Source organism: Aythya marila, assembly GCF_965140915.1.
Source record: "Aythya marila genome assembly, chromosome: 2".
NCBI classification, from domain to species: domain Eukaryota; kingdom Metazoa; phylum Chordata; class Aves; order Anseriformes; family Anatidae; genus Aythya; species Aythya marila.
This window is the reverse complement of record NC_139043.1, coordinates 88,670,035-88,742,123: the sequence shown is the minus strand read 5'-3', so window position 1 is coordinate 88,742,123 and position 72,089 is coordinate 88,670,035. Positions and strand designations below refer to the sequence as shown.

Genomic DNA, 72,089 nt, shown 5'->3' with positions numbered 1-72,089 from the left:
ATTAGATTTTGTTATTTAGTATGAAAAATGGTCAGTGGCCAGAGTGTCATCTGTAGGGAATGTCTCTTCTTTTATATGTTTATAATTGTTGGAGACTTTGTAAAACTACTAACAATATAGGACTCTTTGAAGCAAAGCCACTACTAAATATAGAGTTATTGGAAGTAGTTGCTAATGAACAGAATGTTATCCATATTTTAAACTTAAATACAGGAGAAAATAACTGGATGAACAAGAGGAAGCAGAATGCTACGTTCTTAGGATTTCTACATCTACTGAAATTGTTAAACTCTGAAACCTGTCTTTTCAAGGTCCTTAATAGTAATCCATTATCTTTCACTCCCCAATGGTACCACAAAGGTGTCAGTTTGATTTATATTGCAAATAACAATGTGATTACATTGGTTTAACATGACAACTGGGACTCATTTGAACTTTTAAAAATTTCTAATCCTTAAAATAAATTATGAACTGAAAAAAAAAAATATATAAAAGAAGTCACTAGTTAGAAATAATAGAATTCTCCATACATTTTGGAGTACTACAATGTTGTGGGGCTTTTTTTAGGGGGGAGAGGGGTTGTTTTGTATAATACCCTTAGCAAGAAATGATATACGATTTACTTAAAACATCTTTTCTTTCTGTTCCTTAGGTTTGCTGAAGTACTAAATACCATTGTAGATTACAAGTCATCTACAGATTTTAGAGATTTTAGTTAAACTTCTAAGAAATAAAACTAAATCTTTGTTATTATTTTGATTGGAAAAAATCATAATTGGCCTTATAACTACTTTTTTTTTTAATCTTTTTTTTTTTTTCTTTTTTCTCTTACCTTAAAGCATTTTATTTATTTTTTTCTCCAGTCATTTTTCTCTCATATTTAACTGCTGAACTGTATTGATTCATTTCTTGCAAAACTGGAAGTTTTATTTCAGGCAGCTAAAAATTGTCTTTCCCTGTAATGTTCATATATTTAAGTATATAGACATTAAAACTATGGCGTGGTGTTGCTTCTGTGTAATGGTGATCCACCTGTAGAAGGCAAAACACATTTTGAAACTTTGAATTACATCTATTAATGCAAAGGTGTGGTCAGCCTTTTTTCTTTTCTTTTCTTTTCTTTTCTTTTCTTTTCTTTTCTTTTCTTTTCTTTTCTTTTCTTTTCTTTTCTTTTCTTTTCTTTTCTTTTCTTTTCTTTTCTTTTCTTTTCTTTTCTTTTCTTTTCTTTTCTTTTTTTCTCTTCTCTCTTCTCTTCTCTTCTCTTCTCTTCTCTTCTCTTCTCTTCTCTTCTCTTCTCTTCTCTTCTCTTCTCTTCTCTTCTCTTCTCTTCTCTTCTCTTCTCTTCTCTTCTCTTCTCTTCACTTCTCTTTTTTCTTTTTCTTCTTTCTTTTCATTTGTGGAAATTTTACTGTTATCTCAAACAGTTCCCCATGATGTTTTATCTCCATTGGTATTTCCTAGTGGTCAATTTTGCATATTTAGAGAGAAACATAGCAAGCAAGCAAAAAAAAAAAAAAAAAAAAAAAAAAAAACAAAAAAAAACAAAACAGTTTGTTATTTGTTTGCAAGGTTATTTGCAAGAATAACCTTGAATGGCTGAAGAGTATATTCAATACTTTTTGTTCAGAGTCATCACACTAGGACCTAGCATCTGCAGCAATTGAATATGCTTATCTTGAATCTTCCAGGCATTTATCCCTACTCAAGCAGGACCTCTTCAGGCAAAAGATACATTTCTTTGCCCAAGAAAGAAAGGTAAGGCTAATCTCTCTGTGCAGTTGTTAAAGAAAGGAACTGAGGGACAGCTTAGAGGAAGACAGGATAGGTTCCTGAATCAAATTACTTTCTGGAGTAGTATTCTCAGCAAGGACATTACTATATTTTCTTTGGAGTGGTGCCTGGATCCTCTCTGAGATTCAAAAGGCAGAGGCTGTTTACCTGTTATTCCCATGTTTTGGAATCTGCAGAAGTTCTTTGGAGTTTACTGATTGCTTGCAGTAGACTATTTGGGGATGATAATAGCGTATGTTTATACAGATTCTTCCACGTTTATTCTCTTGGCAAAGGAGCTGATTGCTGTATATCAGAATGGTGGCCAGTTGCACCTTGACATTTAGGCATTTTGGTTATTGTGTGATTGAAAATAGAACATGAAACTGGAAGTAGAAATGTAGAGAAGCTTTTAGATCTCCTTGAGCTGAAATTCTCCTTGAGCTGAAATTCTGATGCAGACATTATTAATATATCTTTTGCTTGCTAGTTATTGATGAAGCACCCTGTGCATGTGTTTCATAATAGAACATATATTTATGACTCTATTAGGAAATACATGTGGTTTGTACATTATAATAATGAGAAAAAACATAAAAGGCAATTTTATTCCATGGAGTTATAACTATACTGTGCACTAGTTTTGCTGTTGTTGTTTTTTAATAATTCTTAATGTTAGAATTCTTATTCTGCAGTGCACTGTAAAGTTCAGCAAATTTCAGAAAGATTAAAATTTTGAATCTATTGGATTTGTGAATAGTTATAAAATGTGTAATCATGTTTCAGCTAGTATTTTAAAGCTTCAATCTTTTGCATGATTATTCAGCTCAGTTTTAACATTTTGCTGAATTAGCATAGTCAGTAAGGAAATAACACTTGGTTCAATCAAAACCTATAGTCTTTCAGATTTCTAGATCTGCTTGAAGTAACTGTAATGTATGTGTGAAAAAAAGTGAAAATGAGTATCTTGATGAATGCCTTCTGCTTTGAAATGTGTTGGTTAGTGTTAGAATCACTGCAACATACTCAACTTACAGTCTGCTTGTTTTGTAGAAATATTTTCCATAGGGGAGACCATATTCTATGTACCCCCTGCTAATATTTTTACTTACATGCAACTGTTTCTGTTAGCAGTCCATATGCTTTGGTGATGGATAGGATGTGTATTCCCATTATTTTACGTTATTTGGAAAGGTCAGATACAAAAGGTTGTCTATGAGTGTTCACTTTTAATTGAGGAAATATGATCACAGAATCATGGTGATGTTTAAGTGCACTGTTAGTGTTTATACATTGCCTATTTTACAGTTTAAGGAGTATGGTCTATATGTTAACAGATGTTTCAAGTAACCTGAAGTAGAAGAAAGTATTATTAGATTTTATTGTTCCATAAGCAATGGACTTATCTCAAACCTTTCTTACACTTTATGTTATTTGAATTGAAAACGAAGAGTGTTACCCACATAATAATCTGTTAGGATTAAAAATCTTGAAAATTAGACAGAAGACTATAATAATCTCTTTTTCTTCAGAAAAATGTACAGATTTATAGACACCAGTGAATTATGTCTGAAGGTAAAAGAATGGTATACACAAACAAAGCCTTTCTCCCTACATAGGGAGAAACAACCTGTAAACTGTTCCAAATGAATTTCAGGTTGTATGGGTTTAACTGAACTGGAAGGTTACTTCCCAGTGTTGTTTTCTGGCTTTCTTCCTATAACCTTTCTTTCTTTTTGTGAAGATTAGAAATTGTGAAGAATGCTATAAAACTGAGAAAATAAATTTTGTTTATTCAATTGACAGAGTTTGAATAACTCCCTTTGTACTGATTTTTTTTTACGGTGGATAAAATAATCTTTTAAACTTGTCAGGTTTCAAAATGAACTGTTGGCATATTTATTGACTGAGTGCTTTCATTTTGTGATATAATTAACATCAGCTCATGATGTTTTGAGTAGTGTTTAGAATATGTGTCCATATGTATTATATATGTGTGTGTGCATATACAATATACTAGCAAGTGTTTGTTACTACTTTTGTTCAGGAAAATTCACTCAGCACAATTTAAAATTATCTTTAAAGCACATTATATCATTTCTTGAGATAGACATCTTCATTTTATCAAGACTTAACAGGAATTCATATTGCAATTCCTCTAATAATAGAACACTTTTTAGCACTGACAGTTAAATAATTTGATCATATGCAATATAAATATTTAGATATTCACAATTTCTGGTAACAGTGACCAGGAACACTCTGGATTTTACATAAATCTCCAAAATAATTTTATCATTTACACAATAGCTTGAGATAGAAGAGAAGAGGGACTGAACCTATGTTACCTATGTCAGAGGAAATTAGGAACCACTATATGTGTGGTGAGATGTGAACTTGTCCCTAGCCATAACAAGGAATTGTTTTTGGGACTGCTACCTTGTGTAGAAATGGTGTATGGTTTCAGTCTTTTCCTTTATCAGGAAAGAATCTGAGTTCCTACAGTTGCTATGGAGCAAATGGCTCTTCCCTCTGTGAAGTTACCAATGCTCAGCCTAGTAGAGGCAGCTTGTGTAATTTATTTAACAGAATTTTTAGTTAGGCTTTGAATAATGAAGACAGATTCTGTTAGAACTTCTTTAATTAACATGAAGGGTTTTTTTGTCTTTTTTTTTTTGTCTTTTTTTTTTTTTTTTACAGTGTATACACCAAACGCCTAAAACATAACATTCTCCAAGCAGCACATATATGAGAAAAATCTTTGTATTTCTTAGATCTTGCAATGTGTGGCAGAGCTGAGCCACTCTCAATCACTCTCCCACTTCCCCTACTCAAAGGGAAATGGGGAGAAAATAGAATGAAAAGCACACAAGAGTTGAGACAAGAATGGGGAGATTGCTCAACAATTACAAGCATGAGAAAAACAGACTCAGCATAGGAAGATTAATAAAATGTATTACTTATTACTAACAAGCTAGAGCAGTGAGAAACAAAGGAAACAAACTAAAACCACCTTCCCCCACCCACCTTCTTCCAAATCCTCCCCCCAAGTGGAAACTTGGGATCAGGGAATGAAGTGGGATCAGGGGAATGGAATGGGGGCTCTAGTCAGTCCATAGCACTTCACCTCTGCTGCTCCTTCAGTCACTTACTGCCACTTCTCCATCATGGAGTTGCTCCCACAGGATGCCATCCCTCCCAAACTGATCCTGTGGGGGCTTCCCACAGGCAGCAGCTCTTCAGGAACTTCTCCAAATCTGGGACCATACTATGGGTAACACTCAACAATTATTGTCATGGGAAAAACAGACTCAGAATAGGGGGATTAATCAAATTTATTATCTTTTCCCAACAAGCTACAGCAGTGAGGAAACAAACAAACAAACAAACAAAAAACACCTTCCCCCATTCACCTTCTTCCAACTCCTTCCCCCAAGCTGCGCAGGGGAATGGGAGCTGTGGTCAGTCCCTGACCCTTCACTTCATCTCTGCCGCTCCTTCACAGTCGCTCTCTTCCCCTGCTCCATGTGGTGCCCCTCCCACAGGATGCCGTCGTTCCCTTCCCAAGCTAAGCCTGCGGGGGCTGCCCACAGGCAACAGCTCTTCAGGAGCTGCTCGCACATGGCTCCATACCACAGGGTCCATGCGTCAGGAGCAAACTGCTCCAGCACGGGTCCCCCACGGCTGGGCGGCAGCTCCCCCCAGACCCCCTGCTCCTGCAGGGGCTCCTCTCCATGGGCTGCAGCTCTGGTCTAGGGCCTGCTCCTGCAGGGGCTCTCCATGGGCCGCAGCCTCCTCCAGGCCACATCCACCTGCTCCACCAGGGGCTCCTCCATCCACGGGGGAGCTGCAGCGTGGAGATCTGCTCCATGGGCTGCAGGGGGACAGCCTGCTCCACCAGGGTCCTCTCCACAGGCTGTAGGGGAACTGCTGCTCCAGAACCTGGAGCACCTCCTGCCCTCCTGCCTTCCTTCTGCCCTCCTTGGAGTCTTCAGGGATGTTTCTCACTCCTCACTGTCCCAGTTGTTTTTGGGCAGCAGTGTTTTGTTGTTGTTGTTTTCCCTTTCTTAAATCTGCTCTCACAGAGGTGCAAACAACCTCGCTTATTTGCGCTGCTCTGGCTAGCAGTGCTTCCCTCTGGATCCAGCTGAAACTGGCCCTTATCTAACATGGTGCAACTTCTGGATTCTTTTCACGAAGGCCATCCCTGCATCCCCCTGCTACCAAAACATTTCCATGTAAATCCAATACACAGTAATTCAAGAAAAGCTGCAATCATTTGAAATTTACATGATTTTTCTAATTCACACTCAATGAATGATCAAAATTGCTAAGTCCATATTTTGGGTGTAATTCAGCTTTAAGGACAACCTTTCCTGATTCCTCCTAGCACAAGAAATCACAATTCTCCATTCTGGATGTAAACAATGACCAAGTCAGAAGTGGAACATTTATTTGCTCATCCTTTCCATTCATGCATAGCAGTTGCAGATCAGTTTCAGTGTTCTTGGTCATCTATTTGTGTAACAGCATTTAGCCAGAACAACTGTTGTAAAGTAAGACCCTTCTCAGCCCCCCATAAAAGAGATGGACTTTTGGCTTTTAAGACATAATTTATTTCAGTTTTGTCTCAAAACATATGCCATAATTAGATAAGAAATACTACTGTACATTATTTTAAAGCATTGCAGCCAATGAGCTGTCTTAAAGGGAGGACAGGAAAAGTGCCTTGGTCATGCATCTGGGTTGGAGTAGAATTATGTGAAACCTGCTAAAGCAGAGACCAATTATTTCTGTAAAAGTTCTTCCATACCCACCAAGTCTATGAATTTGTTTAAGTCTCTGAATTTGGGACAGAGGTGAAAAAAGTAAAACAACTTAAAATACCTACATAGTTTTATACATATTGAAACAGCAAATGTTTCATTTAATCTTCATGTTACCTTATGGTGTACAGATCATTTATATGTTTTGCACAGGGAAAAGAAAAAAAAAAAAGAAAAACAAACAAACAAACAAACAAACAAAAACAGTTAAATAGCAGCCTCGCAGACTGAGGTAAATAGCAAAAATGTTTTTTGGTTTTGCAAAATTTCCATGAGTACAGCATGAGAAAATACAGATCTTGAGGTTTAAAATCAAATCACATAGAGCAGCTTATTATCTTATTTACAGATATTGCTTTCCTTTGAAGCTAATCATTTTAAGCGATTAATTATTCACATAATGAAATGCTTTGCTACCCTTGATTTCTTGACTTTTCCTTTTTAAAATGAACTTTGAAAGTTAATGTTTGAAATATTTTTAAATGGCATTTAATTTTCACATTGTACTGAATAATTTATTACTGTTAGGCCCCCCTTTAAACAATTTCAAAGCAGGAACAGTGAGGATTCTAAGTGGTTTTCTTTAAAGAGCTCAAGTGTCCATTATCTCTGTTCCAGGTTACCCTTGAAGTCTCATTTTTTAAGCTGAAAACAAGGTGGATGATAGTACTATACCATTTGTACTGAACAACATTTGAATTTAAAAATTGCTTTAGAAAAGACATTGTTTGCTGTTGTATACTGGCAACAACCTGCAGGCCAATACTGCAGGCAGTAATAATAATAATAAATAACAGCAAATAAATAAATAAAAAAATTATATGCTGAAGAAATGCTGTAACTACCTATTCTGTTTGACTTTGAGAAGATTTTGGATAGATTGTTTACATGAATAATTCTGTTCACTAAGTATGCCAGGTGAGCTGAAGTCAAGCAAGAAAGTCAAGAAAGTCAAGAAAGAGAGACTTTAAATGATATAAACATACCTGTTGTGTAAACTAACATCAAAAATTCTCTGAAGGCCTAGATTTCTCCTTACTTCCGCTTATTTCTGAATTCAATTTTGCACTGAAGATTTATGGCAAGCTTATTAGCTTTTTTTATTTTTTTTTTAATCACTTAGATATTCACATTAATTCTTTGTCCCCACACCTCTCTTTCCCTCTCTCTCTCTCTTTTTTTTTTTTTTTTTTTTTTTTTTTTTTTTTTTTTCTGTCTTAACATCAAGCCCCCAGGCCCCCTTATAATCTTGCTTTGGAGAGTAGAAGAGTGAGGATTTGCTCCCCGCTGGTCCCCCCTTCCCCACTTTTATTTTTTACTTTTTTCTTTTTTTCTTTTTTTTCTCTTTTTTTTTTTTTTTTTTCTGGAATGCAGGAAAAACAGTACCTTGCAGTCAGAGTCAGACTGACTCTTATTACATAGTTACTTGTAGAATCTTAAGAGCCCGCTGGGGACCTAAGAATGCTCAATGAAAGAAACACGTTGAGATGTGCTGTGGCAGCAAAAAGGAATAAAAGGTGCTTTGAATGACATAAAATTAAATTGATCTTCACAGTGACAAGTGACAGCAATAGATAAGGTCAATGAAAGTGTTACAATATTTAAAAGTGATGTACATAACCATAAGTAATTATGGAATTTAACATTGCATCTTTGACCCAAGATAGCTAATTATCCTCCCTCCCTATACAAAGAGACAAGTCTCAATGTGATTTGGTATAATGGAGAATCCAGCACATCCATGGTGAGAGTTGCTAATTTTTTCACCTTTCAACATATATACTTCTTAGTCCAGTGCAGTATTCAATACATTTCATTTTGCATCTTTGTGAAAAACATACTAAGAATGGTCATTAAAATGTACACTCATCACACAATCTTCAGAAACACCAGTAACATCAATAAAAAGAATTCCTCACATCAATGTCAACTTAACATGATCACAAATCTGAAAAAGGGGCAATTTACAGACACTCTACCCCTTGTCCCTTCACCACTTTACAACATAAATTCACCTCAATTAATACATGCTGGCAACATCCAGTTCATGTTTTGCCTATTACCTCTCTCAGTTACTGTCCTTATCTCAAATTCTTCAAGAGCCCCATGTTGGGTGCTAGAAAAGTCTACTGCGGTTTAAAACAAATGGACAGCTAAGCACCATCATGCCATTTTCTCATTCCCCCTCCTCAACAGAACAGGGGGAGAAAATATAATGAAAAATCTTGTGGGTTGAGATAAAGACAGGGAGATTGATCACAAATTATTGTCATGGCAAAATAGACTGAGCTTGGGAAAGATTAATTTAATTTATTAACAACTAATAATAAACTGGAAAAGTGAGAACTAAAAGCAAAATAAGAACAGATTCTTCCCACTCACCCTTTTCTACCTCCTTCTCCCAAGCAGTGCAATGAAATGGTGAACCATCTCTGTGGTCAGTCTATAGCACTTCATCATCTGACACTTCATCATATTCTTCCCCTGTTCCAGTGCATCCATAGGATGCAGTCCTTTCCAAACGGATTCTGCATGGGCTTCCCACAGACCACAGTTCTTCAGGAACTCTTCCAATATGGGTCCATAACATGGGGTCCATCCTTCAGAATGAACTGTTCCAGTATGGGTCCCCACAGGTGGCAGCTCCTGCCAGACCTTCTGCTCCTGTGTGCATTCCTTTCAACGGGCTGTAGTTCTCTACAGGAGCCTGCTGCTGCAGGGGATCTCCAAGGGCTACAGCCTCCTTCAGGCTAGATCCACCTGCTCCCACGTGGAGTCCTCCTCAGGCTGCAGTTTTGATAGCTTCTCCAACATGGTCTGCACCTCAGAGGAATCTCTGTTGCAGCATCCGAAGCACATCCTTCCGCTCCTTCTTTACTGAATTTGGTGTCTGTAGGGTTGTTTCTCAACATTTTCTCATTCCTCTTTCTCAGCTGCTGTTGCAGAACAGTTCTCACACCTCCCATCCTCCTCCCCCCTTCTTAAATACGCTCTCACAGAGGAGCAACCAGCATCACTCATTTGCTCAGCTTTGGCCAGTGGCAGGTCCCATAAAATAATCTCCTATCTGACATGGGGCAGCTTCTAGGCTTTTTTCACAGAGGTCACCCTTGTAGTCCTCCTGCTATGAAAACCTTGTCACATAAATCAAATACAGTATTCTACAAACATATTTCTTACAAGGTAATCAGTATACCAGGTTTCAGTTTATATCACAGAAAAACACAAGTAACACTCCTCAGGAACTGATATTTAACTCTTAATTTATTTATTTTTAATCTTTTGAACACTTGTCATTTTTCATTGACTACATTACAAGACACGAACCAAAGCATGGGAAGAAAACTTAAAACTGCGTAATTGCCTATCTAATGGGAGAAAGGATTGCAAGCAAGGAAATAAAATTCAGAAAGTGTGTACCATACAAAATGTGTGTGAAGAATATTTTATTAATTAACTTCATGCAAAGAATACATTTGAAAGATTAGAGACATTTTGAGACATTTTGTATTTTTGCTCTTCATCATTCTGTGTAAACATGTGTTTTACTGTAAGGAATGACATTTGCATTTTATGCATTTAAGGAGTCTACCATGCCTATAGTATGTTGAAATGTCATGTGTTATACAGTTTAAATATTGTGCAAGCTCCTTGAAAAACTAAGGGAATATACTAATGGATATTTTATATGTTGCATTATGATTCTCAAATCTTTATTTAACTGTAGACCATGGAAGTTTCATTTTATTGAAGTAATAGAGTATATGATGTCAGAAAAAACTGGAAAAAAAAATTATTACAAAAATTTTTCTTTTCTATAACATGTACAACTTTCTTCAGTCTTTCTTGTGGCTCTGTGAATTCTGTGACTTACCACAGAGGTTACCACAAGGCAAATGAACTAAAGCAAAGCTAATTTTTCATCTGACATAAAATGAACAGAACAGTTATTTTTCTAACATCAATATATATTCTACTGAAATACATATTGTCATTAAGAGTAATGTTCTAATCACATGGAAGTTAGTAGTTTTTGTTTTTCTGTTACATTGATGGAGCACATATTGTTTTGATTTTTAATAAGATTTTCTTTTTCATCTTTAAGATTAAAACTTAAGATTAAAAAAAAAAAAACTGAAAAAATCTTTTAAAAAATCTTTTTTTAAAAAAAAATAAGATTAAAATTTAAGATAAAAAAACCCTTTCATATTCTTTAATGTTTAAATCAAAAGCTTAATTGTAGACTTCAGAACTGCATACATAAATCTCAAAAATATAAATGAATATATATATGATGATTTTAGCAAATAGGATAACCTAAACATTATTTAACAGAACCACTGAATCATAGAATGGCTTGGGTTGGAAGGGACCTTAAAGATCATCTAGTTCCAACCCCCATGGCACAGGCTGGGATGACACCCACTAGATCAGATTGCCCAGGGCCTCGTCCAACAAGGTCCTGAACACTTCCAAAGATAAGAATCCACGACTTCTCTTGGCAACCTGTTCCAGGACCTCACCACTCTCTGAGTGACGCATTTCCTCCTAATATGTAATAAAAATCTTTTTTAGTTTAAAAAATAATAAAATAAAATAATAAAAATCTCTTTTAGTTTAAAATCATTCCCTCTTATCCTACAATTATCTGTCTGAGTAAAAAGTTGTTCCCTGTCTTTTTAAGTCCCCTTTAAATACTGAAAAACTGCAAAGCTGGATTCTTTTATTCTTCAGGCTGAACATCCCCAGGTCTCTCAGTCTTTCTTCATAGGAGAGGTGCTCCAGCCCTCTTATCTGCTTCGTAGCCTTCCTCTGGACCCATTCTAACAGTTACACATCCTTCTTGTGCTGGGAGCCCCAGACCTGGACACAGAACTCCAAGTGGCAGTTCATGAGGGCAAAGTAGAAGGGGACAACCACAACCTGCTGGCCACTCCTCTTTTGATGCAGCCCAGGATGCAGCCGGCCTTCTGGGCTGCAAGCATGCACTGCTGGTTCATGTCAAACTTTTCATTCACCAGAACTCCCAAGTCCTTCTCCACAGGGCTCCTCTCAATTAGTTCACCTCCCAGCCTGTACTCATGTTCGAGACTGTCCCAACCCAGGTGCAGCACCTTGCACTTAGAGTTGTTGAACCTTATTAGGTTCACATGGGCCCACTTATCAAACTCATCAAGGTCCTCTTTGGATAGCATCCCTTCTTATTTTTGTATCAAATGCATCACTCACCTTAGTGTCATCTGCAAACTTGCTGAGGGTGCACTCAATCCCACTGTCTATGTCAATGATAAAGATATTAAACAGTACTGGTTCCAAGACAGACCCCTGAGGGACACCGTTCATCACTGGCCTCCACCCAGACAGAACTTTTAACCCCCAGCTTTCTGGCTCAGGCCATTAAGCCAATTCCTTATCTATTGAATGGTCTACCCTTCAAATCCTGGAGATCAGGATATCATATGAGACTTTGTCAAAGGCCTTATGGGGAGATGTCATGGTCTTCCCATGCCACTGATGCAGTTGCTCCATCTTAGCAGGACACAAGCAGGACTGGTCAGGCACAATTTGCCCCTAGAGGAGCTGTGTTGGTTATCTTGGATCACCTCCTTGTCCTGTCTGTACCTTGACATTGATTCCAGGAATATTTGTTCCATGATCTTCCCAGGCACAGAGGTGAGGCTCACTGGTCAGTAGTTCTCTGGGTCTTTCTTTCTAATCTTTTTTAAAACGGGAGTGATGTTTCCCTTTTTCCAGTCACTGGGGACTTCACCTGACTGCCTGGACTTTTCAAATATGATAGAGAGTGGCTTGGCAACTAACTACATCAGCCAGTTATGATCACTATAATGTGCAAGATTGTTTGAGATTATGAAAGGGTTTGTCATGGGCATTTAGGCTACTTGTTAAATAATTATTGACACTTAGTTCTGTGTTGATACACACACAGGTATCACTTATGCTGTTTATGAAAATTGTTGTGTTGTTGTTTTTTGTTTGTTTGTGAGTTTGCTTTTTCTTTATTCAATTCTGTGGCCATACATCTGTATAATACTTTCTGACTAAGCAGTGTGACTATATAGTGAAAAATCAAAATGATCTTATTTATGGATTTACATTATTCTATTAGGCACAGAGGATTTACAAGTAAAAGAACCTAACAGAGGAATTTGACAGTTTTAGATTACAGAATTTGAAAAATATGATAAAAACCCTTTGCTTATTCAAAATTACACAGGTGTCAGGACTTCTTTTGACTTTTCAGAGAATGACAATACAGATGATGTGTTGCCTGGAGGAAGTGGTGATTCACTTGATCACAGGAATGATTAAGGTTGAGTATAATGTTTCCCAGATATGTTTTATAGACACAGTAAATTAAAAGTGAACTTCTGTTTTGCTGCATGATGAATAAATGAAAATAATTAGAATAAATCAATGTCAATGTACCTGTGTGAAGGAAGTTGTATACCTCTATGAAGTGATGCAATATAGGATCATTGTGCATTGTTCAAACAACGAAAAGATAAACAGGAAGCAGGTTGAATGACACATTCTTTAAAGAGTCGTGTTAAATCATGTAGTAGGACTATTCTTTAGCTATATCGAGAAACCCTAATGGATTGTATTTAGAGAGATAGAATAGGAAATGTAATTGAGAGTCAGGAAGAACTACTAACAGGAAGAGTGTACTTAATATTTAACCATTTACTTTTCTTTCAGCTTCTTCCCAAACCTCTAGCTTATTAATATGCTGACTCCTTCTCTTCTTATATTTTGTTTCTGCAGCACATCCTCTGATGTATCTCAGCTTTGTCCATCTCAAGGTTCACATAATCTTTTCTTCTTACTAATTTCTCTTCTCAGTCATCAAAGACAAATTTTTTCCAGGCAGTGGTTGAAATGGTCACTAAAGAGTACTTCTGCCACACAGGAAATATTGAAATTTTGATGTACTGTTTTGGCTTCTATCTGCTCAAAAGTGAAAATACAGAATCTCTTATTGTGAAGGGAAATTGTTCCAAAAATATGTTAGAATACATCAGATTACATTACCTCAAGTAGAATTACCATTGGACTTTAAGTTTGCCAGAGATGCTTTTGTTGACTGTTTAAGGCATTATTTCTTTGTTTCTTTTTCTATTCTCCTTTATAGTTACTGTTTTCTTTTTGGTCCAGCTAGATGGCTAGATTAATACTGAACATATGCCAGTTGTACATTTCTCCCTGATTTTCTAGTGGAAAATCCCCCTCCAGAAACCTCTGCAGAAATCCCCCTCCAGAAATCTATGTGAAATGATGGCTTTGGATAAAACCATTTTTCTCTGAGGGGAGCATTTCATGAATGCACTGTATGCAACAGTAAGCAGAAATTCCTGTGAGGCTTAAAAAAAGAAAATAGATTCTCAAGTCTAGTTATGGCCCTTTGGCTCCACTGAGGTTCTGTAAATGACTTTATTCAACCATAAATAACCAGAGGAACATTTTCCTGCTGGCACATCTGTGCCACTGATGAGCTGTTAGTCTTTCCCCTTAGGCTTATGTGCTAGTAGGAGGCAAGCTGAGAGTAATGCAGCTGACCTTCATCACTCCAGATGAGTCCTGTACGGGCATTGGCCTCGTTAAGGACCCACTGTCATTAGCATTAGAGTGGCCATGGACTGGATTGTTAGACAAGAGATATCTGCTCTTTAAAACCCATCATCATTTCACTGAGTGGAAAGTGTACTTTTTGATTGTAGCTTAATCATGAATCTATATATTCAAGAGTTTTTTGCCCAGTCTCTAAAGTGTAGTTTGTTTAATACTTGACTTGCTCAGGACACTCTCAATAAGGAAATATGGTGCTTCAGTGTTACGCCCTTAATACTTGAACATAACCAGTCACATTTGTTAGAAAAGACTGTTTCTTAATGGGGAGAATCAGTTATTTTAAAGAGGTTATCTTCAAATAAAAATGTCAGTCAGGTCTTTTGTTTCCTCATATCAGATGATTCTGTCAATCAAAGATTTTTAGGAGCTTTCTGTCCTTCCATCACTGTGATGCACAGCAGTGTATGCCGAACTATTGTGTTCAGCATTGTTACTGCTTATCCCCTCTCAAAGTAATGAAAAAGCCTTTTCTCGGACAAGTGAAATCATCTATCAGTATGATTAATTTTAAAGCTCTCTAAATAACAATACTAATTATTATTATTATTTACTTATTTTTAGCAAAAAAAACCTCTCAGTGGTGTTCTAGACTGACATAGTAGACTCTACCATTAGATTTACACAGTTGTAGTTGTTATTTTTTAAGCCTTCCTGAACTCTATCAGCTATATATTTTGCAATGCTATTACCATTGCTAAAAAGCAAACATTTTTGGAGTAAGCATTGGGTATATCCAAGTGGAAGCAGAAGACGGACACTTCACCTATCTCTCCTATGCCTAAGTGAGTATATATATAAATAAATAATATATATATATATATATTTAAAGCTGGAATACATACTATCATGTTGTTTACCAGTCACCTCTCTGTTGACTATTGGAAGAGTGTTACCTTCTAGATTGCCAAGATTTCTTCCACCTGAAATGATTTATTTATTTATTTATTTATAATCAAGGATGCATTTGTCAATCAGGTTAGGTTATAATATCTACTACCAACCCCGTGATAGTGTAAAAATTTGCTTTCTTTTTTTTCAGAGAGGGAAAAGAGTTCCAGGTTCAAAATATCATCTCTGAGAGTAAATGACCTCAGAACTCAAACTCTGCAACCATAGGATTCTTTACTTCTTTCTTGAAGGAAAAGGGCTAATCAGCCTCACAGAATTTTGTAAATGTGTTTATGTTTGAAGAAGAACAGAATATAGAAAATCAAGTCAAGAATGGCCCTGAGAAATTGTTAGGCACTGAGGCAAAGGAAAGGGTGTGAGAGAGAAAGAGAGAGACAGTGCAGTGTTCTTTCTGGATCTCAATCAGAAAGGTCCAACAGCAAATGATCTAATAGAATAGCTGTTTTAATAAGAAATAAGAATATAAATAGTGAGTAAATTCTATGTCCCATCAAGCGCTGGGAACCATGCTTTCATGTAATGTTGGACAGATCCCAAGTAGATTTTATCACCAGATCCTTTTCATGTATAAACATCTCCCTTTTTTTGGCCATTCAAGCAATTATAGTTTTCTCGCAAGAAAACAACTCTATTCATTATTTTCTGCTGTCAAACAGAAAGAATGTTCTCATGATAACTTCTTGCTGCACCTTTTGATAAAGGCAAGGCCATGCAGGTGTCGTAATCACTGATACCATGTGGAAGCTGCCTGCAGGATCATCTATTATAATAAGATAGCTGATTTAATTCTGTGACCAAAGAATTAATGCAGCACAACACAGGAATGAAGACCACACTCTGTGTGAAGCATAGTGCAAAACAGCACAGCTTTGAGACTACTCAGGTCAACTGTTACATGGATCACTAATTCATTGACATCCAAGGGTCTCTTGGTCAGGATCACTACAAATATACTTTGAAAAAAGCTTGTACAGTTGAGAGCAAACTGGAAGCACTAGAATAAAGTATGTAATTTAATCTAAACTGCTGCAGTTGCTGCTTCTAAAATACAAGTATTTATGTCAAAAGGCTACAGTATACAGGAAAATGGTATTTTGTAGATTACTGAATATTTTAGGTATGAAAAGAAAAGCAGTTTTGAATTCTTTATGGCCTAATAACTAAGAGGTTGTTAAACTAGGGTATGATTTTACTTCTTTTAAAGGCAATGACAAGACTCCCATTGATTTACATGTGAGATTACATTTTTGTAGAAAAGGTTGAATAGCACCTCCAGCAAACCATATTTCTTAAAATTTAATTTAATTTCTAAGCTTAAATTCTCCTAGTATTTCTCAATAAAATATGACTACAGATGGATTCTTTGCTAAAGCCTGTTCCATTATCAAATGTACAAATATCTCTCAGGAAGCAGGCAGACACTTAAATTTCACACTGCGGTTGTCATTTTAATATTTATTGTACATACAACAGCAAATTATATCACATTAGCTGGGAACAGCTTGTGTTCATAGTAGGTGACAAGGCTCAAGCTTTCATGACTGTAGCATATGCTGCACATTGGGGAACTTACCCAATGACCTTCCATTCCTTGGCATTCAGTGGTAATGTATAAATTGCATAGTGGGAGTAATATAACACACATTCAGATGACAGAAATTACTTAAAAGGAAAAAGGAATGTTGACAGAAGGTAACTGTGTTTGCCAACCCAGGCAGTATCATACATATCTTTTGAGTTATTCTAAATGAAGATTCTTTTGAACAATGCCAGTGGAAACAGACATAGGAGATTACATTTATTTTATTTTATTTTATTTGGAGTACTTAGAATGAGGGAGCATATTTTAATACGAATTGCATAATACTCTGAAACCTTCATTTCAGAGCCAAACCCCTTAAAAGAAACCCCTATAATTTATTAGATCCCTGAGTTTTTGTTATATGTTGTTTTGATCCACAACTGACTGTTCATTTTGGAAAAACCATTGTGAGAATAGTGTTCCTTCTCAATGTCAGTAAAAGTATAATGACACTATAGGCTATACTTGCTTGTTAACTGACATTTATGTATTCACATGCATAATCTACATATGAATTTATCTGTATTGTTTCCTGGAAATACATCCATATACAAGTCAACTTGTTTGGCAACTGAAATTATGAGAATCTGCTATCTATTCACTGGGTGACCTGAACTTTGTAATACTACTAGTTTAAATGAATTTTATTTTATTTTATTTTAGTACTGCTTGTTTGCAGTATGTCTAACTGCATTAGTAATCAAGAACAATAGCTGAAAACAGTACTGTGACCATTCATTTCTTGAAGACCTTGAATAACCCCTTTAGTCTGTTAGCCTGCTATGGTAATAGGCTAATGGGAATGAGAGACTGCAATCAATAAGTATAACTTAAGAAGCCAGTTGACAAAGAATACACATATAAGTACTCTCTCTCAATAGATAGTATATGATAAACCACTTAAGTTTTATTAGTTCTAGATGGAAATTTAGGACAAGTTTAGGACACATATGTAGCCAGGTGTATGTTAGCTCCCAAAGATTACAATCAACCTTTATACCTACAAAATACAGATAAACTACAAATGTAGTGAAGTGGGCATGTCATATATGTTTACTGAGGAAAACAAATAAACAAACAAACAATAAACCGTTTTTCACATGGATTCTGCTAGCCATTCATTTCTCTCACACCTTTAGATCGATCTATAATCATGCTTTTAAATGAAGCGTCAGATAAAGCTGTTCACACTAAAACAGTGTGTTTAGTAAGTGTTTAGTAAAACCGTGTTAAGTAAGCTGCCACTTACTTAACAGTTCTTGCAAAGTGTAAGACAGATAAGTGTTTTTCTCTTCTGTTTTGAATTGATTATTTTTCTAATGTAATTGAGAGCTCTATTAATATATATATTTATTAATTCTTACTGTCTTGGATCTTAGAAACTTCCTCAATTTCTTCACAGGAAGATCCTTAAAAATCAAATGATGTGCTAGGAGACCCAATGTCTTGAGAAATAAAATTAGACATATGTATCCTGTAAATGCAAGAGGTTTTAGACAGTGCAGTATGACTTCCTTAAACACTAGAGCAATTTAGCAGAAATAGATGGTCATTAGCTATTTTGTAATCAAAATTAGGTTATTTGGTTTTCTTAACAATATGTATGGATTAATTTAAACAAGAATTAATTTAAGGAAGCTTTCTACACTAAAATCAGACTAAATTATCACAGAAATGCCATTCATTCTCCATTAGTAAGTAGTTTTGGTGTTTTCTTGACTTGTCTTTTAATACTGAAATTCATCACACCTCAGTTTTCCAACAAAACTTATTTTTTTCTACTCTTCATTGTTTTTGTTGTTTTGATGACATGAGAAGAATGGGTTTGTTAAAATTAGAAATTATTTCCGAACTTTTACAGGTTAAGAATACCGCAATTTTCTACCCTAATTATACAGTCCTTGGATGCTAACAGATGCCCTTTCTCACTCACAAAGCTTAAATATCTTTTAGAACTTTATTTCCACATTTAGATGTGAAGCTATTGTAAAATAACCAAATTATCTCCTTCAAGAAATGAGAAATGTGGTGATCTGTTGTTGTTGTTTGTTTGTTTGTATGTATGTTTTAGTTTCTCACCATCCACTACCAATGATAAACAGAAATTTTCTCCAGAGACTCTTGTGAGAGAGACAATATATGTAACTAGGTTGAATATTTTTAGTGAGCTGTTAGTTTCAGGTTCTGTGCAGTTGTAGATTCTCAAACGGTAACTCAGTTGACTATTCCAAGCACTTCTCCGAAATTATACTAGCAGGTGCAATAAGAGCTGTCAAATTGACAATAGGAGGCTCTATGAGGGAGAGTAATTTAGTTCCTATATGTTTATGGAAGTATGAGCATATCATGTGACCATTTCTGGAGAAGATACCATATAAAAGTATAGCAGTCAATTCATTATTTTGCTTCTTCTGTTGCAATAAATACACTAAATGTATCTATAGAAACTGAAATGCTTATTACTAGTTAAAATAATGAATTTTAAATTTCTACTAACAGCTAAGCAAATTTGCTTTTTTCTGTTTATGATTCTGTTCAGGAAATACCATACTGAATTTTATAGCCCACCTGGACTCCATTTACAGCAGAAAGTAGGACACAGTAAAAGAAGAACTGAAAGCATCCTATTACTATAATATCTCTAGGCAGTTGCTTCAAATAAACAATTATTATTTTACCTATGTTTCATGATATTTCCTATTTCATAAAACAGCATAGAATAATCCTTCACAATTTCAGATGGAGAGAGGCTGGAAGTTTTTGTGAATACATGGTAGAGTTTGGGTTTTGTTATAAGGGCCTGTTCTCTGGGTAAAAATCTTGGAATGATAGCTAATTATCTACAAGTGGAAAGAAAAGTATAACAGTTAATTGCTGCAGTACCATGACAGATAAGATGCATTTTCCATCATCAAAAAGAAGAAGCTGGTAGGAGACGTGGAAGATTATAAATGTACGCAATTCAGCAGAACTTTGACATAATCTGTTTCTTAATGCACAGTCATAGGTAGGCTCATGTACTGTCTGAGTTATTGCCAGCACATGAAGTCAACATAATGAAAATCCATAGTGCTCACAAAATCTGAACTATACAATTTAATTAGACTAGGCATTGCTTACAGTGATGTCAGCTGAGCCTAAGAGTTGCAATTTTTCAACTGTGTAAAAAGGCATATAATATATAAAAGGAAATCAGAACTTGAAAATAATCTGGGTCTTGAAGGTAACAGTTTCACTCTAAACTATAAACAATTAAGGAAGGAGGAGACCCCGAGTTTTGTAATTTGCTGTTATTCAACTAGACTAAAAGTTATTATTACTTATAGCCGAGGACTGGACTTGGGAATCGCAGAACATAAAATCAGTTTCTCCTGAGTAAACTGTAAAAAAATAATAATGTACAATAGCCTAGTCATAGCGTAGAGCAAGGTGTAGTACATTTTTTACAGGTGAAAATAATTCCACCCATTTCTGTAATAGTTAAAATTGATGGCATTATAAGAAATAACTTTGCTTTGAATGAGCACTCCTTATCTCATTTCAATTAAAAATGGAGAATTGGAAGAGTGAACTTTGCATATCTATGTAAACCTGTCATTTGTTAAATGTAACTATATATTTAATATATAACTATAATGGGTTTACCTGACAAGGTTTTGGTAGCAAGGGGGCTGCGGAGGTGGACTCTGTGATAAGAATCCAGCAGCTGCCCCACGTTAGATAAGGGCCAGTTTCAGCTGGCTCCAAAGTGACTCACTGCTGGCCAGCTTTGAGATAATAAGCGAGGTTGTTTGCACCTCTGTGAGAGCAGATTTAAGAAAGGGTGAAAAAGATTGCTGGGACAGTGAGAAGTGAGAACCAGCCCTGCAGGAGAGTGCAGCTGGAAGGCAGGAGGTGCTCCAGGCTTTGGAGCAGCAGTTCTCCTGCGGCCTGTGGAGAGGCCCCTGGTGGAACAGGCTGTCCCCCTGCAGCCCATGGGTCCCCCATGGAGCAGATCTCCATGCTGCAGCTCCCCCGTGGATGGAGGAGCCCCTGGTGGAGCAGGTGGATGTGGCCTGGAGGAGGCTGCGGCCCATGGAGAGCCCCCGCAGGAGCAGGCCCCAGGCCGGAGCTGCAGCCCGTGGAGAGGAGCCCCTGCAGGAGCAGGGGGTCTGGGGGGAGCTGCCGCCCAGCCGTGGGGGACCCGTGCTGGAGCAGTTTGCTCCTGACGCATGGACCCTGTGGTATGGAGCCATGTGCGAGCAGCTCCTGAAGAGCTGTTGCCTGTGGGCAGCCCCCGCAGGCTTAGCTTGGGAAGGGAACGACGGCATCCTGTGGGAGGGGCACCACATGGAGCAGGGGAAGAGAGCGACTGTGAAGGAGCGGCAGAGATGAAGTGAAGGGTCAGGGACTGACCACAGCTCCCATTCCCCTGCGCAGCTTGGGGGAAGGAGTTGGAAGAAGGTGAATGGGGGAAGGTGTTTTTTGTTTGTTTGTTTGTTTGTTTCCTCACTGCTGTAGCTTGTTGGGAAAAGATAATAAATTTGATTAATCCCCCTATTCTGAGTCTGTTTTTCCCATGACAGTAATTGTTGAGTGATCTCCCTGTCCTAATCTTAGCCCTTGAGCCCTTTCCATCCTGTTTTCCCCCTTTTTCTTTGAGGAGGGAGAGAGAGTGGTTGTGATGGAGTTCAGCTGCCCAGCTGGGTAAAGCCACCACAGTAACTTTCACAGATTTTTTTTTTCTGGTCTATGAAAGTTAGCTGTGGTGAAAGTGCCAGTTTTACCAGAGTCATACTGTTAATTATTTGTAATTTAATAAATGACAATGGTGGTGGAGTTACAAAGATAATAACAAAGAAATCAGAACATGGAAACAGCAAGAGAATGATGATTAATCTCCCTTTCTTATTAGTATACTGTCTATTAAGGGATAATTTAATTTCTGTACATAGTTTATGGAATTGCAAGAGTAGTGGAAATATATGTAAGACACATATACGTGTATATTAAGAAAATAACAATCCACTCCTGAATTCAAATATATTTGTTTGGTGAACATTTGTCTGAATATGATTTGGATTCTCAAAGAGAATTCTCTGTGTATTATTTTTACCTACTTTATTTTTTGCACTGTCATAACCAGCAACAAAAATAGGAAAAGGTGGTATTAGAAAATAAAATAAATGTCTTGCTAGCATTTGAAATGCTACTGGTATTGCTCATAATCAGCAGTAGTAGGCAAATAACTCTTTCAGAGAGAAGAAATAATGACATGCTTCTTAATATTTTTCTTAAAAGGGGCTCTGGGAAATTTTGCTGCGATATGCTGTCAGGGATTAACTTGTATTTAACTATCATCTTGGAAGACAATTCTTAAGTCTGTCAAGCCAAATGATCTATGTGCTGGCTTGATTCACTTCTCTTATCAACCTTTTTCTGTTCCACTTTTCTCTAAAGGCATATTGTAATGATCATTAAAAGTTTTATGAAATGTTAGAATTTATGGCCACATTGTTCAAAGTTGAAGTGCAACAGACATACAAAAAGAATTGTTGATGAAGTAACAATACAAGTTTAGTTTTAAGTCTCTTAAGATCTCATTTTTCTAAAAGTGCTTTTTTTTTGATGCCACAGGTGACGACAATGGCTTAACAGAGTTCGAATAATCATTACACAGGAACATAGCAAAACATCTGCCTCAAGAAATTCTATTCCATCCTGTCATTATTATGGAAAGCTGTACTTCAGCCCTCTTCAACCTTCCCCCCTTCATCCCCCCCCCCCCCCAAAAAAAAAAAAAAAAAAAAGGCTTCTAAAAAGGCTTCTACTTATGTCTGTGAGCCACCTGCATGTACATCTGTGTGGAAAATGTTGCTCATAATGGTCATCATTACCAATTGTTCTTATGTTTTTCCATTCACAAGGACTTCATGTTGAACTGTCTTCTCTTTCTGTTTTCATTGCATGCAAATGTTTTGCTTGCTATTACTAAAGGGAACAGTGACTACATCTGCCATATGATTAGTGTTGTTCCACATGGTGTCTGGAATCTACACATTTTAATGACCTTAACTGGTTATTGAGTGTTGGTTGTTGTTGTTTTTATTCATTTATTTGTCAGGCAGCAGAATTAGAGCTCTGGATTAATATTAAAAATACCTTGGATTAATATTAAAAATATCCTTCATCTTGGAGTTGAATGTCCTGTAATCCTGTTTTTCATCTCTGACTGACCATCATCATCAGTGCCTTTATGTTTTCAACTACTGTGCCTGAAGCTGGGTAGGTTGCAGAGGAGATTGATTGATTCTGTGTAGTTTCAAGCAGTATAACACTGCATTGTGAGATCTGTTATCTCATATTTTACTGTGTGATGTTTAGACTCAGTGCTGCCTTTAGATTCATAGGTAGGGTCTGAGTTTAATAACTATTTAAGTTCTCAAGATACTCTTGAGAACTCAAGATTATCAGGTGAAATGAAAGATTCTCAGGTGAAATCTTAAGATCTCAAGATTCTCAGGTGAAATGGCACTTTCTTTAAATTAAAGAGAAGGAGCTGATGAGGTGGCTGTGAAAATCTTATTGAAAACACATATTCCTCCTTAGAGACATGAATACAATTTAAAAGAAGTCTTTTGATGCCTCTGCAGTCCATCTAGTGTTGAAACTGCATTTTTTTGATGTCTTTTAGGGCATCCTAACACTACTTTTTACTTTCTTTCTTTTTTTTTTTTTTTTTTTTTTTTTTTTTTTTTTTTTTTTAACCACATATTTGAGGACTTTGCACTTAGAAGGAAAAAATCTCACTGTTACCCCAAGTCTTACAGTGAATTCAGACCTTCCCATATTTTGTCTCACAGCCCTTTGTGTCTGAAGCAATGGTAGGGGGGAACCAACACCGAGCAATGTGCTGAAACTTGAAACATCACAATTGGAATTATAGAATGGGCTTCACACTGCAGCTGAAAAATGCAATCACAAAAAAATCAGACAGGTTAATGTGTTGCTAGAACTAGAAAATTGAGAGACAAAGGAAAAATATCTATGCATGTAAAAGAAGGAAAGGGAAGTACCCTAAGAAGCTGGCAGAGTCAGCAGAGAAAGAAGCCAAGAAAAATGGATGCTAGATCTAAATATCAATTCTGGAAAGGCTGAATTACTTATTCAGCAGCCATACATTGACTGCTGATAATAAACAACATGGGTATAATACTGTTGTCTGCTTGGTGAAGAGTTTTTGCACAGTCAGACTTAAATTATTCAGAGAGGTCAAAAATGGCTGTGAAATCAACTGTCTATTTTTTCTTCATACAGATACTGTAATGATCCAGATGTCTGCCCTTCAACAAATCACTGAGCTTCTCTGGGCTATCAACATAGCTTTCAAAACACATTTGACAACTTTTTTTTACACGTTGCTCTCTGACACTCTGTAATATATGTATGCATCCAAATATATTTTAAAGGTATTTGTAACATCCATTATCCTAATCTCTTTGATAATTTTTGCCAGAATGATAACAGATAAAAATTAATGTAAAAAATATGGGTTAGAATAATCAACGTTGTTTCCCTTAATCATATACCATTTACAGTTGATTGAAAAAGTTGACACTGATATCACGTGGCATTAGTTCATGACCAGAGTTTTCCCAGTCATCTTTAACATTTGACTTCTCTGTTAATTTTTGTGAAAGCCTAGAAGGTAGAATGAAGAGACCTTGAGAGTCATTGAGTTCATTCCTCTACTCCAGTACAAAATGATTTATACAACAATCTTTCTGAAGACTGTCTAATCTGCTCCTAAAAGTGTCTAAGAGTAACATTTGGTAAGTCAGTGCTAAAAGGAAAAGAATGCTCTGTAGATAGAGTACTTTGAGCTAATGGAGTTGTGAAGATAAATTAAAGACTGAGAAAAGCCTTGACCACATACTGCAACTGTGTTCACAGAACCATTTCTAGTCTAGCTGTAGATAGACATGTAGATAGATACAGAAATAAACAATAAATTTAGAGCAGTTAATGGATAAGTTCTGTAATGTCATAGCATTGCACAAAGCAGAGAGAAACAAATTGTTTTCTGTAAATTGTCTAAATGTTCTTTTTTTTTAAAAAAAAAAAAAAGTAGTGTTTTTACTCTGTTAGAATTTGAAATATTGAAAAAATTTAAGAAACTGATATTTTAGCATTATTTTATGTATAAGCTTTATTTATTTTTTTATTTTAAGATTTTTTTTTAAGACGGTGAACATCATTGAGTTTTGTTAATAGTATGCTGCTATTACAACTGATTTGTATTATTCCCCAATTAGAAATTATAAAGTTATTATGAAATTCTGAGTTTCCATAATATATGGAAATGCAGCTCGTGCTTTCAATGAAGATGAATTTTATACAATTACACAGGTATTACATTGAATGACCGAGGGCTAGGAATTCATTTAGTATTAAATAAATATCTAATTATTCTGATCTTCAAATTACAGTGATGTTGATGGAAACAAGCTATCCCTGCCACTCTAATGTTGAAAGCTGTGTTAGTTTTGGAATCTGTGCCATTCTTGCCAGTGAGTTAGTATTTTCAGAGTTACCATAAGGCAGTTTCTTAACACCATAACCATCATAACCATTTTTTAACCTTAAAGCAGTAAGAATGTTATTTTATGAGCAATGTTGACTTTTAAACAACAATCTGTTTAATAAATAGCAAACCATAAAAAATAAAATTTCAAATAAAATGAAAGTTTTTGACTATTTATGATTTTTATATATATATATATATTAACTTTGTTGCTCTTTGCAATAGTAAAGGCAGACCCAAACATTAATTTAGCTACTTAGATTGTGTACATTTGACAATTTATTCATGCATTTTGATCTTTCCTGTTTTAAGCTACTGAGAAGATGTTGCAGAATAACTAGGTAGTTATCATGTAGTTGTGTCAGTAGTATCAGGTAGTGTCATGGTTTTCACTGGGATAAAGTTAATTTTCTTCACAGAGGTTCACATAATGCTGTGTTTTGGATTTTCGTTGAAAGTAGGGGTGATAACATAGTGATGTTTTTAGTTGTGGCAGAGTAGTGCTTCTCTTGCTGCCCTGATAGTGAGGAGGCTGCGGGTGCAGAAGACGTTTGGAGCGGATACAGCCAAGACAGCTAACCCAGACTGACTATACAGTTCGTGATCTTATTCAATGAAAAGCTTTGTGGTGTTACATCAGCCTGCCAAGATATAGGAAAAATATTACATAGAGGAAAAAATTGCCATGTGAGAAATTAACTTGAGAGATTGATAGACTTGCACGGTTACATTAAAAAAAAAATAAATAATAAAAATAAATAAATAAATTGATGGAATTACTATTGCTTCCCTGTCCATAAAAATTTAAGATTAAGACTGTGTCCACTAAAGCAGCTTAATCAGATTGCCATTGTTAAGCAAATTCTTGGTTTATCTTGTATCCACATGCAAAATTTTCTAGAATCCATTTGAGACCAAAATCTTGGCCTAGTACATAGATAGGTGTATATAACTATCAAGAGTTAAGTGTTGGACAAGAATATCCTTTAAGAAGGATATCTTAGTCTTTTTTTTTTTATTTTATTTTATTTTATTTTATTTTATTTTATTTTATTTTATTTTATTTTATTTTATTTTATTTTATTTTATTTTATTTTATTTTATTTTTTATTTTCAACCTGTAGAAATTTTCTGTTGATTGGCAAATCTTTAAAATATAAAATATAAACAAAATATAAATAATGAAATTAAAGTGAATATAAAACAAAATCCTTAAGAAGCTGAGAGTGGTAGAAATAACAGGGGTAGAAAACCTTGTCAGATCAGACAGGTAGAAGGAAATATGGTTGCTCTAAGACTAAAAGTTTGTGTTGATGCATCAAAAATACAATAATTGAATAAATTTCCATTTCAAAACTCAGAGCAATAGAAGGGAAGTTTTCAGACTATACAAGAATAAACTTAGTACTAGTGCAGAGTAGTTACTCATAATTTCCAAAGTTAATACAAATGGTTTCGAGCATTCATCTACAGTTTCACTTGAAGACATCAGTGGGTGAAATCACTTAGAGAACTTAATAATTTTAATACCAGTTCAGGCTCAACTCAAGACCAAGATGCATGGTGTATCTGTCTGCTGTGTGCAGCATCCAGAAGAAACTGACATGGAAGAAGACAGAACAAGTTTATAACCCTTCTACCTAATGCTACTTTCAGCCTTCACTTACTTTCACTTCAAAAGTCTGACTCTACATGTGTCTATATATTTTTAACCCACAATGGCTTTCTCTTCCATAAACTTTTTAAGTCTCCCAGTCAACCTATGAACTTTTAGGATCCACATCAGTTTTGGCAAGGTCTTTGCATTTGATCTTGTTTGGTTTGAAACTCATTCCTGCACTAAAATAAATAAATAAATAAATATTAAAAAAAAAAAAAAGAAAAGAAAAAAAAAAAAGTAAAAAAGTGAACAATTTCAATCTTTCAAACCATTTTCTATTATGCCACTTAACATTTTATTTTTCTCCTATTGAACCTCTTCTGAAATTTCTCTTTTCCACAAAGGAAAGCTACAAATGACTTTTATAGTTCAGTAAAAAGAAATCACACATTGATGCATGGAGATAAAAATACACTTAGAAATTGTTAGAAGGTTGTCTCCTATGTGAGTAAATTTAAAGTACATTTAATTGGATGGTGTAATTACTAATTTAACATACACCAAAATAACTTGAGATGTGACATGTTTACAGGGATTTAAACAACTCAATATACTTAGGTTGAGTTTCCTAGTAGCATGTAGAGTTTTATGTCTTAATTTCTCTCCTTTTTGTCATGCAGAATTTAGCAAGTGATGAAGACAGCATTCTCTTTACATCTGTCTTCCTTTTGCACATTTCATAGCTTAACAAGAACTACAGCACTGGGTCAAGTAAAGATCTCAGGACATAAACAGTAGTTGTCAATCTAATTAACCCCATATTTTGTTTTTCATTTTAATTCTGTACCAAACCATTTGTAATAGGTTTATTGCTATGATATTTTTCCCTATCTTCTACTTCATTTTCCCTTCTCTGCACAACTATCAATCTTATTATTCATTTCTTTTTTATTTGTTTTTACTCTTGGCTGTATTAGGCCATTTTAGTCATTTCCCTCATGCCATTATTTTCACTGCTCAGAATGGATCTGAAGAAAAGTTGAACCTCATGATACAGCAGTATGGGAGGCAACTCACAATGTCTGCCATTTGACACTAAAATATCACCATCAGAACAATTTATAAGAAGAGAATTTAACACTGAAAAAACCCTCTTAGCAGCTAAAAAAAATCTCTCTTCTCATTTCTGAAGTCCCTTGCCTAACAGAGGAAAAATTGTGGTCCATGTATATAAGCACTCAAAGATGTGAGAATTTGTGTTTTCAAGACTAAATTCTAAATGTAACTAGTTTCCTATTTCTTTTAAGTGCCTTTTCTCAGCTAGTAGTATTTTAGAGGGCTAAGAAGCTGTTTAAGTTGGTCACTGTATTATTTGAAATACTTGAAATATCATTCATCTTTCTCAGATCTTTCCTCTTCTGATAACAATTATTAGAGGTATGGTGTTATATGCTATATTTATAAAACATATCATATAACGTATTGATTGACATATATTGTCATATATTGTCAATGATATTGTTATATCGTATAATGTCATATAAAGATATAACATATTGATTCCCTCCCTGATAAAAAGTTCAGCCCCACATGATGTTGGAGCTCCCTTCTATCCAAATCTTAGTCCTTGAAAGTCTTCTAGGCAATTCTAATACTATTAGTCTCTCATTTTTAAAAGGCAGTGCCTTAAGCAAAAGTCGTCTTAATTTCTCTCTCTGACTTTACAGTGTTTCTCATCTCAACTTCCCATGCCAAGCAGCCTTACACATTTCCATTTTGGAACATTTGTAGTCAAGAGACACATAAAAAGCTTCTTCTTCACTTCTCATTTTATTCCCAAAAGAGACATAGCGAACTGCAATAAAAAATAAATACATTAATAAATAAATATTCAGAGTACCCAATAACAAATCATACTGAAAAAAAGCAACACAGAAGGAAAAGAAAAAGAAACATCGTTCTTATCAAGTCAGTGATGAGCAGTGATAAGAGTGCTATGCACTGGGTTGACTAGCTCCCTTGAAGTAGTCAACCCAGTGCATAGCAAGAATTTCTGGATGAATGTTATTGAATGCATCTGTGATTGTTGTTTATGATGTCTGCATTTGATATATGATCAATTTGTTGACCAATCTCTATTAGCTATGTCTTTTTTTTTTTTTTTCCATTTTAACATCAGAAACTCTTGAGAAATTTTAGAGACATTGTAGCATGATAAAGAGGAGAGTTTTTCCAAAGTAGTTGTAACTGAACTGAAGAAAACAAGAAAGCAAAACCTAAGAGATTTTCTAATTGTGTGGCTTAGAGATGAATGGTTCTAAACTCTTATATCAATAAAAGCTGTTTCCTGTTCTTCGGCTGCTGGTAGGATAGGGATTAGATCAACTAGAGATCTGACTTGAATGCAAAATCCTGAACCACTTAAACATTGACTAGATTTTGGGTTTTGCTCTAACCTGGAATGAACCAGACATGAAGACATAGTTCAGAAAGTGTTTCACACATAACTTATGGCTTTGAGTTACCTACCTCTGAGATCTAACCCTGCACTCAAGGACATTTACCAAAAACGTAACCAAAAAAGGTTTTGTTGAAATTAAATAAAAGTCAGTCCTGTGTCATCCCATGCATTCTGTAACTGAGAATTTGTGAGAAAACTGAAAGTTTTTCTTTTTAATTATTTTTTTTTTCTCACTTCTCTTTTCCAGAACAACAAGGAGAGCTGTGAATCCAGCCACTTGCTCACTCCCCCTGATTGGTGGAATGGGGGCAAAGCTAGGAAGTACAGGAATGAGAAAGCTTGAGATTCAAGACAGAGACAAGAAGATCACTTACCAATTACCATTGTGGGTAAAACAGAGTTGATTAGGGGAAAATTAAATTACTGACAATAAAAATTAATGTGTAATTACTGATATGGGTATTGGGAAGAAAAGGAAAGAAAAAAAAAAAAAAGAACAAACATTTACAGACTTAGGGAAAACAGGTTTCTTTCAATTTTTCCCAGTTTCAACTTCACTCCAACTCCTTTCTCCTTGTTATTGCTGCAGGTCACATTCAGTCCTTTCAATGATAGACTAACAGTATCTTCTGGTGGAGATTTACTGTCAGTACACAACAGTTTTACTCTGTCACTCCTTACTTCTCACTCTTTTCCTCTGCTGCAGTGTGGGGTCTACATGATAGCAGGGATATATCTGCTCTGTAATGGAGCACCTCCTCCTCTTCTGACCTTGGTGTTTCCCTGGTTGTTTCTCATTTTTCTGTTCACTCCTCCTTTTTCTTAACAGCATGTTCTGACCTTTCTTAATAACATGAACTGACCATTGCAAAAGATCAAGTTTGAGACCAGCTAAGGAATCTGAAAGTGCATAAGTCCATGGGACCATGAGATACATCTGCAGGTCCTGTGGAAACTGGTAGATGTAGTTGCTAAGTCACTATTCCTCATATCTGAAAAGTCATGGAGAAGTCAGTAAAGTTCCCACTGACTGGAAGATACATAGAAAAATTCAAGGTGAAACTGGACAGTGGTAGATGTAATAGAGATTAAAAACTAAAGTCTACAGAAACAGCAGAAAAGTCTTATGAACAAGCTTTTATGAGTGAATCTAAATCTTTACATGTTTCAGAACTGAAGCTAACAGCTGGTAAGGAATGAAATAATCATTAGGCACACTATTGAATGAACATACTGTTCCATGCGATTTATTTTGCCTATCTCTGAAAAACATGTAGGTATGACTGCTACTGAACACAGAATAAGGAACTAGCTGGAATCCACTGAATGATGAAGAAATTAAGACATTAAGACATGGAGATTTCATAGGTTTTGAACTGTCAGCAGGAATATGGCAAAATTTCTCAACAGTAAAGTCTTTTTTCAAAATTTTCAATTTTTTACATGATGGTTCCTACAACCCAAGAAAATCTTTTAAAGGTAAATGTGAAAAACAAGATTATCATCATAACCTTTTCTGCAGTACATTCTAAGCTCCAAAAGGAAGAATTTGATGATTTTTGAAATTAAAATAATAATAAACAATGCATTATGCGGTTCATATTGGGAAGAAAGGTAGGTATGCTGACTGCTTCAAGATGTCACAAGTAGATTGTTAGCACTAGCACTCTGAAGCAGTGTAATTGAAAATTTCAAATGTTAAATTCATAAGATACTGTAATGAAGTTGATTGATAGTTTTATTTTGATCTGGTTGAAAGTGCAAACAATTGTCACATGCGAAAAAAATGTGGAAGTGACATTTCTCTCATCACACATAAAGACATTGGTCCATATGGCTAACTACACAGTCTATCTAGGAAAAGAATACCTTGTATTAACCTTAAGTCTCATAGCATCACTACTCAGCCCATATTTTAAGAGAAATTTTTAAGAAAAAATCTAGTTTTAATCTTAATGCAGTCAAAACAATCTTGTTATTAATTCTCTTGATCAGAAGAGAAAGGATCATATATGAAAATGGGGGAATGTAGAAATTAATATATCAAGACTAAATAAAGATTGATTGACAGATAAATTATCATCACTACCAGCTCATCTCTTCCTTTTCTTCCTTTCAGGAAGGATGGAAACATGGAAACACATTTTTTGCCTTTTGGTAACCCAAGCTGCTAATCCTTTTTTTTTTTTTTTTTTTTTTTTCTCCCCTTCATTTTCAATTTTCTTTTCATGGATGTCTTGCAAGGGAATGTATAAATATGATATGCTCAATTATTAATCACGTATCATTCAAGCCTGGCAAGCAGCTTGAGAAATAAAAATGCATAAAAGACTTAGAATTAAGTCCCACTTCAGGAGTTTTACCTAAAAATAGCTGGTTCCTGTATCAGCCACATCCTGTTGACTGTATAACTGAAGTACCAGGCTGGAATTCTAAGTAATCACAAATCATAATGAACACTCACATTAAATAATAAATAAATAAATAATGATAATGATAATATTATTATTAATAATAATAAACGAGTTAAAGTAACCCTACCTGAAATCAGCTGCCCTGCTGCACAGGTATAAAGAGCAAAAAAGTGTGCTGTCTGTTGAACATGCTTGCCAAGTCATGCAGTGATAGAATTTGTTTGCCTAGATTACAAAGGAGTGACATTGCGAAAAACACAGAGCAAAGCTTTAAATCACAGTCTGGTTTTGGGTGGTCATCTTGAATAGACCTAATTAGAATTTATTAAGATGCTGTTTCTGTATTGTAAAAGATCAAGACTTCATCAACATGTAGCCCAGGAAGCCAACTGTAACCTGGACTGTATCAAAAGAAGCATGATCAGCAAGCTGAGGGAGGTGATTTGATAAGAATGGTAAAAGGGCTGGAACAACTTGCAACTCTTAACAGGCTAAGAGAATTGGGGTTGTTCATCATGGAGAAGAGAATACTCTGGGGAGACCTTATAGAAGCCTTCCAATACCTAAAGGGGGCCTGCAGAAAAGCTGGGGGTTCTGTTTTGGGTCTTAAGGTCTTTTGTTTTTGTATTTGGGTCTTTGGGTCTTTTGTTCTGGATTTTTGTTTTGGGTCTTTGTTGGGGGGTATAGTGGTAGGACAAGGGTTTTAAACTAAAAGAGGGTAGATTTAGATAAAATGTAAGGAAGAAATTCTTTACTCTGAGGGTGGTGAGACAGATTACCCAGAGAAATTGTGGATGTCCCCTCCCTGGAAGTGTTTAAGGGCAGGTAGGATGGGGCATTGGGCCTTTGATCTAGTGGGAAGTGACCCTGCCCATGGCAGGGGGTTTGGAACTAGATGATCTTTAAGGTCGCTTCCAATCCAAACCATTCTATGATTCTATGATTCTGTGATTCTATGATTCTATGAGCATGTTTTCTCAGAGGTACCACAGACATGATGGGCTCAGCTTTGTCCAGTGGGGACAAAGAGCTGTCTGGAACTAGTTGTGATTGGCATGGGACAACCCTCTGCCTGTTGCCACATCCCCCTTTGCAGCCCCCATGCTACCAAGCCCCATTTACACCCAGTCTGAGAGCTAGGGAAGCAAAGACTTCTTTAAGAAGATGCTCCTTATGAAAAAGATATAAGGGAAATATATATATATATATATATATATAAATACATAAATAAATAAAAGGTATTCATATAATTATTTCTTAAATTACTGTGGCTTCAGCCATCCCAGCTCCATACTGAAGTAGGTCTCCAACTCACGTCTGCATTCAGGTACCAGTGCTGTCAGTGATAATGAACCAAAATCTGAACTTAGCATTCCTCAGCTGCACACAGCAGAAACATGTGGTGTCATTTTATTATATTCAGAGTTTAATATGTAATTTGCTTCATATATGTCAAAATATATTCTATTTGTTTACCCATTAACCACTACAAGTGTGGTGTGTTGCGTTTTTTTTTTTTTTGTTCTTGTCACATTGGACACCAGTCTTTCTCTGGAATGAATACAGTTAGTACAATAACAAACCTTTCTGGTAGTAGTTTTTGTTTTTTTGAGAACTTGCTTCTATAGTGATTCTTCCAAACCTCTACACATGGTAGTATAAGTGTTGTTGAAAGACCCCTCTCCAGTGGATGAAACATGGATGGAGAGAAGAAATTACTGGCACATTCATCCTGCCTCCTACAGTTTGTGTACTTCCATTGGCATAGCTTCATCTACACAATAAGCTTTGTGTTCTGGTTCATCAGCAGACCTGATGCCAGCTGTTGAAAGATGTTTCTCTGAAATTTCCCAATGCCATTTTATTCTTTTGGATGACCAGAGATAGTCATGACTGTTTTATAACATTTCTGTGACTCCACTTGTTTGCTACCACCCTACAGCTAGTAAGTTGTATCTGGGGTGCATTTGGTGTGTATCAGGCACAGCATTGCTGGCCAGTTGAGGGAAGTGATTGTCCCGCTCTGTTCTGCTCTGGTGTGGCCTGACCTCAATTATTGTGTGCAATTCTTGGTGCCACATTATAAGAAGGACATAAAACAGTGTGCAATGGAGGACTACAAAGATAGTAAAAGGCCTAGAGGGCAAGACATGGGAAGTATGACTGAAGTCACTTGGTTTGTTCAGCACAGAGAAGAGTAGACTGAGGAGAGACCTCATCATGACCTATACCTTCCTCATGAGGGAGACTGGATAGGCAAGCACTGATCTCTCCTCTGGTGACCAGCAATAGAACCTGGGGGAATGGCATGGAACTGCATCAGGGGAGGTTTAGGTTGGATATCAGGAAAAGGTTCTTCACTGAGAGGGTGCCCAGGCACTCCCTAGGAACAGGATCGCTGGTCATGGCAGCAAGTCTGCCAGAGTTCAAGAAGCATTTGGACAATGCTCTCAGACATATGGTTTGATTTTTGGTTGATCCTGTGTGGAGCCAGGAGTTGGATTCGCTGATCCTTGTAAGTCCCTTCCAATTCAGGATATTCTATGACTCTGTGATTCTATTCCATGAAGCTGGAGTCCTCAAAGCTAAACAGGTAAAGCAGATTGTGCATTTGCTTCTCATCAACTTCAGTAATCTTCTATGGCTTAGCAGCTTAACTTGCTGAAATTGAACACTGAATAGAGAAAGCCATGATAAAATGAGGACAAATAGAACATTTTGGAATCTTCACAGCGGGGATGTTTCAAGCACAACCTCTGTTGTGGCATATGTGATGGCAAATACTTCTGAACACTGGCTCAGATAAGACTTCCATATAACAAACCCATCATACAGAATAAGATTGTTGTTGCCTTTTCCTAAGGAAATATTTTATTTGTGCAGTATGAAAGATATAGGTCTGTTGATAAGATATAGTCTGATGAAGAAGGAAAAGTACCTAATTGAAAAGGAAAAAATAAAAATAAATAAAAAAACACTCTATATGTGTTTCAAGGATATACATTGATATGTTAATTACTGATTAGTAGGAAAAGTGTGAAGAAAACATAAGTTATCCATCTGCTTCATCCATCCAAGAGAAAAAGAACTGGTATCATTGACAGGAGTCTCAATAATTTTGTGTGTTCTTAATCATACTAAATAACATTTAATTTACTGAATGACAAGCAGCTGTAAGGTTGCTATTGTTCAAAACCAATGAATAATAATAGAGTAGAAATTCCCAGATGCCTTCTTAAATTATACGATGGTAAAACAGTGACTTCTTTAATGTATCTGGTAGAAGAGTTTGTTTTACTACTCAGTATACTTGATAATTTATGTTTCATATTGAGTAAGAATTTTTGGAACAAAAATAATTTGTTTCTCTTTGTTTATTTATACTCTATTTAAATGCTGACATAGCTTTTGAAACTGAAAAAAATAAAGCTTGGCTGTAAGCTTCAGGTGGAATTGTATTCTCCAAGTCCATCTGTGGGAGTAATTGATGAAGAGACTGTGGTGTTTGTTTTTTCTGTACTTCCATATTTGAAGTTTGAGTCACAAACATAATAAATGAGGGAGTCTCCTGAGTATTTTTTTTTTTTTTTTTAATATTCTTTATTTTTCAGTATTCTATCTTGTATTTGTCCTGTGGGATGGGAATCTTAGAAAGGGGACATTTCTAGTTAGACACATCCCATCCAGTGTCTGGAACAGCCTATGTCTAACAGCTCATTCTGTGATATGGGATGAGGCCTCTTATATGTACCAAGCATCTAAGATGTCTAATCCAGACAATGCCAAATAATCCTACCCACTTTGCGTATACTCAGTAGGTCCTGTGGTTTGCAGGACTGTCAGCATTATTGCACACATTATTTGTGCTGTATAGTATGTCCTTTCAGAAATTATTTCCTTTCTGGATCCAGAACATATACTGGAAAGTTAAAAGACAGCACCAGTATCATTCCAACAGTTTTTTCCCACTGCCTCCTCCATCACTCATATCTGATTAGAATGAACTCCAGACCAGTTTTTCCGATGTTTTGTTTTGTTTTGTTTTCCATTAAGACAAGCAGTTCTTGAAACTTACATAGATGCAGAACACTATTAGGTCACTTCTTAAATCTTTTTTTTGTTATCTTGTGTGCTAAGAACTTCTAAAAAACAAAGCGAAACAAACAAACAAACAAAAAAAAACACAACAAACCTCAAAACAATAATTTATCATACTTATGCAAATATGTAAGCATTCTCTTACTTTTTTAAACAAAATTTGCTTAAATGTTATAAGATTTTTCTAATAAAAACTAAAAACGTTATTTTTTTAACTATAGGCAATTACTGTTTTGTTACATATATATTCATCACCTTATTGCCCTCAAGACTGAAAATCAGGATTTCTGCAGTGATGCTGGAAGGGAAACAGTCTCTTCTGGGTTGTCATTGTCTGTTTGCAAAAGGTAGACAAAAGACATTCCTGTTCAAAGCCCTAATTACAAATCTGTCTTTCTCTGTCTGATACTATACAGTTGGTCTATGTATTATGATGGGCCTGCACTGTCAAGAGTGATCAGATGAAAGAGCAGTAGTAGTTATGGAAGAAATACTTTTGCATTTTGCTAGATAAATTGCTATTAATTTCATTGTGTGTTTTACTTTATTATAAAGTTGTCCTATCAACATAATTTTTAACAGTAGTGTTTTAGTTTAGCTGTTCCCATTAAGACACTTCATTGCTGACTTGTAAGAAAATGGAAGGAATTCTCCCTCCTGTTTTCTGTCTCTTACAATGGAACCCAATTAATTACTAGGTGAATCCTAGGATCCACATTTTCACTTCTTTTTTGTCTGTACTTAGACCCCAAGAGTTGATGCCATATCTGTACAAATGTAATGTGTACCTGATTCATCAAAGAAAAGGGACGTTGAGGTAGTTTGGTAAATATGTTAACATTTATTTTTTAATGTGTGAATTCGTCCTTCTAGGTAATAATCACACAGAATCACAGAATTTCTAGGTTGGAAGAGACCTCAAGGTCATCGAGTCCAACCTCTGACCTGACACTAACAAGTCCTCCACTAAACCATATCACTAAGCTCTACATCTAAGCGGCATTTAAAGACCTCCAGGGATGGTGACTCCACCACTTCCCTGGGCAGCCCATTCCAATGCCTAAAAACCCTTTCAGTAAAGAAGTTCTTCCTAACATCCACCCTAAAACTCCCCCGGCCCAAATGCACAGGGAAGTACATTGTGTACAAGTAATGTTTTTGAATTCAATGAACTGAAAGTTTATTGTGGGTTTTGTAGGTTATATGAAAATTTGGCTTTATTATTATTAATTATTATTATTATTATTATTATTATTATAGCTGTTGATGATCAGATGGGTCTGTTAAATCATTTGGTACTGGAAATCAGTACCAAAATCAGCAGCAACTAACGTAAATTTCTATCAGAAGTAACAAAAGTAATCATCTCCTCCTTCCAATATTACATACACTGATTTCATATAGAATATACCTAAGTGCTTAAAAATCTAAAAGCCATATAACTTAAAAGGTCATAGTTATAAAAGTCTTTTTTAATAAGAAATATTTGAGACTTTGCTTCTTCAAAGATTTATATGAAATAGTTTATTTTAAGCAGCTAGTTCTCAAAAACAATTTTCTCTCTTGTTTTTCAAGTTCATTCACAGTATATAAGTAGAGGAAATAAATTAATATTCTATTATGCACATTTCAGCTTCCTTATGAGCTGTAACTGTAAATAGTCTGTGCACATAAGACCTCTTTCTATGCCATTATGTTAAAGTAAAGGAGCATTTAAATGAATGGAAATTTCATTGGCTCCCATCTGAGGGTCTTCTGTACTATCAGCATGATACAGTTGGGATTCAAATCCATACTATTGGACTGAGAGAGTGGGGAGCAACAAAACTTTAAAGGAATTGTCCACCAAAAGCCATTTTGATCAAAATGTTTGACATATTTTGAATCTTTGTTTTATGATATTCTTCCAGACTTGTTTATAGCTTTATTTGTTGCCATTTCTTGTGACTTTTATAATAGTGTGGAAAAATATACTGAGCTGCAAGTATTTATAATTTCCAAACTCAAACAAATCTGTCACTGTTAGTTACAGGGAAAATTATTATATCTGTGAAGTGTATAGAAGACTGTAGGATGACAATCAGCTGCCAACACAGACCAATTTCTCTGTTGCTCCTTCCCCATAAACTTAACAGGAAAGAGAGTTTGAGTTGATAGAACACTGTAAACATTTAGCTTGTCAAATGAAAATATTCTTTCTTTATTTTTTTTTTCTGCTTACATAACAAATAAGACATTATTTTGTCTTCTTTCACCTTGTAGGAATTGAGTAGTCAGAATTACATTATTCTTGTAGTCTTTAGACTGATGTGTTGGCATGAAAAGCACAAAATAGGAGAAAATGAAATAAGATTTCAATTACACTTGATTCTTGAGAAAGTATACTTTTTCTATATCTTTGCAAATATCTCTATGAATTGTTTGTATTCATTATTATAGACAAACTTAGCTTTATTCTTTGCTTCTATCTCCCTCTGTTATTTAGATGAAAAACAGGACAATATATAATATTTCATCTATATGAAGTATGTGCAAAGTTTATGACTGTGAAATCAAATAAATCAATATTAGGAAGCTTAGAATGAAAGACTGAAGCCATTTATGATAACACGCATTAGGCAATTTACTTTGTGCTTAGCATTGTTCAGTTAAGCTTATCACAGAAGATTAACCTTTAAAAATTTATATCACAAAATATGTTGATCCCATTCTTGGTCCTTAATGCTTTTAGCTTTTTAAACAACTTTTGACATTTACTAATAGTAATGTCAGGGGCAAATGTTTCCCCATATGGCAGATAACAAAGGTTTGAATTATTGTCTCTCTCTCTCTTTCTCTCTCCACCCCGACTCCCTCCTCCCACCCCAACAAAGACTTTGAGGAGTGCCATCAGTGGAGTCTGTAGGTTTGTTTGTTTGCTTTTAATTGTGAATTAAAGGATGACATCACTGTAGAGTTTACTTATTATTAAGCAGATAAAAGCTTAATACTGAAAAAATATTAAGTTAGCACTAATATCCCTCCCACCCCACCCCCCACTCCCCCAGTGGCCACTGCTCTAATATAAATATTAAACTCTGAGAATTAAACAAATAATAATAATTGATAAGATTTGGTGGTTATCATTCAAGTTTTCTAGTACTGTTCTCAACACAAGTTCTGAGGAAGAAACAGCCAGTCCTAAATCAATCTGCCAAGCTTTTTTTTTTGTAATCTATGGGCTGAGCAATCCTCCCGTTCCATACATTTCGTTGAAGAATCTACAATAGATAACTAAGAAAGACAATGTCAAACACATTATGCAACAATTTGCACACATGAAGTTCCAGAGATTAAAAGAATATTGGTAACCATTGAACCAGAGGAGAAATTATGTAACAGGTTCTGTAGCAGTAACAATCTTTGTTAGTATTGCAGAAGTACTGTAGATTTCATAAAATCATAGAATATCCTGAGTTAGAAGGTACCCATAAGGATCATCAATTCTAACTCCAAGATTTTTTTGCTAGTAACAGAAAAGGTAGCTGGAATAGTAGAATATTGTTATTTAATGTTATTTAATGGAGCTGGAATATGTTACTTTTAGGTTCACAAGACATAACAGCTCAAAATGTGTGTGCTGTATTCAGATGACATATACCTTGAAATACAGAAGTGCTTCATACTCACATTTACTCTTCTATTAAAAACAAAAAACATTGGAAATATATTAAGAATTTGTAGAATTGAAGAACTAATGAGGTCTTGAGGACACCAAGTGAGAAGCGAGAAGCATGAGCCAGGTAATAATAATAATAATAATAATAAATAAATAAGCCAGGTAATGATAATAATAATAAATTTTACTTTTTTCTATTAATGTTAAGCTTAAATGATGGAACTGGAGACAGGGGACAGAAAACAACTGCAGTTCCATTACTATATCAAATATTATTTGCATCTAAATTTGTGGGAGAGGGGCTTTTGTCTTAACTTCCTTTTGAGGATTCCTTGGAACTAGAAGCTGATTTCTAAACAGCTCTTAAGTAACATCATAAAATTTTGAAACAACATAATTGCTCCTTTTAGAAGATGTTACAACATCCACACAGATTGGTAGAAGCTATAAACCTAACATCTACATCTGTAATCAGAAAGGTTGGACCTGCCTCATCTGAAGAGTTTGGGTTTATTATCTTAGGCGGGGAGGAAAGGAAGAGGAAAAGAAGGAGGAGAACTAGTATAATAATACCTTAGCATCTCATGCAAAATTCAAAGTTTTTTCAAACGTGACATTGATTGTCTATCACCCTTGTCTTTATCTTTTTTTTTTTTTTTTTTTTTTTTTCTCTGACACCATGAAAAGCAGATCACAATATGGCACTTCCCTTGGTAACATCTAAGTTGTTACATCACATTATTCTCAGTAGTCTAGAATCCTGCTTTTAGTTTCAGTTGGTTCTTTCATCTCATTTCCTAATACATGGTGATTTATACCTAAGTAGATAATAGCATAAAAAAAAAAAAAAAAAAAAAAAAAAAAACACATATTAGGTTAACATAATAAGCAGAACATAACTTTAATAATATGTGGCTAAAATACTTCTGAAAATTTTTTTATGTAATGCTGTGTTTGTAATTGATGGTTGTCTACTTGACTACATGCATACCAGAATATTCAATATACAAGTTACCTGTAAACATATGAAATATGTATGATGTTAAGCATTTGGTTCCTATTGAGATCAGTGGAAACATACGTTTCCAAATGACAAATGGGAGATTCTCACAACATGCATTCATAGATGACTATTGCACAGGGAAAATGGGGCGTTTCCTCCAGAGTTCTGAAATTTTGTTTGCACAGTGCATTCTGAAAATGAGTTTCAAAGAACTTTGACTCTTTTTTCTTTTACTTTCTCTTCAATCCAAAATACTGTGTTTAATTCAAAATACTTGAATGGGGACGAGTTCTACTTTAAACAAAAAATAATTTATCAGTAGGATGATAAACTATTCTTACTTCAGCGACATTTTCAATATGCAATATCTCTAATGAGTTACTAACTTTGTGTTGAAATAAAAGAACGTTCTCCTTTTTTTCTCCTGATAATTATTCCTCATTTATCTGAATTCAACCATATTTTATTCTCTTTATAAATGCTAAGACTTTTCTAAAACCAAAGACTGACCATTCCCAGTCAAGCTTATGATTAAGGGGAATAACATCTGCACTAATACGTTACCCTCTTACAAAACATTAGTGTTAATCTTTGATTCTGTATCATATTTATTTTTTTCTACTATGAAAATAATGAGGGAAGACTTAAGGGAATGCAAGAATGGGCTCTTCTGGACATTTTGAAATAAAATATTAGGACTATAAGCCATGGATAGGTGAGATATTAAACATAATTTTTACTTCTTCTTTGTATTACTTCAAAAAGTGGAGAAATCTCTCAGTTGACTACACAGCAGCTACTTTATGCTGTTGTAAATAGATCATAATAAGCATATGATGTACGTAATTGTCTATGCTAATAGATGAAAGGGCTTGGATTGTTCAGCACCAGTGGAAGGATGGGAACAAGAAAAAAAACCTTCTTGATTGCAGCTGCAGATGGAAGCAAATTTTCTTTCCTGCATTAATAAATGTACTTCATGTAATGCATATTGCTATAGTCAACAGCAAAATTTTCATGTTTAGTTCTCAGACATAAAGTATTTTAATTAAGAATATCAATGAGCAGTGACAATAGAGTTCCAGAAAAAAAAAAAAAAAAGAAAAAAAAAAAAAGAAAAAAAAAAAGATTTTTCTTTGGCTATTTGAAAGGAGTTTGTCAGTTTGTCGGTTTAATAAATACACTTTCCTAACAGTCTTTGCTGAATAAATATCCTTTAAGCCATCTTGTTTTATTTGTCTGTTTTCCTTTTCTAACCTTACTTTACATGCAGAATCTGACTGTAAACCTGCATTTTACAGTCTCTAGTGATCAAATCACTTCATTCTCTATAAACATCACAAATTAAAAGAGCTTTCAGCAACTGAACTCCAATACAACATACACAAAACTAAAGTAATTCATTGTCTAGAGACCATAACAATTTTTAATGTGCATTTACAGAGTAAACAGAGGGCTGAAAGGGGTCAAACCAGTGGAAATGAAGGTATGATTTACAAAATCCACACAGTACTGAATTACAAACTAAAAATTAATGAAGAGAAGAGAAGAGAAGAGAAGAGAAGAGAAGAGAAGAGAAGAGAAGAGAAAAAAGAAAAGAAAAGAAAAGAAAAGAAAAGAAAAGAAAAGAAAAGAAAAGAAAAGAAAAGAAAAGAAAAGAAAAGAAAAGAAAAGAAAAGAAAAGAAAAGAAAAAAGAAAAGAAAAGAAAAGAAAAGAAAAGAAAAGAAAAGAAAAGAAAAGAAAAGAAAAGAAAAGAAAAAAGAAAAGAAAAGAAAAGAAAAGAAAAGAAAAGAAAAGAAAAGAAAAGAAAAGAAAAGAAAAGAAAAGAAAAGAAAAGAAAAGAAAAGAAAAGAAAAGAAAAGAAAAGAAAAGAAAAGAAAAGAAAAGAAAAGAAAAGAAAGAAAGATGTTTACTGGTGGCACAACATATAGGTAATATTAAAAACTGGCTTGCATGGGGACCAGAGTATGTCTACTTGGAAGTTATATCACAGAGACTGTAAGCAATTTACAGAATTTAAGTTAGTTTTGCATATACAGGAGTTGCAAAATTAGAGAAAACACACTGAAATATAGAACACACACACACAAAAAAAAAGATGTATATATATAAACCTCCACGCAGTCATCAGGGGTTGGCCTAAATCTGCAATTGCCACCATTGAACAAGAAAGGAATCAAAAAAAAAAACACACCACCACCACAAACAACAACAAAACAGTAGAAAAAAATAAAAAAGGGGGGTGGGGGAAGAGAATAACAAACAAACAAACCAAATAAAAAGAATAAATCTAATTTATTTTACAAAAGCAATGTTCTATAGTCTGCTTAACTGCTTTGTAGAATATCTTTTCTCCTCTCTATTCCTCATGCAGGAAAAAAAACAAGCCTATCCAAACCAAACCAAACCAAACCAAACCAAACCAAACCAAACCAAACCAAACCAAACCAAACCAAACCAAACCAAACCAAACCAAACCAAACCAAGCAACAACAACAAAAAGCAAGCAAGCAAGCAAACCAACAAACAAAAACAAAACAAACAAACAAACAAACAAAAATCTGTTTTGATTTTTTGGCAAAGTTTGTGATTTTTTTTTTTTTTTTTATTAGGTCAATGTTGAATCATTATATTTTGTCTCATTAATTGGCCTCTGTTTGCTTCTAGGCTGGAACAGTTCTTTGTGAAACCAAATATCATCCATGGTTAATTCTAAAATACCGATGACTCGCAGACCAACCCCTGATAAGTCAAGGATGAGGCTTCTCCTTGCCGAAAGAAAAAGAAACTATGTCTTGCTGTTACAAAACATTTGATTACATCACACCAGTTCTCTTCAAATAAAAGATCAGTGATACGCCAAAGAAAATAAGATATATCAAGAAAACATGTGGTATCCTCTTCTTTTTATAATATTTATTTACTTATTTATTTATTTAGTATTTTTGTTTGTACTTCCTGAAGAAGGTGCTCCTTGTGTAGAGATTTAGAGTACATTGGGTGCAGAGTGGTGGTTGGAGTTTAGGGTCAATTTTGCTGTCCGCTCCGTGGATTTTACAGGCGATTTGCTCTTTGCTTTAAGAAGAGAAAGTGATATTGGAAAAAGTCAGCACTTTTAGATTAAAGCAAAGCACCCTTCACAAAGCCACAAACAAGAAGCAGGACAGAAAGTCCATGGCTTGTAGCTATCCTCGCACCTGCGGAAGAAGTTATAAGATATTCGCTCATCTTGCAGATTTCCAATGCTCCTTATAAGGCTGTTTTAAACATATACATTTATATATTTAATTAGCTCGCCAGGTTGGCTCTGGTGCCCATGAATGTCTTGGCATGCACTGCAAATAACAACACATACAAAGTATTTCAGTCCCAGGGAAGTTTTCTCTTTTGTTTTGCTTTTGTTTCTTGACTGTTTTTTTTTTTTTTTTTAAAAACAAACAAAACAATGTTATATAGTGAAACTATATACCAAGAACACATCCAAACACCTTCCATTTCAAAGCATTCTTTACAAAATCATTTCCAGCATCATTGCCTACTAGCAAAAAAAAAAAAAAAAAAAAAAAAAGTCTAGTAGCTACAGAGTATTTCCTTGTAAAACAGAAGAGATACTGTGGGAATTTGTAAATTGTAAAATTTGTGGGAAAACAGATTTACAATGGGAAAACAGAATACTAAATATTTCAACTATTTATTTTGAGCAATAGAATTTTCTTTTTTTTTTTTTTTTTTAGAAATCTATGAAAAAAATTGACTATATTGTTTCTCAAAACATAGCTTTATATTTTAAGCGTCTTATCAGAATAAAAACATTCAGAACTACATTAATTAAGTTGAAATATTGGCACATGAAGAACATGGAGATTTAGTCTTACACATCAAGTCTCAATGATAACTTCTTATGATAAAAGAAAAAAAAAAAAAAAGAGAGAGAAATCCAGAATTTGAAACATATTATTTGAGGTAAAAATCATAAGTTTGATTTGGTTATGCCATAAATAAAATTATTATTATAACAGGTTTAATACATGACTAATAGAATTTATTACTATGTTGTTTATTTGAAAAAGATGAATGTTATCAATCATTACAGGCATCAATTCTATAATGAAGTGCTGATAGTGTTATAAGCAGTCCATACTACTGTTGGACTTTTCATAACTGATTACTTTTAAAAGCATTTAATCCTGTAAACGATTCTTATGTGAATAATTCAATATTAAATTGAATACTGAATTCCATTGCAGCCCCAAAAAACACATTTATCTTCTCATCAACAATACATACAATGAAAAAAAAAGGGAAAGGGAAAGGGAAAGGGAAAGGGAAAGGGAAAGGGAAAGGGAAAGGGAAAGGGAAAGGGAAAGGGAAAGGGAAAGGGAAAGGGAAAGGGAAAGGGAAAGGGAAAGGGAAAGGGAAAGGGAAGGGAAGGGAAGGGAAGGGAAGGGAAGGGAAGGGAAGGGAAGGGAAGGGAAGGGAAGGGAAGGGAAGGGAAGGGAAGGGAAGGGAAGGGAAGGAAAGGAAAGGAAAGGAAAGGAAAGGAAAGGAAAGGAAAGGAAAGGAAAGGAAAGGAAAGGAAAGGAAAGGAAAGGAAAGGAAAGGAAAGGAAAGGAAAGGAATAAAGACAACTGCTCATTTTTTTAAGTTTTCAGGCATTTATCAGTAAAATATTTTTTGATCTGCTAACTATGTTTATAACTGTAGCAAGAAGTATTTTGGCTTCTCCCTTTACTATTTTTTTTCCTTCAAAGGGGTATTTAAAGCAAATCCCAGATCTGTGAACAGACCTTTCTTGTATTTATCATGTAAATATATGGTATGTCATGTAGTCATGTAAATATATGGTATGTCATAGTGTAGTTGTCATAGAAGACAGTCCTCTGTAACACACCCAAGAGTTTCTAAGTAACAGTAATATGTAAATTATCCACATTTGAACAGAACTTCAGAATGAATATTAACTTTTAAATAGAGACATGTCACAAACATATAATTAACATTTTCCAAGAAGTCCAAAGGAAGTCTATGCCTAGTTAGGTATAAAAGGTAGACAAGAACAAACCTATTTGCTTCTTGCCTGTCTCTACAGTGCTACTGTCTACACTATGCTGCAGTAATTTGCTGGGTTTCTCAAATCACTTGTTCTGTATAAGGAACAGGCAAACAAACAAGAAAATTTGCTACAAGTTCTTCCTGTGGTTTGTTCTTGTACAGCTACTATTTACAAGCTGGTATACAAGGGTCAGGTTTAATTTCTAGTTTTGGTTTTATCATGGAGTGGCTTTATTCTGTCTTTTATATAGATATAAAATTTGTCATTTAACAGATTTTTATAGAAGATTTTCTTTTCCTAAGTAGCATAGCGTAGTTACTGAATCTATTTTAGTGTTAGATTAGTTTATATTATATTGAATTATTTTCACTTTTTTTTTTTTTTTTTTTTTTTTTTCTATTTAAATATCTTTATGTTTGAATTGGGGAAATATAATGCTAAAGACAATTCCAGGGATGTCTTTGGAGATTTTCTTTACATAACATTTAGAAAATGCAAATAAGGAAATAAGGATAAATACAAGAATTTCATGGAAATTTTAAAAGTTTTATTTTATTTTATTTTATTTTTTATTTAACAATTAATAGTATTACAATTTGAGATTTTTAAAACTGTAGTGTTAATTTTAAATCTGTAACTTTAAAGGAAGAGAAACCTTAGAATAAAAAAAAATATTTGTCTTAAACTACTCATTGGCAGATAAGCAGCACCATAATATTTTCAGAAAAAGCATTCTTTGATTTTTGTTTTGTTTTTCCTTTCCAGTATTACAATCCATAGGTCCAAAAATTAGGGGTCATATATTGCATGTACATTGTAAACTTTTTTTATATAATGTTCAGTTACTGTATAAATAATGATCTCCCTCCAAATTATATCACATTCTGCAAGAATGTTCTTCTGTAAACTAGTTTGTTTATCTTGGGAGGAATTTAGGTTAAAGTACATGCAGCAAGTGCAAGATAAAGCAATAGAGAACATAGAGAAAATGTTGGGGTAATACTAACACAAATTCATCTTCTAAGTGAAGAAAGGCTCTTAGGATTGCTGGAAATCATTTTAGGCATGTCTTTTGTACCGTGTCCTTTGTATGGTTTCAGGAACTGGTTAGTATATCCAAATGTCATATCAGAGAGGCATACACTGATTAAAGAGTTTCCAAAATGCTGCCAAATGCAAATGATATATTTTCAGTAATATCTCACCCTCAATAAAGTTGATTTGCAATCCACAGTGACAAATATGGTGGTTAGGTGAACTTTCATCTTTTCCATGATGCTTTAAGAAATATAACTGTAGTTTAAATATACCAAGGCTTGACTTTTTTTTTTTTTTTTTTTTCAGTAGATACATAAATTATCTTAATTTCTTCTTTCATGAACCCAAGAATCACTTTAGATTTTGGAAGAGCAAAAGTTGTAAATAATATGGCATTTTAAATATACATGTAATACATATATACATATGTTTTATATATATATATACACAAAATATACATTTTAAAACAGAGTTTTGTTGCATTATTTTTAGACGTAAGTCAGAAGAAAGCTAGAGATCTAAATCCAAATGTCTCAAAAATATGGAATATCCGAATTTGGACTTTTCATAAAGATCTGTGTCTGGTGTACTTTTCTGAGTGGCACTTAAATAGTATCACTGGAAGTGTGAGGAGTAGTATAAGTAAAACACTGTTGATCTGGTTGTGGATTTGCTAAATCAGTTGCTCATTTCCCTGTTATTTCTAACATCATCTTCTAATTAACATAATAACAGTTAAAATAGATTTTATTGCAGGTCAAGAGTAGTGGGCGAAGCTGGACTAAAATTATGTTACCCTCAAAGACAATAACCCAGAGGACTAATGGTAGTATGAATGCATATTTTATTTCTGCAATGTTGGTTGAGCTGTACCTGATGTGTGGGTCAGGGTTTCCCAGATTTTGGCCTATCAGCCATTGGGATCCAGTTAAATTATAGCTGAGAGCAGTGAATCCCTACATGTTTTTTTGTTGTTGTTTTGTTTTGTTTTCTGTCACTGACACACATCAAGAAGAGCAAATGCTCATGAAACATTTGCCCTTCTGTAAACAAATGCTGCTTTGCCAAAGGCATACTATCATGAGATATGGCTCTGTTCAATATTACAAGAGTAATTCATGCCATTAAACTCTTTGAACCTGTGATTTATTCTAATATGTCTTTTAGTTAAATGCCAGGAAAACAGAGAGAAGAGAACAATAGCAATAAATAATTGTGAGCTTATTGTTCAAATTAATAAAATAATCTCTGTCACAAATGTTGAAGCACATTTCATAGCTCATAGTGTATGGACCAAATGATGGAGCATCAATTTTGTCCAGTTAATGAAATTAATTTTAGAGCATCTAAGTATAAAACATTGCATATCAGCTGAAGTTATAAATTGCTAGTTAGCCCTAACTGATCAAAAAGCTTGTTATTCACTGCATGCCATGAATATAGTCCTTGAATTAATATATATCATTGCTTTCACTAGGATATTGATCAGACAAAGTTTGTATAAAAATATATGGGATTTTATGAACCAGGCAGAGGAAAGCTAATATTGGCTTCATGATTTTGCTCATTTATTTTTCACATCTGGACAAAACAGAAATTTGTAAGTTAAGCAGCTGCTTCAGGCCCTACAGTTTTAGAATCCTCTACTTGTAAGATCACCTGGTACACTTCATCATGTTGGGTGTGAAGCAGTTTACATCTGCAAGGATTGAAATGTAGCAAGTTTGGCATACCTTTTGCTTGCTGAGACCTGTAAAGTCACTGGGATTTAATAGCCTACAGCATTCTTACCCTCAGGACCTAATTCCTCAATAAATGAATAAATAAATACATTCTTGCAGGTTCACTTACAATGAGTGTATTACATAAATACTAGAGTGAATATGTGAGTTCAAAAACACTGCTTCAATTTTTTAATAAGCATGTACTTTTAAATGAGGGTATCTTTCAGTTTTCTTTAAGCAATAAGCCACTGATCACAAGGGAAGAATAATGTTTGAGTATAGTCCTGGTTTCGTGCTGACCAGTACAGGGAAAATACAGCCAGTCACACAGAAGTCTGTTCTAGATTCTTTATATCTATTACATGATGATGAACTATCTCTGTATATATATTGGGAAGTGGGCGAGTGTGTGTGTCCTTTTTCCTTGTCTTGAATACCAGCAGGGCTACTGGCTTCTGAAATCAAATATATGTTAAAATATTGTCAGCTTCATTTTTTATTTTTTTTTCCTACAGGATATTTTGCTGACATCTGCCATTTTGAAGTGCATGGTTTTCTGTTTTGCAACAATCACATTTGCTATATATACTGTTATATTTGAAACAGCCTTCTGTCAATCCTAGTTCAAACAACATGAAACCATAATTTAGCATGATTTCCATCTAAAATATGTAAGAGTTACTGCCTTAATTTTATTGTGGAAATTCATTAATCATTAAATTTATTAGAAGGTATTTGCATTTTTATGTTAAAAAAAAAAAAAAGTGGGTGAAAATGGTTGATTCGGAAATTTTATTTGAATATGTTTCACAAAGATTTGAAATAGATTCTTCCTTTCTGTCCCATCAATAGTTACTTTTTTTTAATTATTATTATTATTATTTATTTATTATTATTATTATTCTGTACTGCAGAAATAACCGTTAACTATAGTTATCCTGTATGGCTAGAATATATACACATTCTGGGGAAGATAATTTCCCTTCAACAAATGTAAGGTCTACCTTTCATTCCTCAGGGGAACTACTTCTCATATTTATTTCAAGGATCAATCACTTGTGTTTGATTTTGAGGAAGTGATCAATAAAAGTGTTAGGCATTATGTTCAAGCCTCCTAATGTAGATATTTTCTTCCAGTACAGCTTTTCCCATTAGCTATACAGTAGTCAGATTTCTATCAATATAAAATAGTCTGAATTGCCCATCACTGTCTTGGGTGAGTGTACCACACCACGATGGGCAAATAACTTCATCTTAAATAACAGAAAAAATGTATCTGATCTTCTGTTTTTGTTTGATTGTTTGTTGTTGTTGCTGTTTGTTTTGTTTTGTTTTTAGAATTTTGGAATGAAATTACTGCTTCCAACTGGTGGAACTTTAGAAATTGATGGGAATTTGGAATAGGCTATGTATTACATTTCCATGAAGCCTACTTAGACTTTTCAGACAGTGTGTAGCTCTGTTCATTTCCATATCACTGATCTTTTCTGTCTGTGTTACCCAGGGAGTAGGTGAGGGAGAGGGCTGGGATCCCTAGCTATATTACTGTTCCCTAACTTTCTGTAAGTGAGATGACCAGGCAAATGGAGGTTTTCAGTACTGTCCGAGGTCAAAAGAAAATGAGAATTTTCCAACCCTGAGCAGCAGAGAGAACTCTGACAGAGATTTATGCCACAATAATTCCTGCAGCTCTTTCTGGGCTGGGACAGGTCACAGCCTTGAATTCACTTCCAGTTATATCTAAAGCCATGTTCTAATTCAAACTTGTGATGAAATACTTGGAAGAGGAAAAACCTGAGGAGACTTCAAACATTGGTGGCATGTTGTAAAATGGCTTAAGGCAGTTGTCCAGAACAAGTCAGAATAAATCTATGGAAGGGCAATTGTTATCAATATGAAGTAAGAAAGACAGATTAATGTAACTGTTCATGAGCTCTGCAATTTCATAATGCCAAGATGGCCAGAAGTGCAATTATGGGTATGCTGGTGTGAACATTCATGGGATTTTACATTTAGGCTGTTTTCTACATCTTTCCTTGCATCAACCCATACCCAAGTCAAAAAATAAGTCTTGTTCTTCCTCTGCAACCTATCTGAGGGTCATAGTTTTCTTTTTAATTCTTCAGACAGTGCTTTTGTTCATTATTAATTCTTTAACTCTTAACTACTACCTAGGCTCCTAATTAGGGCATCATTCACTATGAAGAAGCTAAAATGACCTCTAATGTAATTCTTAAAATGAAAGATGAGAATGATATAATCAAAATGATCTGACCATGTCCTTTTAACTTGAGCAGACACTAGGGAGGGGGTAAGTTCCCTATATGTATAGCTGAAGTGGGAAGTGATCAACATTTGTAGATTTTCATACCATTCTGGTGAGAATAGTGTAAAAATAACTGCTGAGTTTGAACACATTTTCTTCAGGAAGATGTGTAATTGGCTTATTCCACCTCTAGGATAATTTTTGCTCTCTCTCATCTCCTTTATCCTGTCATTTACAATTATCATTTCCATCAGTGCATTTCCTTCTCTTTTAATAGTGTAACTTGGTTTAAATTGCATTAATATGTAGCTCAGAAGAAAAAAAAATATTTTACTTACTAGCAGGGTCGAGTGTGTCAGAGTCAAAATGATCTTTGAACCTAACACACAACTTTAATTTTTAGTTATGCAAATTCTTTCTTCTAGCATCTTAAACATTTTTTAGTGCCCAGCTACCTCACTTTTCATGTGCTCAGCCAATGATATAGTGAGTCCTTCTTGTCTCTGAAGTATTTAGAAGATGTACAAATATAACTAGTTCCACTACTAGGCATTTACTATACTATTAAAAAGTTTTTTTTGTCTTATACTAGAACTTCCCCAAGTGATTTCTTGTTCCGAGGAGAATGACATTCTCTGCATCTGGGGCTTTCAGTCACAAATCTTCACACATTACCAATTTTATCCTAATTCTCTTCCTCCTTTTATTTAGTTATTTATGTTTATTTATTTATTCCTGAGCCTGAAATTATCTCTCTCTCTTTTTTTTTTTTTTTTTTTTTTTTTTTTTTTCCTATATTGGCTGCCTCTTCACATGTCTAAGTAATACATTGACTTCAGCTGTTTCATTTTTAGTGAGATAGTAGTTTTAGGGAAAGGGGTTGCTTGTACATAATAGGTGAAACACCACTGTTAGCTACAGCACGGGGCATCTTTATCCCTCATTCTATTCCTGATAAACATGGATATAAAAATGTCAAGTTTTTTTTTTTTTTAAATATGAGACAGAAAAACGTGTAAACTGATACATTTATATTAACTTGTGTGAAATGGTTGATTCCAAAGTAAATGCAGATTTTTTCTGACTGACTTATAGTATCCCATCCTCATCCCTTAACCTGCATATAGCTATGCTCCACCCTAAATTAATGTAGTAACTTCACTTGCTAATTAAAATTCTTCTTGAATTGACTGTTGTTAGCAACCACCTTCTACTCTTTTAGCTAAAGCTGGCTCTAGCATGCTTTGCTCAGAATTTTTGTAATATACATAAATGTGTGTATACTTGATATATGTGTCATTGTAATTAAACAGAGACATTTCTGAAAGATACTATTAAGTTGCAGTAAAAAAAGATTTATTTGAAAAATATATATATATAATTGAACTCATTTTTCTCCTGCTTTTTTCACCCTGTTCATCCTTTTATCAATCAGAAAAAATAAATAAATAAATAAATAAATAATAAAATAAAATGAATGGGATGATAGTTAATATTCCTCTATCTTCTTCAACAGTACTGTCATACCAAAAAGCACATACAAGAAGGGTTATTATAACATAGACAGAAGGAAAACTGTCATTCTTTGTAAATATTTCAGCATGAGATATTCAATCCCTTTGCTCACTTTTTACACCTGACATGTCTTAGGCTTATGTTTGACTTACAGTCAGCCTGATTTCTTTCTATTTATATCATTTACATAAGAGATATTTTCATGGAACTCACCTAAGTTCCCCTTTATCTGTACTCATCTGACTGGATGAGTCTGTCTTCCTCTGTCTGATTCCTAGATTCTAAGTGTTTTGAGGCAGGGACCATTCTTCTAATCCTTTGTTTGCCTGGTGGATAATGCACTTGTTATAGAGATTAGAACAATGACTGATTAACAAAACATCCCTCTGTCTAAGGACTATGACTCACGAGCTCTTAATGACTTTAGCTGGAGCAGTTTAAGATGTTAGTGCCTCCATCTATCTACCTCCCCATTTTATGGAAATTAAACCCCCAACAGAAGGAGTAACAGGAGCAAACCCCATGCCATCTCTTTATCTACCTTAATTTAATAAACTGATGCTTTAGTTTATCATCTGTTGTAGTACAGTGACTTCATTCAATGTTCAGTGCTGTGAATTAAGACAGTTAAGGAGCTGACACATATTTTCTTCTGTTTGCCAAGGTTTGGGGCAACAACTTCTGATCTGCACAAGACAGAGACTTTGGGGTGACATTTTAAATTGTAAGAGCAAATCAAAAGGTACAACTCAAAGCCTTCACCCTTCCTGTTCCTTTGATACAAATAAATAGTAATAATAATAATAATAATAATAATAATAATAATAAAATGTTTATCACCCCTACAGCCAGTGTAGTAGTTTAAAAATGGTGGATCACTAGAATGTATTTTGAAGGATCTGTGTGAAATCCTGCATCAATTCCATCTTATTCACATTCTAAATTGCTGTTTGTTTGTTCATTGTTGTTTGTTTGTTTCTCAGATATTTTTTAACATTCTGAGGTGTTCTTTAAGTCATAAATATAAAATGTCATTCCTTTTTGTTGTAAGATTTTTCAGGTGTAAAATGATCACTGATCAGTACATATTGTATGCATGTGAAGAATTAAATTGGACACTAATACAGGTCTTCGAACTGTTATTTTGACAGAGCTTTGGACAGGCACAGTGCTGTCTAACCATATTCTCCAACAGTATTGTATACTATAAATCCGTATTCTAATAAAGGGCTTTGAACCATCTGAATGTCTAGTTTACTGTGAGACCTACTGTAAGTTCTTGGCTTCATTTGATCGCTGATAAAATATCTTTAACTCTTCTTTTCACTTGCACAGGATGAAATGGAGAAAATAGATAGACCATAGCCATATAGTCATGTTTAAAAGGGGTTTTCTTCTTCCTCTTCCCCATTTTCCCCATTCTCTCGGGAGATGCAGCTCCCTTGCAAGGGCTTCAGTTGGGTGGCCAAAAACCTTCCTCTGTGTTATTGACAACAGTAGAAGCTGAGTGAATAACACCAGTAGAAATAGGACTGGAAGCAGAAGTAGCATTCTGATTTGTTATATGTATATATGTTGCTGTTGATGCAAAAACTTTGCCTATGTGCAAAGGGCTAGGAATACCATCTGTGGCAGTTAACATTCCCTTTTCAACACACTAGGCAGTTTTATTCCAAGATGGAAGCATTTGTAAGTAGGTGGGGCAACAAACTTCCGGGAGGTGGATCAGACTGTAACAACCACACAGACAGAATAGCAAGCTGGACTGCCAAATAGTATGATGGCAACTTCCTTGTGATAAAGTAAAATTAAGGTTTTGAAGCAGAGTCTTCTCTTTACAAGACCAGAAATCTTCATCAGCTTCTCTTCAAATGACATCTGGTTTTATCATCAGCAATGCAGGATTAATTGTTCCTGTAACTGTGAAGAAGCTTATGTGTCTGGAATATCTTTATCATTAATTGTTTATTCAAACTGAAAATTCCTGTTCAGAGAATAAGAAAATACTAATAGCACTGAGCTTTCAAGATAGTCTGGGGAAAAAAAAAAAAAAAAAAAAAAAAGCGCAACAAAAGCAACCACATCTTGCCTCTCCCTGAATTTGAATAAGTTGAAAAACAACAGTTTTTAGGCATAAACTTCTGGATAAAGCTTGGATTCTTCTTATAATTTATTCTCACTCTAGGAGTGGGGAAGAATTTATCCTCATTCTTATGCTTGAGCCAAATTTTTTGCTATTGTAAACGAAATTCCGTTCTTTTTGCTTCAGCATTCATCTATTCAAACCAGCAGAAAATTCTAGCCATTCTTTTAAATCATCATAGTGATATTACTTATAAGTGATGCAAAGGATTTTCATAATGCAGTAGTGCACCATACACAAGAAGCTTCCTGCTCATCAAAAAAAAAAAAAAAATGTCCTCTGCTTTGCTGTATGTGTCAAGTAACAAATGAGTTGTGTTCTGAAGCAAGGAAATCCCATCAGTTATGTCAAAAGCAGGCCCTGTCACATATGCTGCAATCTCTGATGACCCAGTGCGAGCTGCCTGATTGTGTAGCAATGAAAAAGAATTTGAGTGAGCTGACAAGAACTTATAAACAGATTCTTTTTTTTCTTCCTCTTTTCTTCCTCTCAACATCTCTGCCTCTCTCTAAATATCTTTCTTTCCTAACTGTGTGGCCCATCTGCAATCTTTATTGTGGCTAACTACCAACTAAAGTTATATCACACAAGTAGAATAGAATGAGTGTGATTCTGCTTCTCAGGGAACTCATGTGGGGTTCCATACCAGACCTTTATGTACTAGTTTCATTCTGTAGGTAAGTCTGAAGTGTTAATTTTTAAATAGCTAAAAGAAAAGAAGAGATGTAAGTACATACATAGCAATAGCATATTGAATGCCTAATATTTCTGTAATGTTACTAAAAGAACAGGAAAGATCTTAGTATACAGTTGTGTAGATAACAATAGAGATAGAAAAATGGTGAAATGATTGGTTTTTTGTTTGTTTGTTTGTTTTTCTTGTTTTTTTTTTTTTATTTTTTGTTTGTTTTTATTGTTTTTTTTTTTTTTGGGGGGGGTGGTTTGGTTTGGTTTGAATTTTGTTTGTGTGCCTGTTTTGTTGTTTGTTTGTTGTTTTTTTTAAACTCTGTTTATTTAACACCTGCCATGTTTGTCCTCGTTGTTTCTGGACTGACTTCAGGGGAGATAAAGACATTGTGCAACACTCAAAGACAATTTCGCATGTCGTCATGCATATAACCTGTGAATTATCTGGAAAATCAACTCTTCAGCACTAGGCCAGGTATCAAAAAAGGAAATCTGCCATGGAGTCCCCTTTCCTGTAGTAAGCTGTTTCTAATCTGTCATTATTTGTTTTCTCAAATTCTCTGCTACCTCTGCTTGTGATTATCTAAGATTATTTCATGTTTCATTACAAACACAATCATTTTTACAGATATACGTATTACAAAGGAGACACATTTAAGGTCAGAATCCATGATGATCTAAACAAATCTGAGATGACACTGATTTTATTGTAGGGTTCAGTATCGGTGTTTAACCATGGGCATAACTAAGAGCGCAAATAATTTCCCTGATTTCAAAGAGGATATGTTTGAAACTAAGTATACCCAGTACTGTCTGGCATGAGCATATGGTACTGAACAACTGCTAAAACCCTTAGTACAATAAAATGAACATTTTTGTTTGGGGAGTACTTTCTCTTCTCAGTTCCTGAACATTTGTTTCTGTAAGAGAAATAGAATGGAATAGAAAAGTGGCAGTGACATGGTGTCAGCAATTGGCAATGGCAATGAGGGATTGTTATAAAAAGTATGTACTATTTTGCATGATTTATGGCATCTATTTTTAACTTGCAACAGGAGTTAGAATTCCAGATCCACTGAAAACTCTTAGTTACAGTTGGACTAAGGACCGGGAATAGGAGTTTAAATACTTATATGCATTTGTTTATAACAATAAGTATACTTTAAAAAAAAAGAAAAAAAAAATATATATATATATATAAAGCAGTATTGAATTCATTCTCCTCTGGGACAAAGAGCAGAGTAGCACTTCTCTGAAGATACTTACAATTTCAAGGTCAACATCTAGGGCCTACTAGGGTTACATTAATTAACATGATTATAATTTATTTAGTTATTTCAGAGAAACTAAAATCAAGCAGAGTAATTTCATTTCAGGAAAAGAGAACTAAATGCAAATTAAAAGTAAAAATAGAGACTGCAATGTATACGAATCTAAAATGGGATAGTCCTTGCATCATCATCATGAAAGAATTTCTGAGAACTTCTGCTGATAAAGTTTTAGAACAAGAACAAAAACCTCATTTGACTTTTGCTTTCACGTAGTCCTAAGAAGACAGAAACTTGACTTTTACTGTGCAACGATTACAACAACAGCTAGTGTTTCTGAAAAAAAGCAGCCTCAAAAGCTAGTCTCTTCTGTAATGAAGTAAGTAGTAATGTTGGCTGTCTCCTTGGTGGAAGCTAGAACAGACCTACCTTTCACCCCTTAGCTTTAAAAAGAGATGTAAAAGAAAAAAAAAAAAAAAAAAAGAAAAAAAAAAAAAGAAAAAAAAAAAGTTGGTATATATCTCAGAAGATTTCAAATTAGACATTAAATTTGTTTTTAATGGGTAGTTAATAAAAGATTCCTGCACTCTGTAGATAAAAATGGAGGCTGGAAGGAATGTCATCTGTTTATCAGTATCAACAGACTCAAGAAATAGGTTTTTATCCTCTTCTCTTGTATTCAAACCTGATGATCAGTTTCTCAGCATGATTTATGATGCCAAGAACCCAGGTAATTCTGTCTTAGGTAAGGACCTTCTTCTCCTTTGAGCTCCTTTTCCAGTCACTTATTGCAATTCTGCCATCACAGGAATAGTTTTGGCATGTAGTTCAGTCAGCAGTTGAAATTTCTACTTCAGGAAAGAACAAAAGGTTGCAAGATATCTGCAAAGTCTGTATGTAAGCAGTGAGAAAATGGGTCTAATGTCATTTCTTCATTTGTAGTTACTCCCTCATGAGTTCTGTCAGCCTAATCTTCATGAATCTGAAAAGCAACTAATGGCTTTGAGTGGTTTGACAAAACATGGCAGAACAAAAATAGTTTGGGGGATATATACGTTCTTAGCACCTCAAATTTCACATCCCTTTGTGTTGCTACAAATGTTGAGTGACTTGAATGCAGCTAGCAGAGTTCATCTTGATTCATATCCATGAAAGACTGAGTTTTGGTGCCAACTAGTTAGCTTGCTTTTGACTTGCTTTTTTCCAGCTCTTGGAGCCCAGTTAGTTGCAACACTGCCTAGAGTTACAAGACCCTGTGATAACTCTGTACTTCTACCTGTCTAATATACTTTGTTATGAATTATGCAGGAAAAAATAAAAGTCTGTCAGTCTACCTACACGGGACATTTTCTGGATATATGCAGATTAGTCTGTCAAATTCCTCAGATTCCTGTTATGCTGTGATGGCTTACTTCATTTGCTGCAGCCCATGAATATGAAATGAAAGGGTCAAGCACTGTTAACTTTGACTTTTGCTCTCCCAACTTTTTTTTTTTTTTTTTTTTTTTTTTTTACTTTTAAGTAGATGTTGAATGCTTTTCACAGACCTGAAGACTGTCTGTGAGATGTTCTCTTTAGCTTTTTCTTTCTATACTACATCTCTATTACTCTAACAATAATAATTATTTTTAAACTCACATAGCATTTTTCAAAGCAGAATAAAATACTGAATGAACCTCATACCACATCAGTTTGTTGATACTGGCTATACAGACCCCTCACAGATTTTCACAGATACGTTTATATTTGAGTAAAAAGGAAGAATAGCAGAAACATCTGCTCAGCTGGAAAATGCTGGTATTTGGAGGAAACATCTGCTCAGATGTGGAAAACTGATAGTTTGAAATGGCAGTGACTGTCAGCTGTTTTTCTAGGGCTACATATTAAACATCTATTGCTAAGAAATAGCTGGAATTCTGCAGTATGCTTCAGGAGGGAAGGAGTTAAATAGAGTGCTACCTACCTTTCCAAAATAAATGTTATGGGCAAAATATTTGTATGATTGGAGCCAGTTTTTCTTTCACTGGTAGCTGAGTTCTTAAGAAGTGGTTGAATACTTTTCCCAATAATTTCACAGTGTCACATTCTCCTCTGTTGTTAAAGTATTTTGCTTTACAGTATCATGTCTGTGAACATGGCAGTAAAATTTATTGCTTGCTGAAAACTATATACTGGCTCTCTAACATTGGAGAATATTTGATACAATTAGTAGTACTTCTCAAACAGTATTGCTGAAGTCAATGTATTAGCATGAATAAACATATCTCAGTCAACCTTTAGGTTTTTCAAACACAAACATCGGGTTAATAGTGATAAATTTCTGTTCGACTACATTTCTGTGTTGTAGGTTGGATAGATCATGATTACATGTAATGTAATCATGCCATAATATTGTGTTTGCAGCATTTTTTTGAAGAAGAGAGGAATTTCTCATTTGACAGTATAAAGAGATTGTGTTGATTAGACGTCATAAAGAAAAGTTATTCTTTCTTGTCTTTTTCTATTTTTCTGAGGTCTCACAACTACAGTCTCACACTCCTCAGCTGAACTTGCTTCTTGACATTGCATACAGATATTCCTCCTCTCCCCACCCCACCACCCCATCACCTTGTGCTGTTTTTGTGGGTATTTCTATCTGTGTAGAATGTGGAGAATATATCTGTGTAAAATGGGGAGAAAATCAAAATTACACCATAGCTAGAAAATCAGGCCAACATATTCTAAAAAATAATAATAATAAAATAATTTAAAAAAAAGATAAATTTTGGTTCTCAAAAGTTGAACTGATGTTCATCAAAAATATCACCAGCAATTACTTTGTAGTAAGTGACCATTAAATTGAATTAAGCCTAATATGGATTCCTGATATGTCCTGTTTCTTCAGTAGATAAGTTTCACCTCTGATGAATATACCATTAATCTGTGCTACATCATAAAACAAATGAAGTAATAAATCAAATTGTATTTTAATCTTTTTAATTTTTAAATCATATATGATTGGGATTGACTGTACTTGTTCTATAATAGTATTTGCTTGAGGAAAAAAAAATAGAGATATTTTTTCCTCAGTTTATTTTACGAGGTCTTTTCCAGGTAATGGCTTACTAGCTCTCAAATAACCAATGTCCACTAATTTTGTGATATATTTTTAAGAATAGACAATATTATATATTCAATTATATATCTGAGGTGGATCAGCTGTTGTGAGCATGCTTTCGCCCCACTGCAGTATAATCTGTCTATACAAGTGATAAACTTGTGACTATTTTAACTAATTTCACATAGAACTGAACAAAAAGCAGAGTTTAAATTTTATGGACAAGCCTGCTACTTTGAAATGCATGACTCCAATGGTAAGTAATCACTATATGTATTTCTATGAAAGGAAAGTCTGTAGTAAAGTGATGACTTTAAATTTATTGAAATATTTTTTTTCTTCTAACAGCTCAAACATTGTTTTGGGAGAACTAAAAAATTGAAAGTGTCTCCATTCCAGGGAAAGGGAACTAAATGTAAGTTTTAAATAAATCAATCAATAAATGTTCACAGAGGTAAAATCGTGATAGCATGTGCATCATCTTTTCTAATACCAATAATAGTTTTCATATGAATAACAAGATGTTTTCATTCTGTAAAGGAAGTGTATTTTCTTTATCAAAATGTTTTCCTAAGATTATGCCTGTGAAGTGAAATTGATTTCACAATAGCTGTACTATGAAATTTGTTGTATTCCCAGTTTTGTTTTTGATGGCGTAGTGTTTGGTAGCAGTAAAATGATGCATCAAAACAAAAAAAAAAAAATAGTATTTGTTCCTTATTTTACACAAGGTTGTGGTCTCCTGCCTTGTTAAACTGGACCCTCAGTATATAAAGAAGTAACCCAGAAACCCTTAAACTTGCATAGCTTATTTTCCAGAAAAAAATTTGGTAATTTACAACATCTAAATTATTTATCTTGTATATCTCTCTATTGCTATCCTAAAGTAGTCAAGAGTTTCACCTCCTGTACATTCATGTACCTTTACATAACTGTAGAATTTACTGTATTAATGTATTTTGAATGTTTACTAAATTGATGAAATTTACTTAAATGTAGAATTTACTAGATTTACTGTATCAATTTACTAAATTCAGTGATAATCAATATAAGTTATTTGTACAGTATGATACAAAATCTCCCAAACAAAATGTGTCAAATTACATATGACAGACAATTGAGGTGTTAACATTTTAGTGCTTGATTCAAAGCGTATGGCCAAGCTTCCGGAGATGACAAACCTGCATTTTCTGACAAACCTGCATTCTTTCTAAAGCCTACACAACAGAAAAATGACAAGTATCTAAGGTCTGCTTAGATTTAGGGATCTAGTTCATTTTGAAAATAGAACTGACTAATTTTAGAAAATATTAGAGGTATATAAGTTAGGTGACTGGCCTAAATCACTCTAGGAATAAAAACTTCCAGATAGGTGTTTTATTTCATTTATCATGCACAGGCATCGTTAAAATGAGGTAAGTCATTCACTGACATGCTCCTCTCTCCATTCACAACATGGAATGCTAAGTCTTAGAGAATTAACCTTAGATGAATGAGTAGAGGTGAACTCTAAATATAGGAATGTAATGTTTTTTGTTTCTTCTTCCCAGAAGCTGATTTTTCAGCTTTTAAGAACTAAGGAGATAACAGGAGAGATAGGGTCAGAAAGATGGGAGAATAAATGAGCACCAGAATCTTCCTAGTCAGGAGGTCAGGTAAACCTTCCTGTTTACTTCATTGAGTTAGTCTCCTTTTACATGCTGGTAAGCAATCAAGTGAAATACTCAAAATGCTTTACCATACCTGATTGTGGACTTTGTTTGGGGATTTTGGCTGCTGCTTCAGGGCTGGAAGTGGCACGTACACGCTGATTGGCAGAGTTATGGATGCTACTTGGAACAGCTGCTGAGATGTTCTTGCGAGGTTTCATGTCTTGCAACCACATTGGAGATGCCTCAAAGGCCTGCATTCGCCGAGAGTGGCTGTTAGCATTGACTTTGAGAAATGCCTGGGCCTTGTATTCCTGAAGGTCTCCATAGTTGGCATCGGTCACCCTGCACTCATACAAGCCTTCATCCTTTTTCCTCACTTTTGAAATCTGCAGCTTGTGGGAGATGTCATTCCCTTGTACTTTCACTGTCTGCAAATTTTCCAGGAAAACAAAACAAAACAAAACAGAAAAACATTGCATCAGCTATTATTCTTTCTCTGGGAAGACTCTACTGATGTAGAGCCTGTCCAGAGATCATGTGCCAAGTTAACCAGTGGTGTAATTGTGCTTACTGCAGGGAAGTTACAACTAGGATAAGTTTGATTACTTATATCTAGGATAACTGGGATAACAATAAGATAACAATACTGATATCTTCTTTTCAAAACTGTTTAGATGGTTTACTCTGAAAAGTTAATTGGCCTCAGACGAATAAAGCAAATTACCATGTTCATTCCAATTAACTACTTCAGATTATGTGTACTTTTAATAAGCTTTCTTTTACAAACATAATATCTGTTCACTTTTTTGGTTAAAACTTTACAGTTAGTTGGCTATATTAAATAATACAGCTTTTGAACTACTTTATAAACAATTTTGTTGAAGATGCTTGCCAATATTTAAACTTCTTCAATAATTATTTATTAGATTAGCCTGTAGTCTTTACTATATTGAAATTGCATATTTCACATTCAGTTTGACTCCAGGCATGTCCAAACCTTAGGAATTTTTGGTTTATTAGCCATAACAAGATATCTTGTGTTGGGCAGTTCCTTTTGTCTCATTTATTTAAGTGTGTACTTGTTAGAGGTCATATGTCATTTCTGTGACTTAACAATAGAAAGCAGCACCTATTCAGGATAATTTTAATTTTCTTCAGCTAAAATCAGACTACTGGTTTATCTGTAATTGCTTTTAATATCTGAGAATAATATAATATATTTTTGTCTCATATTTAAAACATGTCTGAGCAAATTATTCATCTAGAAATGTCTGATAGACATTAAGACATTAAGAAAAGTAACACAAATACTTTTCTGTACATTCATCACTTCAGATAATTTATATTTAATTATTTGGCTATTAATTTCTGTATTGATTAATATCTGCTGTCCCGTAGAAAAACAGTTAAAGGGGATTCAGTGGGGCAGAGAACTACATTATTTCCACCTACCGTTTAAACATGGATCTAATAGTTACCTGGTGTCATATCAGTGATGGGCACTGAGGAAACATCAGGGTAAATATACGGTGGATCACAGAAATGGGGAACTGTCAGATTGAAATGAGGCATGTGTTCTTGGTGATTATTTAACACATTGTTTCTGATAACATGGCATACTATAGTCACTAGTGTTGGCAAAGTGCTTTTTCTTCCTGCTTGTTAAATGGAAGACAAATACTTATGAATATGCTTTAAGGTACTGGATGGACCTTACAGCCCTTTGTAGAGTTTCCAGATCTGATTTTATTCTTGGCAATCTGAACTGAAAGTATAGATTGCTTACTTTCAGGCATAACATATGCAATATCAATTAAACAGAAAGTGTTGGATAGTTATTTAAACCACATTTAATAATAATAATAATTAATAATAATAAATTTTCTACTGAATAGCTCATATTCAGCAAAAGGATTAAAATAGTTTCATATGAACCATATGGATGGAAAGAGAATCTGTGGGTCATATTTTGTCTCAATTTGCCCTCATGCAATATCTGCAAAGTTTACAGAATTGCACAATTAGAGAACAGAATATGTTTTGGGGTTTGAATTTGAAATTTAGAAGTTATTTAATTTAAAACAATATAAGTAGTGTATTTCAGCACAGTTTAAAAACCCACTACACATATTTTTGCACCTCTTTAAATAATTTACTAAGTATATTTAAAAGTTTATTCTCCTCTTCAAGAAGATATTTTCCTTTGGTATTAATGGGTATTCTTTGTATACCAGAAAGAAGAAAAGAAAAAAGGAAGGAAGGAAGGAAGGAAGGAAGGAAGGAAGGAAGGAAGGAAGGAAGGAAGGAAGGAAAGGAAGGAAGGAAGGAAGGAAGGAAGGAAGGAAGGAAGGAAGGAAGGAAAGAAGGAAGGAGGAAGGGAGGGAGGGAGGGAGAGAGGGAGGGAGAGAGGGAGGGAGGGAGGGAAGGAAGGAAGAAAAGCTACATTTCTATCATGTATTTAGTCTGTGAACTAATGGTGATTTTTAAAAAAAAAATGAAAAATGCAAAATATATTATGCAAGCTTTTAAAAACATTTAATAAATACCCCACCATGGATTATTATAGTACATAATGAAAGTTTTTCAATTTGAAAGAAAGGTCAAGCTTTACAGTCCATAATGTGTCACAGACATATAGATTGCTATGTGGATTTTGAGTGTGCTGATATCAAGGAAGAATAAATTGGCTGCTATCACAGTGTCCAGTAGAGTACTATCCAGAGGCCACATGTGGATTTTATTTGTAAGATGGCCTACAAATGTAGCTGAAGATATAGTATATACCTGCACTTAAACCTGACATAATTACTGAGGTTAATTTTTCACAGACATGGAAGAGGAAAAAAAAGTGAAGGATTTAATGGAAATGACTTGCTTCTGTTGCTGTTTTAAGTTTGGCTGGTAGTTATAGCCTTCAATGCAGCTAAAAGGCAGTCCCTAAGAGATTTTGCCTGAGAAAAAGAAAACTCTGCTGGGCTCTTAAGAAGTATTTATGTTGCAGCATCTGCTGCATGTCAGTGACTTTCCACTGCAGTGAGCATGACCCCACCACTGTACATATCTTGGGATGTTAAAGAAAGAGTGTCTGAGCTCTACTGGGGTCAGGGGCCGTAGCTCTGCCTGACTTGTGATATGAGTGTGTTGAAGTGCAATTCATTCTTCCCCTGGACAAGGGCTGGAACAATGCTGCTCATAATTTTATCTCATTTGAGAATTTTCATTTAATCTCAGAATTACAGGTAGTTAACTCTGGTGTCAAAACCCCACTTCCCTCAGAAAGAAACTTAGCAGCAAGACCTCTCTTTCAGAGATTACTCCCAATGTTCCTTGGACTGAGCTTTTTTTTTTTTTTTTTTTTTTTTTTTTTTTTTTTTTTTCTGCCAGTGAGTATGATGCTAGGAAAGCACACATTTAAACACTGAAGGAAAGTGCAGTTTCGGGGCCAGATTTCAGGCTTGAAAGCACTTTAGGACTGCTAAGGCACACTCGGCAGTTACTCAGGGCAATTGGAAGCAAGTACAAGGATGGACACGGGCTGTCTGCTTCACATGGCAAAAACAGAGGTTCTACCAAAGCTCTACCACCCGGATCATCTCTTGCTGATGTCTTCATGCCCTCTGTCAGCAAGGGTTTCACCGTGGGTGAGGGCTCCGCGCCCGGGTGTGCTCTGGGTTAGGAACATCCCGGCCACCGGGCTGGGGAGCTGCCCGCGCCGTGGGGGCGCCACTTACGCTTATCTTCGTGCCGTCGTTCTCCAGGTCCCGCTCGGGCAAGAGCTCCACCTGCAGGGAAAGGAGCGCCGCCGTAGCTCGCCGGCCCTCTCACCGGGGAGCAGCGCGCCGCGTCTGCCACCTGCGGGCCGCAGCGGGCAGAGTCCGGCCTCCGCCTCCTCAGCCTCAGCCTCCGCCTCCGCCTCCGCCGGGCGACACCGGCACCGCTCGAGCCGGAGTCTTGTCGGGGCCCCCAGGTGGCGATGGAGGCGGACGCGGCTCCCTCTGCCCCTCTCGGAAGGCTGAAAGTGAGCCGTTGTATGGATTTTTTTTTTTTTTAATTTATTTATTTATTTTTGGCTTGAACGGGGAATTGGCTTCTCCCCCAGCACCACCACCCCCCTCAAAAAAAAAAAAAAAAAAAAAAAAAAAAAGCGCGTGCCCTTCTCTGGCAGCTGCATGCCGAGTTAGGGTTGCCAACTCGATTGCACCAGCTGTAAATAGGAGAGCTATATAGGATCTTGCCATCTGGGAAATAAAAATTCCCACAAGGAACAGTTTCTGAACAGCTGGTTTCTAAAGGGAAAATGAGAGACAGGAGAGGAAAGAAAAAAAAAAAAAAGTTTTTAAAAATTAGTAATAAAAAAATAAAATAAAAAGATAAGAAGATAAAAACAGACTTTGGAAATCAATGTGGTTTCGTGAACATCCCTAGCTGCTTCCTGAAAGTGACAAGCACCAAATGCGCCATCTCTTGAGGTGGACATTTTTCTCTGCAGGTTCCTGCACTGTTATTTCACAGCTGAAATTAAGACCCTGGTGAGCCCTTTGCTTCCTCCCCCTTTCTCTGCCTCCCATTCCACCCCCTCTCCTGTGGTGTACCCAGGTGGTTTGGGGACCCCAAGGCAAAGGACCAGTACCTGAGTGCCTGTCACCTCAGCTCCAACCTCTGGGTCCTCAGCTGCACGCAGAAACCACCACTGGATTTCAAGATACACTGAAGCGGAGCCACTTTGGAAAGCACAAGACATCTCCACATTCTGTCCTTCAGTGGCTGTGACATTTCGCGGAAACTCAGTGAATTTTGCTGCAAAAAAAATGTGTGGTGTGTTGGAATCCTGTTATCTGCACATGTAATTCTCTCTTTGTGTTGTCTTTCTCTTATTCCCTATTCTCTTATTTCCCTATTCATTTCTCCGTTGTCCTTTCCTCATTCCCTCTCTTTTCTGATTTTCCAGTTTCCCCACACATCTTCCCGGTCTTTTTAAACCCCAGGTATGCATTTTCTCCCTTATGTACAAATCCACTTTCCTTGCAGTCTCATGGCAAATGTTAGAGACCCCACTGCTTGCTCCCATGGGCTACTAAAGTTTCATTTAATTAGGTCCAAATACCCTTGGGTAGTATGCAGTATTTCTCCAAACACACTGAGGGATTTTGTTCAAGAACAGTTTGGAACAGGAAAAAGCATATGAGGCTGATTTATTGTGTTTTGTAGAGCTGAACTGGAAATGTGTAAATAGTCAAACCTTCCACAGCTGCCTGGAGCGGCTACTGGAATGGGCGCTCTTCTTAGGGGTGGGTTATGACCACTTTTTTATTAAAGTGCCTATTTCAAAGGCTTTACCTGAGTTTCTTACTCTTTCTGAGAGTCTCTGCTTGCATAATCAGACCACGAACAACACATCTTCTAATTCTCAGTACAGGCATGCACTTTCTAGAACTAACCTTCACCTTTGTATCGCAGTCCTTTGACAAACAGGATTTGCTCATCTCTATATACCACTGCTAGGTTTAAAAACTAATCCTGATGGACATAGTCCGGGGCAAGAACATTTCTTTAAGTTTCGGTCTTGACTTTTCTCTTATCCTATCACATATTTCACTTTAAAATCGTGGAACATAATGAAATATGATAGTCAAGTGAGGGAGGACTACAATCAAACAGTGTAATAAATGAGACGTTTCAAGAAGAGGGAATCTGGTGAAGAGCCTGCAACGTTGCTTTCTGTTATACCTTGTTACAGATTGACTAGAGCATATTATGATGCAAAGGAGATACTGCCAGTGCTTCCTCCCCTCTTTCTGTCTCCCTATCCAATCTTCCTAGCTAACCTGGAATTGGTGGGATAATTTAGGAATTTGGGCAAACAGCTTTACTTCCCCCCTCCCCCCCCCTTTCCCTCCCTCCGTTTGTGCTTGTCAACAGCTACTCGGCAATACTACTAGCTTTTTATTTCACGGTGCCCTTCCTGTGCTGTCGTCCAGTCGTGTCCCCCCCCTCCCGCCCCCCAGTCACCGCCTGCTAATCCCCCAGTTAAACCGGCAAAAGGGCTTTGCATTTTGCATATTCAGGGCTCGTAAGTTTTGGTCTTTTTTGTTTGCCTACTCCCCCCTACCTCGTCCTTGTGTGTCCACCCTCCCCAGCCCCCTGCCACCGGTCAAGGGTCGTGAGCGCTGCGGGGAGGCGAGGGGGAATACCGCCAGCGCGCAGCCCCGCAAAGCCCCGTAGGGCTGCAGGCGGGGGTCGGGGGGCGGCGGGCAGGGGACGGCCCCCCGGGAGCTGTCCGTGGTGCTGACAGCGGCGCCGCAGCCCTGGCGGTCCCAAACAACCGGCTCCTGCGGCGCCGGGGCTGCTTGAAATGCAAGGCGCGCCTTTCGGCGAGGAGGGGGGGGGAAAGGCGACGGGGAACGGGTTGGTGGTGGTGGTGGTGTGTGTGGGGGAGGAAGGTCTTCAAAGAAGTCGATTTTATCTTTTTGCCCCCCCCAACCCCCTTATTTTTTTTCAGAATTACACAGTCACCAAATGGAAATGAAGGTCTGACTCCTAAGATAATAGGAAAGGAAAGGGGATGCAGTGAAAAAGTCTGCAATATTTTAAGGGAGGCAGTAGATTTAGTCATCCGGTACTTGGTCTGAATGCAATAATTATGCATGCAAGGATAGGTGTTTATTATATGCAGGGATGCATATACACAGGCATACAAACCCCAAACACATATACATCCATTCACTATCACCCCTTTACTCTTTTGCAAGGTGCCTCTTATTTACTTCTTCCCAATCAAGTAAAAGAAGACTCTTTTATTACCACTTTGAGGAAACTTCTCGTTACTGTTCCTATTTAAAGATGGTTTTAAAAATAAATTTAAACCTGATACTTGGTGTCTTCGTCTCCTATCCACTGTAGTTGTTTTCCTTCTTTTTATCCTTTTTTTTTTTTTTTTCCTCTATCCCCAATTCTGTTCTCACTATGTTATAGCATGAAAACACACACACAGGCATATGACAATAAGCAATCTTACCTTGGGTAGAAAGTCCTTGTTGAATATACATAACTGAAAAAAAAAAGATTCCAACATAAGCTAGAAAGATCCCCATCATTCCAAGACGAAGAAGAAGTCACATCAGGGTAACAAAAGCCAAAGGATCCTTCAAAAAAAGGAAGAATTTTTATATGAGTGTGTTTATGTATCTCTAAACATATGAACAGAAAGAGACTTAAAAATGTTACAAAAAGGCTCTGTATTGTAGCCCTTGCTGCGACACTGGCAGCATTCTGCTACTCAGTGGAGTCTTTTTCTTTGGGAAGAGCAAGTATTGCAATACAGTGAGGTTTAGATGAGCTGTCTCAGGCGCTGTGTTGCTTGAAGTCCAGATTCAGTCTAAAAAAAAAAAAAAAAAGAAAGAAACGTTGAAAAGTGGGTATCAGCTGCCTTCCGTGCCTTTTTTCAGCTACCTGGCAGCTTCGTCCAACGTCAGCTCCTGCTGCTCAGGATGGCGTGATGATTGCCCTCCCTACACACTGATCCGGCTTGGGAAGAGGGGAGTGGGGAATGGCCGGGGGTGGGGGGTGGGTGTGTGAGAGGGGGAGAGAAGTCTACTGTGCTTGTATTGCTTCAACTTTTTCCTCTAATGGCTGCGATGATGCCTTTAACCCTTCCTTCTCTCTCTGTTCTCTCACCTCTCTACCTGTTCTGATTTCTACTGGCTTAGATGCTGGCGTAAAGCTGCTTTTTTTTTTTTTTTTTTTTTTTTTTTTTTTTTCATGGTGTACAGCTTGTGATTGTAGAGAGAGCAAGGAGCCTCTATTGCCTCTATTGTACTGATGTAATCTTCGGTCTTACATCCCAAACCACTCAGTGGCTAAGAGGGCAATGCAGTGGTTTGATTTTTGGTGAGTTAAGCTGTTTCTGTTTTCTCCCTTTCCTTTCCCTCTCACAGGGTTTGGGGGGAAAATAGTTATTCAGTTAATCTGCACTTGCTACTGCCTGCTCCAAATAACTATGCTTTTACCATCTTACATTAAAGTGATGTGGTTTTGTGTTTCTTTTTTTTCTTTTTTTTTTTTTTTTCAAAGACACATCAAGAAGATGGCACTTAGAATGTCCTTAGGATACATGTATTTATGTAGATTTCTATGGAAAAAAATACTGAGCCAGATAAAAATGTATTTTCATATTCAATATATTACTTACAGTAATATATATATATACAGCATAGAATGTTTGCAATGTATTAAAGAATCTTTCTCTTGAAATGAATACTTCCCCATCTCTTGTCTGTTTTCTGCTTATGTATATTAACACTGTTGAGACAAGAGACTAACCTTGACTTTATTAGGTGTTCAAAACACCCTGAAAAGCACCTGCACTGAGAGAAGTTCTCTGACTAAAATCAGAGTGTTGTTTATAGTAAAAAAAAACATCTAGAAAGTGCTTGTTGCACTAAGCAGACACCAAATACCTTCACAAGGCTGAAACAAAGAGAAAACTGAATTTGAAAAGAACACATGGTAATTCAGACTGCCAAACAGCTAATCTTAACTACTAATCACAGAATAAAAAGGAGATAAAGAGTACCAAATTTAAAAGAATTTTATCAGAATAGGCAGTGTGTTTTTCTAATGGGTGAATTGGATAGGTTCCTGGCAATGGGAGTGCAGCAGTTCCACAAAGACATAAGACACAACTTTTACCCTACTTACTGCACTATCCAAATTATTACATGCATACAAGATATCTGTCATAGCTAAAGAGAACTCTTACAGAAATAATGTCATCTAACCAGAGAAGAATACTTCTGACTGCATTTTAGCATTTATGTGTTTTATAATTTTGTGTGTTTCTGTCACTCTTTATAAATAAATAAATAAAGGAAGGAAGGAAGGAAGGAAGACGTTTCCCCTTGGTAATGGTCTATTCTGTTGATGTCATATCATAAGCATAGCAATCATTCTGAGTAAAATATATATATATATATATATATATATAATTTAATTGACTAAAATGACCCCCTTTATATTTATATATATATATGTAGATTACATTGCATGAGAGGTTTTCTATTATTACAGTTGAAATTACTTTAAAGGAGTTCATGATGGATATATATTCAAAACCAAAGAAAACCTGTAAAACAAAAGAAATGCAGAAGTCTTTAAAGGTGATGGAGCTAAATTGTCTGAAGTAGCCAATGACGGTGAGTGATTCAATGATTAGACACACACTATAAGGGCCTTTACAGGTTCAGATGGTGAATGTTTTGATAATTTCTGTAAAAGAAATCAGATTCTTTTCAGATGGGCAACCAAAATCCTAAGTCACTCTTGAAAATGAAGGCTGATTATAGGATTCACTTCAAACCCATGTACGTCATCAGTAATCAGTTGAAATTACAAATTAGAGACATATTATCAGCAGTCAAGTTAAATGTAAATTAGGCATGAGGAAAAAAACAAAACAAAAACAAAAAACAAAACAAAACAAAAAAAAACACTAAGCAGTATCACCTGGTTTAGAAGGAAAGCAGAAAACAAATATAGATCACTTTTCATTTCTCTGTATTTTGGCCTATTCCAATTCAAGGCACTTGATAGGTAAATTTAATTTTATTAATTAGTAATATAGAGACAAATATAATCCTCCCAAATACCTTGTAGTCAATGGAACTAAATAGATCTTAAGCTAGTGGCATAGGGAGGTACAAAGTAATATACATGTTTATAAAGATATCAAAAAAGAGATTGTATTTATTAGGAGAATGATTTAATAGACACGATCCTAAAACTTGGTTACAGATTGGTTATTTTTACTTTATTTATGTGCTGCATAAGGCTATATGATTGCAAGCAAAACCATAGAAATAATCCACCTCATGCTATCAGTGTTAAATTTTACCCTGATGGCTGTGGCTTGTCCACAATCAACTACGTTGTATGAATCTCTGCAGTGAATGTGTGTCATAACCTTGTGTGAAATTTCTACCTTTTCTGATCTAGAAAGGGTTTTCATGTAGCATAACTTGCATGAGAATATCAATTGTATTTTATGACATGAATTATATGGTTTATTCCAGTTTGTTTTTTTTCTGCCTCTTTTTCTCCCCCTTCAATGATTCTAAAAGATGAGTCATCACTGGACACTCTCCCAGGTCATAGCCAAGACATCTATGCACAGGGGAATGACTTTTCAAACATGCCAAAGAAATCTAATAATTGAAGACCCATTTATTCTGCTTTGGACCTGAATTGTGTAGCTCTACTTTGTTTCATATTAGTAATGCAGTACACTTTCCAGATTAAGTCCTCCTTCAAAACCGTAAAAGGTCATGCATGTTCTTCACCAGGACTATGCATCTGTTTTTCCTACTGAAGAAAAAGTGACTACTGAAGTTACAATTCCATGCTCAATAAAGATTAGAAATGAAAGCTGCCAGTCAGCAGTAAAGTTGGAGTGCTTTGGTCCCACAAAGACCTTGCATATGCAATGGCATGGGCTGCTCTGCCATGCAGGAAACCGATCAGCTGATGACTCATATCTCTGCATAAAACCATGACTGAGTATTGCTATCTAACAATCTCAGTCAAAAATGAAAAGAAAATATGTTACCTGGAGATTATTTTTTTTTTAATGAAAAAAAAAAAATCCTGTTTAGAATACTCTCTATGTATTCCTATTTTTGAATTTGAGTTCAGCATTGAAAAAATAATTTTCTATATAAGTTCCTTATCTTATTCACTCTGTACTTCACCATGGATCTGAAATAAATAAATAAATAAATAAATAAATAAATAAATAAATAAATAAAAAATCATGCACTTAAAAAGGCTGTAGAATAGTATAAGATAAGATTGCAGGGAAGAAATAACCTAGAACAGTTATTGCAGAATAGCAATACAGATTACTTTTGTGAGACTACTCTGGAAATAGATTAGATGAATCTTCACATGGCCATGTGGTCTGATTTTTTGTGGACCTAGAATTAAAAATCTACTGTACTAGAAATTAATCATCTAGAATACTGTGTCATGGAATTTGATGCAATATTTTCACTGTGTAAGCAAGATAGAATAACTTATTTTGTTCAGGAAATAATTTCAGCTGATGAAGAGTCTTATTT

At 35.3% G+C, this 72,089-nt stretch overlaps 1 protein-coding gene across 2 annotated transcripts; it reads right to left on the bottom strand.

Annotated features, from left to right (window-relative positions):
- Positions 1-43,521: 43,521 nt before the first annotated feature.
- VSTM2A (V-set and transmembrane domain containing 2A) lies at positions 43,522-68,072 on the bottom strand (the record flags this gene model as incomplete). 2 transcript variants are annotated; one of them, XM_082755315.1, is made up of 5 exons in its annotated part: positions 43,522-43,610; positions 61,070-61,406; positions 64,710-64,760; positions 65,609-65,775; positions 67,994-68,072. In XM_082755315.1, 5 exons carry the CDS (start codon positions 68,070-68,072, stop codon positions 43,522-43,524), a joined length of 723 nt encoding a protein of 240 aa, XP_082611441.1. The 2 variants fall into 2 exon arrangements, with proteins under 2 accessions (XP_082611441.1, XP_082611442.1); XM_082755316.1 differs by lacking the exon at positions 43,522-43,610 and adding an exon at positions 43,656-43,732.
- Positions 68,073-72,089: the final 4,017 nt, after the last annotated feature.